We start from the raw sequence: 58,767 nt of genomic DNA on the forward strand, positions 1-58,767 counted from the left end.
ACCTCCCAGTCCCCCCAGTCCTTCCCAGTCCCCTCACTCCTTACCCTCAAACCCATCCCAGTCGCCCCCAGTCCTCCAATCTCTCCTGGACCTCCCAGTCCTTCCCAGCCCCTTCAATCCCTCCCTCCCTCCCCCTCCTTATCCCCTCAATCCTTTTCCTCCTCTCTGTAACCTCAAACCCATCCCAGTCGCCCCCAATCTTCCCACCTCCCCTAGACCTCCCAGTCCCCCCAGTCCTTCCCAGTCCCCCCCCAATCCCTCCCTCCCCTCCTTATCCCCTCAATCTTTTCCCCTCCTCTCCCTGCCCTCAAACCCATCCCGCTCCCCCAACCCTCCCCCGATCCTCCCAATCTCCGCCGCCCCCCTCCCCAGCGCACCCAGCCCCCCCCAGCGCGCCCCATGAGGGGGAGAAGGGAGGCGGGGAGTGGGGCGGGGGGGGCCGAGGCCGTGCTTTTATGGTCGGGGGGAGGCGCGGCCGCTGCGTTACAAACCGAGGACCGTTACATACATAGGTACATATATATAGATATATACAGCCACAGGTCTACGGGGGAGATTAAATAACCCCAGCCCCTCCCCCCCGCGGGGCTCGCGCTCCCCGACCACCCCCACCCCGCCTTAAATACCCTCCCCAAACCCCCCCCGACCCCACCCCCCCATTCCCCCCCCCCCGCCTTCCACCCCGTTTTTCCCCCTCCCCTGTGTGCCCCCCCCCCCTCCTTCCTCTCCCTGCCCAGCTCTGGCTCCCGGTTGCCCCCACATCCAGTTACTGTCGGAGACTTGGGGGGGGGAGGGGGAGGTTGGGGAGGGGGTTGGGGGGGGGGACAAAAGAGAAACCAAAAAATAAAGGGGTCTCCCCTCTCCCCCCCCCCCCCCCAAGCCAGGCTGAGAGGTTTGGGACCCTCTGCCCCGGCTGGGGCTGGTCAGAGGTGGGGGGGTCCCAGCCCCAGAGGAATACTGTGATTTATTGGGGGGTGGGGGCGGGGGTGTATTTACAGTTTGGGGAGGGGGGCAGGAGGCAGGTGAGAGCAGCACCCCCACCCTGGAGGGGGACCCTCCCCCCCTTGGTGTGTTCCCCTCCCCACCCAGGGAAGGCAAAAGCCCTGGCTCGGGGAGGGCTGTGGCAGGTGCTGGGGGGCACCGGGAGCACCCCCCCGGCTGTGTCCCCGCAGGAGGGTGCTGGGGGCCCGGGGGGTGGGGGGCTGCGTGAGGTCAAATGCCCACCCCCCGCGCCCCACCGACCCACCCCCCCCGCCCCATGCCCGCTGCAGGGATTGGCAAAGGCTGAGGCCCGGTGGTGGTGGCACTGGGGGGGTGCGGGGGGGGACCGAGGGGGCACTTGGGGTCCCCCCCTCCGCGGGTGAAGGTCTGCGGTGTCCTGGGCACTGAACCGGAGGTGTGTGTCGGGGGGGGGACAGCGCTGTGGGACTGGGGTCGAGTCTATTGGGGAGGGGGAAGGAGCCAAAAGGCAACCAACTGCTGCCCCCCCCCTCCCCCCCCCCTCCCGCCCCCAGTCTGTGGTCCGGGGGAGTCCCAAAGGAGAAGCTGGGGGGGGGCGGGGGGCTTCCAGTGTACCCCCCTCCTGGCTCCCCACTATGGCTCACATGTGGAAGAGGGGTGGGGGGCGGGGGGACGACACATTTCTGCCTGCCCCCTCCCCAAGAGCGTCCAACCGAAGTGTCCTGGGGCGGGGGGGGGGGGGGGTCAGGTCGAAGGGGTCGGGGGTCGGACCCCCCCCCAATCAGTCCATCACGTTACCACGAGACTCACACTGGACACAGACACGAACGCGGGGTGTCCGCCCCCCCCATCTGATCCCACCCCCCCCCAGAGACGCACCCCGACCCCCCCCCACACTCTCTGTGCCCCGAAGTGGGGGAACTGGGGGGGCGGGGGGGGAGCACCAGGAGGCCTTGGCAAGTTTGGGGGGGGGGGGGGGGAGGGCTTTGCCTCCTCGCCGGTGGGGACGGGGCTGGGGGGGCGGCGGGGTGGTGAGGGGCGGGGCGGGGCGGGGCGGGGCGGGGCGGGGTGTGGGGGTGTGGGGGTGTGTGTGCCCCTCCCCTTCCCTTCCCCCGCCCCCTCCCCCCCTCAGAATCGCTGCGCTTTGAGGGTGGTTTAAGTCGGGTTGGAATTTTTCAGTGTCTGCAGCTTGGCCTCCAGTTCGGAGATCTGAAAAACAGCAAAGGGAAGAGGTCTCAGCGGGGGGGGGGGGGGGGGAGGGAAAGCTGGGGAGGGGGCACAGGAGGGACGCAGCAACGTGGGGCGGGGGGGCGCACACGGTAGGGGAAGGAGGGGGTCAGGGGTGAGGACGTAGGGATGGGGATATGGACGTGAGAACATGGGATGGAATGGGGGGGATGGAACAGGGACACGGGGGGGGGGGGCGTGAGGGGGGGGCACAGTGACTTGGGTGTGAATATGGGGGGGGGGAGGGTGGGATAGGGTTGAAAGGGACAGGGACATGGACATGGGAACAAGGGTATGGAAGTGGGGGGAGGGGACACACGGTGGGGGGAGGGTCTGGATGAGGATACTGGGATGAGGCCATTGGGCTGGGGAGGGGGGGGGGAGGGGGACAGGATGAGGATATGAGGGAGGGGATGGGGGAGGCAGGGCAGGGCTATGGGGATGGGGACACGGAGATGCTGATGGGGGGAGGCACACACAGGATGAGGGGGGGCTGGATGAAGACAGCAGGATGAGGGTGAGGGGCTGGGAACACAGGGCTGGGGAGGGGACAGGATGAGGATATAGGGGGAGGGGAGAGAGGGATGGGGAGATGGGGACAGGAGGATGGAGACACAGGTGTGGGGCCATGGGAGAGGGGATGCGGGAGGGGGGGCTGCAGGAATGGGGCCATGGGAATGGGGGACAGGATGGGATACATGGAGGGGGGCACAGGCAGGGGGACACTGGGGTGGGGGGACACTGGGGCGGGGGGACACTGGGGCGGGGGGACACTGGGGTGGGGGACACTGGGGTGGGGGACACTGGGGCGGGGGGACAGGGCTGGAGATACAAGGACCAGAGACGGAGATGGGGCCTGGGATGGGGCAGACAGACAAGGGGGGGGCAGAACGTGGAGGTGCGGGGGGGGGGGGCAGACAAAGGGGAGCAGAGGCAGGGGCCAGGAGGGCAGGGGCCAGGGAGGGCAGGGGGCTGGAGGGGCAGTGTGGGGCTGTGGGGGCAGGGAAGGGGGCGCGGGGGGGGCTGCAGGCAGGCAGGGGCTGAGTCTCTGTGGGGTGCTGGGGAACGTTCTGGGGTGCCGGAGGAGGGTGCAAAGTGGGGGGGGCGCATGGGGGGGGCTCTGCTAGGTGCCAGGGGCACCCCCACACACACTGCCCCCCTGGTGCCCCCCCCAGCCAGGCAGGTGCTGCCCCCCTGCCCCCCATTCCCACCCATCCCAGCCCGGAGCAGCTTCCCGGGCGCCGCAGGATCCCAAGGGATCCGCTAGGAGCCGGCGCAGCTCTGGCCCCGCCCCCGGGGGGGGATCCAGCGTGGCTAGCATGGAATCCAGTGGGATCTGTGGTGGGATCCAGCATGACCAGCATGGGATCCAACAGAGGATCGAGTGTGGCCCCGTGCCTCGCGTCGCTCTGCCAGGAGCCACTGCGGGATCCCGCGCAAGCAGTCAGGGGATCCAGCGCCCGAGATCTCCTTCGATCCACTGTGGCATGCCAGACCCTGAAGCAGGATCCACTGTGCCCCAACCCTAAGCAGATCCACTGCAATCCAGTGTGGGATCCAGTGCAGGAGGAGGATCGGGCATGCAGCAGCACCCGAGCAGATCCACTGCGATCCGGCGCAGGGCACAGCGGCAGCAGCACAATCCAGAGGGAGACAGTGCCCAAAGCAGATCCCCTGGGATCCAGTGTGGGATCCAGTGGCTGGAGCTTGGTCCAGAGGGGAGCCAGCAGCCCACTCAGCTCCACTCCCGCCCTGTGATGTAGGATCCAGCAGCTGGCACAAGGCAGTGCCTGAGGCAGATCTGCTGTGATCCATGCTGGGGATCCAGTGGCTGGCAGGGGGCAGTGCCCAGGGCAGATCTGCTGTGATCCGTGCTGGGGATCCATTGGCTGGCACAGGGCAGCACCCAAGCCAGATCTGCTGTGATCCATCCCAGGATCCAGTGGCTGGTGGGGGGCAGCGCCCGGGGCAGATCTGCTGTGATCCATGCTGGGGATCCAGTGGCTGGCACAAGGCAGTGCCTGAGGGCAGATCTGCTGTGATCCATGCTGGGGATCCAGTGGCTGGCACAAGGCAGTGCCTGAGGCAGATCTGCTGTGATCCATCCCTGGGATCCAGTGGCTGGCAGGGGGCAGTGCCCAGGGCAGATCTGCTGTGATCCATGCTGGGGATCCAGTGGCTGGCACAGGGCAGCACCCAGGGCAGATCTGCTGTGATCCATGCTGGGGATCCAGTGGCTGGCAGGGGGCAGTGCCCAGGGCAGATCTGCTGTGATCCATGCTGGGGATCCATTGGCTGGCACAGGGACAAGGCAGATCTGCTGTGATCCATCCCTGGGATCCAGTGGCTGGCAGGGGGCAGTGCCCGGGGCAGATCTGCTGTGATCCATGCTGGGGATCCAGTGGCTGGCACAGGGCAGCACCCAGGGCAGATCTGCTGTGATCCATGCTGGGGATCCAGTGGCTGGTGGGGGGGCAGTGCCCGGGGCAGATCTGCTGTGATCCATCCCAGGATCCAGTGGCTGGCACAGGGCAGCACCCAGGGCAGATCTGCTGTGATCCATGCTGGGGATCCAGTGGCTGGTGGGGGGCAGCACCCAGGGCAGATCTGCTGTGATCCATCCCAGGATCCAGTGGCTGGCGGGGGGCAGCGCCCGGGGCAGATCTGCTGTGATCCATCCCTGGGATCCAGCGGGGGGCGGCGTGGCGGAGCGGCGCGGAGCGGGCCGGGGGGTGGGGCGGGCGGTGGCGAGGCCGGGGCCGAGGCCTGGTCCGGCTGTGCCCGGGGGGGGGCTCAGGGGCAGCCTGCGTCCCGGCGCCCGGTGCCCCACCTTCTCCTGCAGCTTCTCCATCTCCTCCTTGTGTGCCAGCTCCGACTCCTCCAGCACGCGGCGCTGCGCCGTCTCCTTCTTCAGGAACTCGATCTCCCTGCGGGCACCGGCGCCAGGGGCTCCGTCACCTCCCCGCGCCGCGCTGGGCACACCGAGGGGATGCCCTGGGCGCGGGGGCAGGGGCCAGCAGGGACCCCAGGGCTTGGGGGGCTCAGCGCGGGGAGGGTGGTGCTCAGGGAGCTCCCGGGGGATGGTTCCGTGCCCAGGGATCAGGGCTGCCCAGGAAGGATGGGTGCCCAGGGGGAGGATGGGTGCCCAAGGAAGGATGAGTGTCCAGGGGTGGATGGGTGCCCAGGGAAGGATGGGTGCCCAGGGGTGGATGGGTGCCCAGGGGCAGGGTGGGGTGCCCAGGGGCAGGATGGGTGCCCAGGGGCAGGATGGGTGCCCAGGGGTGGATGGGTGCCCAGGGGCAGGGTGGGTGCCCAGGGGTGGATGGGTGCCCAGGGGCAGGGTGGGTGCCCAGGGGGAGGGTGGGTGCCCAGGGGCAGGGTGGGTGCCCAGGGTCAGGATGGGTGCCCAAGGGCAGGGTGGGTGCCCAGGGGTGAATGGGTGCCCAGGGGTGGGTGGGTGCCCAGGGGCGGGTGGGTGCCCAGGGGTGGATGGGTGCCCAGGGGTGGATGGGTGCCCATGGGCAGGATGGGTGCCCAGGGTCAGGATGGGTGCCCAGGGGCAGGGTGGGTGCCCAAGGGCAGGATGGGTGCCCAGGGGTGGATGGGTGCCCAGGGGGAGGATGGGTGCCCAGGGGTGGATGGGTGCCCAGGGGCAGGGTGGGTGCCCAGGGGTGGATGGGTGCCCAGGGGCAGGATGGGTTCCCAGGGGTGGATGGGTGCCCAGGGGCAGGGTGGGTGCCCAGGGGTGGATGGGTTGCCCAGGGGCAGGATGGGTTCCCAGGGGCAGGATGGGTGCCCAGGGGCAGGATGGGTGCCCAGGGGTGGATGGGTGCCCAGGGGCAGGGTGGGTGCCCAGGGTCAGGATGGGTGCCCAGGGGCAGGATGGGTGCCCGGTGCTGCCCTCACTTCTGCTGGTACTCCTTGATGAGCCTCTTGGCCTTGCTGTACTTGCGCTCCAGGGTCTGGTACTGGGCCTGGGTCTCCTTCAGGTGCTCGTCCACCGCCTGGCACAGGTTCTGGGCCTCCATCCAGTACCCCTCCAGCTTCTCCATCCTCTCCTTGTTCTCCTCCACGCTCTGCTCCAGCTGGGCCTTCTCGGCCCTCCAGCGAGCCTTCTCCTGCTCCAGGCACTGCAGCTGCGGGACAGCGGGCTCAGGGCGCGGCATGGCGTGGCACAGGGTGGCACAGCATGGCACGGTCAGGGAGCTGGCGTGGCATGGCGTGGCACGGTATGGCACAGGCAGGCAGCTGGCGTGGTGTGGCACAGCATGGCACAGAGGGGGAGCTGGCACCATATGGCATGGCATGGCACAGATGGAGAGCTGGCATGACATGGCACAGCATGGCACAGAGGGGGAGTTGGCACCATATGGCATGGCACAGAAGAGCGTGGCACAGCATGGCATATACAGGGAGCTGGCATGATGTGGCATGGCATGGGATGGCATAGATAGAGAGCTGGCATGACATGGCACATCATGGCATAGAGGGGGAGCTGGCACAATATGGCATAGCATAGCCTAGCATGGCACAGCATGGCAGAGCATGGTGAATTAGCAGCTGTGACATGGCACAGCATGGCCCTGCACAACAAGGTGGCACAGCCAGGGAATGGGCATGAGATGGCATGGCCTGGTGCAGCATAGCCAGGGAGCTGGCATGCCGTGGTACAGCGTGGCACGGCACAGCATGGCACAGCCAGGGAATGGGCATGGCATGGCATGGCACAGCCAGGAGCAGGTATGGCAGAGTATGGCACAGCATGGAACAGAACAGCATAGGCAGGGAATGGGCATGGCCTGGCCTGGCACAGCCTGGGGAGGGGGCTGGGGGGAAGCTGTGGGGAGCAAGGGGGAGATGGAGGCCCAGGGGGGATCTGGGGAGATGGAGATGCAGGGAGGATGGAGGGTGAGGGAAGATCCAGGGAGGATCTAGGGGGGTGGAGATCCTGGGGGGATCTGGGGAGATGGAGATCCAGGGAGGATCAAGGGATACAGAGATCTGGAGGGATCTGGGAGAGGGTGATCCAGGGAGGATCGAGGGAGATGAAGTTCCAGGGAGGATGTGGGGAGATGGAGGTGCAGGGAGGATGCAGGGGGATGGAGATGCAGGGAGGATGCAGGGGGATGGAGGCCCAGGGAGGATGCAGGGGGATGGAGGCCCAGGGAGGATGCAGGGGGATGGAGGCCCAGGGAGGATCTAGAGGGATGGAAGGCCAAGGGGGATCCCTCCTGCCTGCAGGGGGCCTGGGCACCAGCTCACCTTCCTCTTCAGCTGCTGGATCTCGGCCTCGGTGACGGCGTGCTTGATCTGGAGCTGGCAGAGGAGCTGGCCGTTGGCACCGGGCTGGCACACGCCCCCCGGCCGCGCTCCCCTGGCAGCCCTCGGCCCCTCCTCACCTCCTTGAACTTGTGCACCAGCTTCTCGGGGTCCATCTCCACGGGGGACAGGGTGTCCTCGTTCTCGGCCAGCTCGAACACCTCGATGGCCATCTCCCCGCCGGGGAACATGGGGCTCATCTCCTCCTCGTCGTCCGTGGCGTACTCGCCCGTCTGCCGGGGCACACGCCGGCCTTGGCACGCCGTGCTCCCTCAGCCTGGCACCCCCCCGGCCCGAGGGGGGGCCTCAGCCAGGGGACACCCCCATGGCACAGCCAGGAGACAGCGGGGAGGCTCAGCCGGGGGACATCCAGATAGCACAGCCAGGGGACAGTGAGGAGGCTCAGCCAGGGGACAGCAGGGATCCCAAGCACTGGGACACTCTGATGGCACAGCCAGGGGACAGTGAGGAGGCTTAGACAGGGGACAGCAGGGATCCCAAGCACTGGGACACCCTGATGGCACAGCCAGGGGACAGTGGGGAGGCTCAGACAGACAGGGGACACCCCGATGGCACAGCCAGGGGACAGCAGGGATCCCAAGCACTGGGACACCCTGATGGCACAGCCAGGGGACAGTGAGGAGGCTCAGCCAGGGGACACCCCGATGGCACAGACAGAGGACACTGGGGAGGCTCAACCAGGAGACAGACAGATAGCACAGCCAGGGGACACTGGGGAGGCTTGGACAGGGGACAGCCCAGTGGCACAGCCAGGGGACAGCAGGGATCCCAGGCACCAGGACACCCTGATGGCACAGCCAGGGGACAGCGAGGAGGCTCAGACAGGGGACACCCCAATGGCACACTCAGGGGACACTGGGGAGGCTCAGCCAGGGGACATCCAGGTGGCAGGGTCAGGGGACACCCCAGCAGCACAGCCAGGGGGCTCAGCCCCGTCTCAGCGGGTGGGGGCAGGACTGGCCCCTCCCGGGCGGCTGCCGCCCCCTCACCTCCTCATCCTCCTCGGCGTACTGCGAGTAGCGCTGCTCCATCATCTCCCGCTGCCACCGCTCCTGCTCCAGCGTCTGCTGGATCAGCTGCGCCACCTCGCTCTGCTCCCCCGGCTTCTCCCGGCCAATCAGGAACCTGCGGGCACGGCAGGGCTCGGGGCGGCCGTGCCAGCCAGGGGACCGCCCGATGGCACGGCCAGGGGACAGCCCGATGGCACGGCCAGGGGACCGCCCGATGGCACGGCCAGGGGACACTGGGGAGCATCAGCCAGGGGACACACTGATGGCACAATCAAGGGACACTGGGGAGGCTCAGCAAGGGGACATCCAGATGGCACAAGCAGGGGACACCAGGGAGCATCAGCCAGGGGACACCCCGATGGCACAGTCAGGGGACATCCAGGTGGCACAGCCAGGGGACAGTGGAGAGGCTCAGCCAGGGGACAGTGGAGAGGCTCAGCCAGGGGACATCCCTGGACACCCCTGCTGGATGTCCCCACACCTCTGTGGGGGTGGTGAATTGGAGGGGGAGGGACCTGTGGATGAGTTGGGGGTGACTGGGGGGGATGTGGGGACATTTGGGGGTGGCATTTGGGCACTACAGTGACTCAGGGGAAACAGTGGACATGGGGACTTGGGGTATAGAGTGGCATAGCCCATCCTGAAGTGCTCTGAGGACAGGGGGCCCTGCACGGGCTGGGGGTGGTGTCTTGGCTCCCCAAAGCAACCCTGCACGGGCTGGGGGTGGTCTCCTGCCCCCCCAAAGGAGCCCTGCACGGGCTGGGGGTGGTCTCCTGCCTCCCCCAAACCCTCCCTAAACCTCCCCCCAGGCCCTACCGGACTCGGCCCTTGGTGTTCCTGAGGACAGAGGCAGCGAAGCTCTGGGTGACCCCCACCAGGCTGGTGCCATCCACCTCCACGATGAGATCATTCACCTGGATCCTGGGGACAAAGGGACGGTCACCACGGGGCCCAGCCCCTGCTGACCTCCCCAGCACCTCCCCCCGTGGAGAGCTCCCGGCGCAGGCTGCTCCCGCGGCCGGCTCCCCCAGCACCGCTCAGCCTCTCCAGTGGGTGGGTGGCAGAGCGAGGTGCCAGGTGGGTGTCTGGGGGTGGGGGGCAGCCCTCACCTGCCATCTCGATGGGCTGCCCCCCCCTCTGTCACCGTCTTGACGAAGATGCCCAACTTCTCCAGGCCCATGTCAGCCCCTGCCCCCATGCCGATGATGCTGATCCCCAGCCCCTCCGAGTCTGCAGAGACAGAAGCACAGAATTGGCAGGGCTGGAAGGGGCCCCAAAAGATCATCCAGTTCCAAACCCACTCCCACCACCCCCTGCCACAGGCAGGGACACCTCACACCACAGCAGGTTGCCCACAGCCACATCCAGCCCAGGGATGAGGCTTCCACCAACCTCCCTGGGCAACCTGTGCCAGGCTCTCAGCACCCTCCTGGGGAAGAGCTTCTTCCTCACAGCCACTTTGAATCTCCCCACTTCTAGTTTTGCTCCATCCCCCCCAGTCCCATCCCTCCCTGACACCCTCAAAAGTCCCTCCCCAGCTTTCTTGGAGCCCCCTGCAGATCCTGGAAGGCCACAATGAGGTCTCCTCAGAGCCTTCTCTCCTCCAGACTGAGCAGCCCCAACTCTCCCAATCCATCCTCACACAGCAGAGGAGAGGCTGCTCTAAGGCTTCTCTGCCCTCCTTCCACACCTGGGAGTCTCCAGCACCTCCCTGGGACAACCTGTGCCATTGCCTCACCACCCTCATGGGGAAGAACTTCTTCCTCACATCCAACCTGAGAACCTTCTCCTTCTTGTTCCTCCTCCTCCCTGTGCAGGAGGCACCACGAGGAGGGAGACTTGGTGCAGCAGCACCCTCTGGATACAGCAGCAGAGAGCTTGGGCTGCCCCCAAGGGGAGCACCTCCAACCCCATCCCTGGGGTGCTGCTGGAGCAAGCAGGGTGCAGGGGGAGGTGAGGCCCCCACCTTTCTCCAGCTCCACAGGGAACAGGTCGAGCCTCTCCACCCTCTTCTCCAGCTCGTACTCGGCCGAGGCGGCCATGGGGTCGACGTCCTCGTTGCGGCGGTCGTAGTCCTCGTTGGAGTAAGTGCTGAAGACCTGCCAGGGTGGAGGGAGCTGCTCAGCGAGGCAGTGGGATGCAGAGGGCAAACATCCTTGGCCACCCCCAAGCCCCCAGCCAGGAGGGTGTCTCAAGGCAGGAGAAGCCCCAGGCCGGGGCTGGGCCTGGGGGAGAATCCTCCCCCTGCCACAGGGCAGCTCCTGGGGGCAGGTGGAGAGTTTGGGGTGGCCCTGGGAGGGGAGATGAAGCTCTGCAGGTTGGTGGAAGGAAGGAAGGATGGATGAGGGGGGTGGATGGAGAGAGAGATGGACAAAGGGGTGGAGGGATGGGATGGCAGATGGAGAGATGGAGGGAGGGAGGGACAGAAGGACAAAAGGATGGACAGAGGAGTGATTGAAAGGATGGAGGATGGATGGATGGATGGATGGATGCATGAATGGATGGATGGATGGATGGATGGATGGATGGAAGGATGAAGGGAGGGAGGGAGGGCTGCCACCTTGGAGCCCTGGCACCCAAGCCCACCATCATGCCCAGGACAGATAAATCCCACCCTAAGTTTGGGGTTGGTTTATTCCACCTGGGGCACCCCCACCCTAGGTCTGGGTACCCCCATGCTGAGCACCAAGATGCCCCTGGCTGGGGTTGGATGTGCTCCCCAGGAGGATGTCCCCAGCCTGGAGCTGGAAGTGCCCTGTGCCAAGGCTGGATGTGCCACCAGGAGGATGTCCCCAGCCTGGAGCTGGAGGGAGTGAGGTGCCACATCCCTGCACCCCACTCCAGACAGGGCCAGGCTGGTGCTGAGCCTGGCAGATGTCCCTGGAGGGGTGAGGGGATTAGGGATAACATCCAGCACTAAACCTCCCCACAAAGGCTCTTAGGGATGAGTGTCAAGGGCCATTGCCACAAAGCCTGGTGACACCCACAAACGGGCAGCACCCACCCAGGTGGCACCCAGGGGTGCCAGGGACAAGCATAGCAGGGAAGATGCCTCCACCCTCCTGTCCACATGCCACCCCTGGGCACCTGTGGGCATCTAAACCCACAGCCATGGGCACAGGTCCCAGGGCACCCCACTGTGTCCCCATCCCTGTCCCCAGAACCTGAAGGTGGTTGGGGATGTGCCAGGACCCGAGGTGGGTCCCAAGGGAGAAGCAGCTGGAGCAGGCACATGCCCAGGGGAAGGGGCTGGGGGGGTCTGTGCCCTATCCTTGGGTGTAGGGCACAGGGTGGGGGTGGTCCCCAGCACTCCCTTGCAGCAGATCTGGTGGGGGGTGCTCAGCATCACCCACGTACCCACGAGGGGTGCTGGGGGTTGCTCAGGCACCTGGGTAGGACACAATAGGATCACCCTGAGGTGTGCTGGGGGTGGGGGGGAGCAGAACCCTCCCCCCCCCCAGAACAAAACCTGCCAGCTGCATCCCCGAGGTGGGGAACAGCCTTCCCAGCAGCAGGCTGCTCCGCTCCCACGGGACCGAGGCACCCAGCATGCAGCACGCTGCCACCCAGCCCACTGGCACCAGCCTGCCTTGCCCTGGCCACGCTGATCCCTTTGCCTGTGTCTGTCCCCCCCCCGCCCCCCAACCTTGTCCCGGGTGGGGGCCACCCACCCGCTCTGACTCAGAGCCAGAATATAGGCCGGGGCTCTAAAAATAACCCAGCACAAAGCAGCCACCGCCGGGCGGGTCGGGGGCATCCCAGCGGCGCAGGACACCCCAGAATAGCTGCCTGGCCCCTTCTGCCCCCTCCCTGCCCACCCCCCACCCCCCCGGCTGTCACAGGACCACCCCCGGACGGGCATCTGGAAGCCACCAGGGAACGGGGGGCGCGGGGGGGGCGCACACAGGCGCAGCGCGGCTGGTGCCGGTCCCCACCCGGTGGTGTTCCCAAGGCACTTCCCCTTCCTCCACTTCCCAAAATGCTCCTTGGCACCACGCTGGGCACATGGTGTGTGTGTGTGGGGGGGAGGAAATACCACCCCACCCCCCCCCAAACCCACCACCTTGTCCCCGGGGACCCCCCAGTTTGGGAGGAGGAGCCCCAGCATCGAGGGACCCCTCCCCGTGGACCAAGGGCAGATGTTGCCTGCTGCAACCAGCAGCTCACATCTGGAGCTTCTGGGCATCCCCACCCAAAGAGCTGGGGTGGCTCTTCGCCCATCCTGGGCACGGTGGTTGGGCTGGCACTGGGTGCCACGGCTGGCCCACCCTGCTGGGTGCCAGTGCCACCTCTCCCTGTCATCCCAGACCCAGGGCGGCCTCTGGCTGGCAAGGGGGGGCCCAGGCCGTGCCAGGGCAGGGCCTGTCATTAGTGGGCTCGTTAGCCAGGCTGGGTGGCCACCCACCTTCTCCCAGCACAAGGGCATGGCCAGGCAGGATGCCATGCCCCATGGGTGGAGGGGGCACAGACCCTCACCCCCCATCTCTGTCCCTGGCACCAGCAGCTCCAAAGGGGTGGGTTTACCGGGTCACACCCCCCACCCTGGGCTGCTCTTCGCCCTGGGGTGCCCATCACCCTGAGGTGTTCCTCACCCTGAGGTACCCACCACCCTAGGGTACCAATCACCCTGTGGTGCCCCTCATCTTGGAGGTACCCATCATCACCCAGAGATGTCCCTCACTCTGAGGTGCCCATCACCCTGGGGTACCCATCATCACCCTAGGGTACCCATCATCATCACCCTGAGGTACCCATCACTCTAGGCTACCCATTATCACCCTAGGGTACCCATCGTCACCCTAGGGCACCCATCATCACCCTAGGGTACCCATCATCACCCTGAGGTGCCCATCAACACTCTGGGGTACCCATCATCACCCTAGGGCACCCATCATCACCCTGAGGTACCCATCACCCTGGGGTACCCATCATCACCCTAGGGCACCCATCATCACCCTAGGGCACCCATCATCACTCTGAGGTGCCCATCAACACTCTGGGGTACCCATCATCCCCCTAGGGTACCCATCTTCATCACCCAGAGGTACCCATTACCCTAAGGTACCCATCATCCCCTTGGGGTACCCATCATCCCCCTGGGGTACCCACCCCTCTGGCAGGCTGCCCCCTCCCCATCTGCCCCCCATCCCCAGGAGGTCTCACCTGGATGGGGGCCGTGCTGAACTGGATCTTGCGGTTGGGGACAGGCTCCTCTTCCTCGGACAGCCCAGGGATCTCCACGCAGCCCGACTCAGGCTCGTACAGCCCTTCGGCCTCATCCTCCTCTTCCAGCCCACTGCCCCCCGAGTCCTCCCCGAGCCCACTGTAGGCACTTATGTCCACCAGGTCTGCCTCGGAGAAGTCCTCCTTCTTGGCCTCCTCGTAGGCATCGTTCTCCTCCACCCTCTCACCCTTGACGCCCTCATCGCCCCCGGCCACCCCTGAGCCCCCTTCCAGCCGGGGCGCGGTGGCCGGGGTCGGTCCCTCGGCCTCCTTGGGGGCCGGCTGGGGCTGAGGCGCAGCTTCACCGGCCGCCGTCGCTTCCTCCTCCTCTTCCTCCTCCTCCTCCTCGGCCTCACCGCTCTCCTCCACCTCCACCGGCTTGATCTTGCAGACCTCCTGCACCCGCGGGGCGGTCGCCTCCTTCTCCGCCGGCCGGCCGCCCTTCACCGCCGCCTTCTCCTCCTCCGGCGGCTTGGCCCTGGCCGGGGGGGCAGCGCCGTGGGCATCGCTCGAACGTCCAACCTCGGGGCTCGGCACGAAGACTCGAGGCCTCTTGCCCACCACCTTGGCCCCGAGGGGTCCCCCCGCTCTGCCCGGGGCTTTGTGGAGGTTGTTCCGGAGGTCTGCCTTCTCGAAGACGGCGCTGAGCTGGCTGACGGTGGGCGAGACGGCCTCGGTGTCCAGCTTGTCCAGGGACTCGGTGCTGCCGTTGAACCTCACCACCACGTCCAGCTTGCGGTCCTGGAAGCCGGCTCGCTCCTTCCGCAGCAAGAGCTTGGTGCTGGTGGCCTTCTCCTGCGGGCTCCTCTCGAAGATCTTCCTGGTCTCCTGCAGCTTGGAGAAGGGTTTGTCGGGTTTGGAGTCGAAGCGGCTGACCCTCTCCGAGACGCTGGTGCCCAGCTTGAGGAGGTTGCCCTGCTCCATGCTCTCGTTGAGGCTGCCAGCCCGGGGCAAGGAGAGGCGGACCGGCTTCTCCTTGGCCTTGGCCAGGTCGCAGGCACCGCCGTCGGGGCCGGGCGCCGTCCCCATCTGCAGGAACATGTTCTTGATACGGTGAACGTTGGAGCCATACTTCTTACCTCGGCTCTTCTTGCCGTCTTCACCATCAGCCTCCTTTGTGGGCGCCAGAGCCTGGATGGTGGCCTCGTAGGCGTTCCGATGAGGGGACGCACTCCTCAGACCCCCACCACCACCGCTGCCACCACCTCCGCCGCCGCCGCCGCCGCCGCCGCTGCCGGTCGCTCCCCCGGAGGAAGGGGACCCCCCACCGGCGGCCGCCCCGCCGCCTGCCTCTGTCCTCAACATGCCGCCACCGGCTGGCCACGCCGCATCGCCCGCTGCCACCACCGGCACAGCCACCGCCGCTGCCACCACCACCGCCGCGGCCGCTCGCCGGCTACAGCGGCATTGGGGAGGGGGATGCCACCCCGCTGCAGGGGAGGGGGGAGCGAGGCCCAACCGCCGCTACACCCACACCGGCCCGCGGAGGGGCTGCGGGGGGGGGATGATTTCGGTCAGGCCATGTCCATCCCAAGGGGGCCCCTTTTTTCTCCACCCCTGGTTCTTCTTCTTCTTCCTTCCTCCCTTCTCCTCCTCCTCTTCCCCTTTCTCTGTGGCTGGTGATGGAGCCGCTGCTGCCTGCGATCTGCCCGCCCCGCTGCCCGCAGAGCCCTCTGGGTCTTAGCGACGCGCTCGCTCTTCCTCTTCCTCAGCGCCGCTCTTCGGCCTCACCACCATCACCACCGCCGTGGACCACTGGGACACCCTTTCCCCCTCCCTTCAGCCCCCCCCCACCCCCCCTTACTTGTCACCAAGACACCCCACGGTCCCCTCCCTGCTCTCCTCCCTGCGGCACGTCCCTCCCCAGCAGCATCACTGCTGGGCTCTCTGCCTCCCCCCTCCCCGCCGGCTCCTTTGGGGTTGACACCCCCCCAACTCTGTCCCCGTGTCCCCCCAGATCTGTCCCACTCCCCACACTTGTCAGCCTCTGTCCCTGTTCCCCCCTGGTTTTGTCCCCCCGTGGTCCCCGAGCTGCTCCCTGTGTCCCCTCACCCTCGTCCCTGTATCCCCCTCCCCCTAATTTTGTGCCTCCATCCCCCTGGACCTGCCATATCCCCCCGAGTCCATCCTCATGTCCCCCATTTCTGTCCCCACAGCCCTCCCCCGCCCCCCCCCCCACTTTACACCCCACATCCTCCCCTCTTCTTCTTGCATCCCCCCCGAGTTTCTCCCCACGTCCCCCAGTCCTGTCCCCGTATTCCCCACCCTGTCCCTACATCACCCCCAATTTTCACCCCCACCCCCCGAGTTTGCACCCACCCCCCTCCCAGTTCCTGCTCACGTCCCCCCCAGCCCATCCCCACATCCCCCCACTTTCCACCCCCCCCGCCCCCATCCTGTCCCTGCACCCCTCTCAGCTTTGTCCCCATGTCCCCCTGGGGTCCCCCACCCCCTATACCCAAAGTCCCCCACCTCGAGGTGTTCCAGGGCCATCATTTCCTCTCTGTCCCCCCAAATCCATCCCTGGGGTGCAGCACACCACACACACCCCCTTCACACCCCCCCATCTCCCCCCTGTCCACACAGGAAGGGGAAACTGAGGCAGGAAGGGATCCAGGGGCTGGGGGGAGTTGGGGGGCGGGGGGCAATGCTGCTCCCTTGCCTTGCTGCAGGGTGGGATTTGGGGCGGGGTGAGGGGGTGTGGGGGGCGTGGGGGGGCAATGGGGGATTGGGGTGGTGGGCTGCTGTCTTCCCACCAGGTATTATGGGGGGGAGTGGGACACGGACACAGGGAGGTGACAGCTTGGGGTGGTGCTGGGGGGGGTCCCTGCTGCATGAGGAGCACCCCAAGGGGACAGGGGACCGCGTGGGGAGCAGCCCAGACCCCTCCCCCCCCCACCCAGAGCAGGCAGAGTGCGGGCAGCAGGACCCTGCGGCTGCCCCACGCAGCCTTTGTGCGTGACACGGCGTGACGTGGCGTGACGTGGAGCATCACCCTCCCCCCCTTCACGGCCACCCCTTTCCCCTTCCGCCGCCGCCATGTCCCCGTTCCCACCCCCCTCACCCCCCCACCCCGCCCCCAGCACCCAGCCCCACCGCGGGGCTCGGTTCCCCTCCCCGCCCCAGCCCCCTGCTGTCCCAGCCCCCTCCCAGGCTGGCCCAGGAAAGGCCACCAGCCTCGCGCACGCCCACGCGTGTTCCCGCGGTGCCACGCAAGGACACACGCGTGTGCGCGCAGCGGGGCTGCCAGGCTGCCTGCCGTGCCAGGGGAGGGCTGGCAGCTGTCCCCAAGTGTCGCCTCCCCACCCCCACCCCCCACCCCCCCAGCGCCATCCCGGCAGCCGCGAGTGGGAGGCACCAGGACAAGCCCACCCGCGGGGACACAAGAGCCCCTCAGCGCCCCGAGGAGGTGGCCGTGGTGGCAGGGGGTGGCCGTGGCGCTGTCCCCAAGTGTCAGCTCCCCCCTCCCCCAGTGCCACCCCGGTAGCCATGACTGGGGGGGGGGGGCACCAGGGCAAGCCCACCAGGGAACACCCCAGCAAGGGGCCGTGGGAGCCCCTCGGCACCCCACGCAGATGGCTGTCACCCAGCCTCGGCGGCAGGAGGTGGCCGCGGTGCTGTCCCCTGCCATGCTACCGAGTGTGTCGCCCCCCCACCCCCCAGTGCCACCCCCGTAGCCCTGGCTGGGGGGCACCAGGGTAAGCCCACCCAGGGCACAGCCCACCCGAGGGGGCATGGGAGCCCCTTGGATTATTGTCACCCAGCCTTGGCGGCAGGAGGTGGCCGTGGGGGGGGGCCCTGCCATGTCCCCAGTGGGGCCCCCCCAGCCGGGCCCCCCCAGGCCACGCCAGCCCCTGCTGCCTCTGTCAATCAGCCCTGGCCCTGCTCCCAGGCACTGCTGAAGATGGAGGTCCCTGAGCTGCTCCAGGTCGTGGTGCTGGCAGGCAAGTGGCACCCCTGCCACCCCCCCTCAGCAGGGGACATGGCTGGGCTGGGGGTACCCCAGCAGGGAGGCAATGGGGGGGGGGGGCGAGAGGGTCCCCTAGAGTGGAGTGAGCAGGGGGTGGTTGCTGGCGGGGGGGGGGACATGGCTGAGACAGGGCAGAGCTAAATAAAGCCTGGCCCTGGTGCCAGCTGGGGTTGGGACAGGAGGGGCCCGAGTGGGACATCCCCGTGGTGGGTCCTGGGCCAGGGAAGGTGCTGCTGCCACCCATGTCCCTGTCCTGTTCCATGGCCTTGTCCCCATCCCTGTTCCTGCCCCCAGCCCCTCCTAAACACAGCCCACCCCAGCCCACTGCCCCGGGACAGCTGGCACCACAGGCCCAGCTTTGTGCCCCAGCCAGGCGTCCCTGGGGGCTCTCTGTGGGCACCTGGCTGGCCCCGGGGTCTGTGGGTGCTGGAGAAACTGAGGCAGGGAGGAGCCGAGGTGCCCAGCCCCAGCTTAGCCCTCTGCCCACCCACAGCCATGGCCCTGGGAGGGTCCTGGGCCACCCTCCCTGACCACCACACCCTCCCTGACCACCACACCCTCCCTGACCACCGCCTCTCCTCTGAGGCTGGAGCCATCTTCGTCCACGAGCTGGAGCGGGAGCTCTTCCAGGAGGCCTTCGTCAATGGCCATGAGGGTGATGATGGTGAGGGCCAGCACGAGGGGGCTGGGGACAATGGGGGGTCCTGCAGTGCTGGGCTGAGGGGGACTGAGACTGCTAATGGTTGGCACTGGCATCAGGCATGACCCAGTCCATCCCTGGGGAGCCATCTGTCTGTCCATCCATCCCTCCACCCATCCCTCCATCTATCCATCCCTTTATCCATCCCTCCCTGCCTCCATCCTTCCCTTCCTCCATCCATCCATCCCTCCATCCCTCCATCCATCCCTCCATCCCTCCATCCATCCCTCCTTCCATCCCTCCACCCATCCCTCCATCTATCCCTCCCTTTATCCATCCCTCCCTGCCTCCATCCTTCCCTTCCTCCGTCCCTCCATCCCTCCATCCCTCCATCCATCCATCCATCCATCCCCCATCCATCCTCCTTCCCTCCCTCCCTCCCTCCCTCCCTCCCTCCGGAACCACTCCTGCCTCCTTCCTGGGGCCGGCAGGGCCAGGAGGAGCTTGCAGGGTGGTTGCCCCCCCCGTGGCAAAGCCTGGTGTGATGCTGCAGGGAGCGGAGCACTGCCCCGTGAGGAGAGGCTGAGAGCCCTGGGGGCTGTTCAGTGCGGAGAAGAGAAGACTGAGAGGGCATTGCATCAATGTTTATCAATAGCTGAGGGCTGGGGGGCGGGAGGGGGGGCGGGGACGGGGACAGGCTCTGCTCAGCTGCACCCTGGGGTAGGGCAAGGGGCAGCAGATGGAAACTGCAGTAGAGGAGGTTCCACCTCGACACGGGGAGGAACTTCTGCACCAGGAGGCTCACAGAGGCCTGGAGCAGGCTGCCCAGAGGGGCTGTGGAGTCTCCTGCCCTGGAGAGCCTTCCAGCCCCACCTGGCTGTGTTCCTGTGTGACCTGGGCTGGGCTCTGGGCTCCTGCCCTGGCGGGGGGGGGGGTTGGACTGGATGACCTTCACAGGCCCCTTCCAACCCCTGACATCCTCTGATCCTGTGATGATGATGATGATGATGATTGATGATGATGATGTGTGCCCATGCCTGTGTCCTGGTGCCCCCCCAGCCACCCCCATCACCTTCCAAGCTCACCTCCAGGACCACCCCGACCTGCCCCGCTGGCTGCGCTACGTCCAGCGAGACCCCCTCCAGCCAGGCTACCTCTATGGCTGCCCCACTGCCAGCGAGCTGGGCACCCATGGCATCGAGGTAGGTGCCCACCCTCCCAGCCACCTGCCAGGGGGTGAGTCCTGCCACCTCCTGGGCTCTCTCCCTGCCCTTGCAGGTGCTGGCCTACAACCGGCACACCTACGAGACGGTGGCACAGCTCCTCCTCCTCACCATCATCCCTGCTCCAGGTAAGGGTTGTGGACCCCCCCAAACCACACCGAGGTGCTGCCCCCCTCCCTCCCCCCCCAAACCACACCGAGGTGCTGCCCCCCTCCGTCCCCCCCAAACCACACCGAGATGCTGCCCCACTCCCTCCCCCCCCAAACCACACCGAGATGCTGCCCCCCTCCCTCCCCCCCCCCCCCGGAAATGTCCCCCCCGTGGGTGCCGTGGCCGCTCCACGGGCGCTGTGTGCCCCCTGCAGATGGGGAGCCGCCCTACCAGGGGGAGTTCCTGGTGGGGAACCGGAACGTGGAGGAGATGCTGCCCGAGGAGGTGCAGGAGATGTTCCTCCAGGCCACAGCCGGAGTCTGGGACCAGGATGACCTCCGTGTGATCAACATCACCTCCGCCCTGGACCGGGGCGGCCGCGTCCCGCTGCCCATCGAGGGGCGCAAGGAGGGGTAGGGGCAGGCTGGGGGCGGGACTGAGGCTGCTCCTGGCCTCCTCCTCGGGTGGGGTTTGGGGTTTGGAGTTGGGTTTGGGTTTGGGGGGGGGGGAGGGGGGGATATGGGGGATGGTCCCCTCCGACTGGTGCCCCCCCTTGGCAGGGTGTACGTGAAGGTAGGCTCCCACGGTGCCTTCTCCCCCTGCCTGGCATCGGCCACCTCGCCCCAGAGCCGCCTGCGCTGCAGCCTGGGCCAGCAGCCCCTCGCCGACTGCTACGACTCCTTCGCGCCCCCCTTCTCCATCCAATGGTGCAACCTCACCCTGGTGAGACCCCCCCGGTCCTCCCCAGTCTCCCCCTCTCCCCCCCTTGTCCTCCACTATCCCCTTCCCCCCGCCCCCGTCCCCCTCTGTTCCCCTCTGTCCCCCTCTGTCCCCCCGTCCCTCCCTGTCTCCTACCATCCTGCCCACCCCATCCCCACCTGGCCCCCCTGCCCCCCCCCGCCATCATCTGCCCCCACTTGTCCCTCCTGTCCCCTTCCCATCCCCCCCTGCCATCATCTGCCCCCACTTGTCCCTCCCCATCCCCACCTGCCCCCCCCGTTCCCACTTGCCCCCCACCTGTCCCCACCTGTCCCCCCTGTCTCCCCTTGTCTCCCCCATCCTCACTTGTCCCTCCTGTCCCCATCTGTCCCCCCTGTCCCCTGCTATTCCCCCTGTCCCCGCCTGCCCCCACCTGCCCTCATCTGCCCCCCTCCATCCCCCCCTGTCCCCACCTGTCCCCCCTCCCCCCTCCCCGGTCCCCCCCCCCCACCCCAACCCTCACTTCCATGGCAGCTGCAGCTCCGGCCCGGCCCCACGGCTCCGGGGCCGGTGTGGGGTTCTGGGGTGCTGGAGGACGCTGGCGATTTCCAGCCCCCCACCGAGGCGACCCCCCGGGACCTGCTGCCTGGCTTCCTGGTGACGCTGCTGGTGCCGCTGCTGGTGGCGCTGCTGCTCTGCCTGCTCCTGGGCTACCTCATGTGCTGCCGCAGGGAGGGAGTGTGAGTTGGGGGGGCAGGGAGTGGGAGTTGGGGGGGCAGGGAGTGTGAGTTGGGGGGGCAGGGAGTGGGAGTTGGGGGGGCAGGGAGTGGGATTTGGGGGGGCAGGGAGTGTGAGTTTGGGGGCAGGGAGTGTGAGTTGGGGGGGCAGGGAGTGTGAGTTTGGGGGGGTCAGGGAGTGTGAGTTTGGGGGAACAGGCAGTGTGAGTTGGGGGGTCAGGGAGTGGGAGTTGGGGGGGCAGGGAGTGTGAGTTGGGGGGTCAGGGAGTGTGAGTTTGGGGGGGCAGGCAGTGTGAGTTGGGGGGAGCAGGGAGTGTGAGTTTGGGGGGGATCAGGGAGTGTGAGTTGGGGGGGCAGGGAGTGTGAGTTGGGGGGGCAGGGAGTGTGAGTTTGGGGGGGATCAGGGAGTGTGAGTTGGGGGGGCAGGGAGTGTGAGTTTGGGGGGGATCAGGGAGTGTGAGTTGGGGGGGCAGGGAGTGTGAGTTGGGGGGAGCAGGGAGTGTGAGTTGGGGGGGCAGGGAGTGTGAGTTGGGGGGAGCAGGGAGTGTGAGTTGGGGGGGGATCAGGGAGTGTGAGTTGAGGGGGCAGGGAGTGTGAGTTGAGGGGGCAGGGAGTGTGAGTTGGGGGGAGCAGGGAGTGTGAGTTTGGGGGGGATCAGGGAGTGTGAGTTGGGGGGGCAGGGAGTGTGAGTTTGGGGGGGCAGGGAGTGTGAGTTGGGGGGGGTCAGGGAGTGTGAGTTTGGGGGGGACAGGGAGTGGGAGTTTGGGGGTGGGGGGCGCAGGGAGGAGGGTAAGGACAGGCCGAGGGTGGGGGTCCCTCCCTCCCAGCCAGGGCATGGACACCCCAAGCTGGTGGTGCTGCCCCTTCCCTGGCCATGGCGGTGCCAGGACCACCCTGGGGGGGGGTTGGGGTGGGCTGAGGTGGGGAGAAGCCTTCTGACCATCTCCTGGGGGCTTTGCCTCTTTCCCCCTCTCTTTTGCAGGCAAAAACGGAACCTGGAGACGTCTGAGTGAGTTCCTGCACCCGGGGGGGACTTGGAGGGGGGGAGCTGCTCTTGGGGGGGCTGCTCTTGGACGGGGGGGGGCTGCTTTGGGGGGCCTGAGGTCATGGCCACGCAGGGAGACAATCAGCAGGGATGGAGGTGGGGAGGGAAGACAGCAGGGAACGTTCTGGAGGTGATAGAGCCTGAAGGGCTCCCCACCCCAAAGAGGGACCCCCCCACACCCCTCAACCTCCATCTCCACCCCCTTCACACCACGGTGCCCCCCCCAATAGCCCCTCCCCATCTCCCCCCTGGACATGGGGTGGAGCACAAGAGAGGTTTTACTTCTCCAACAGTCTCAGCTGGATCCAGGGCTGGTGAGGAGAGCCCCAGGGCTGGGGACCCCCACAGTGGGGGGCTGGAGAACACCAGGGTGGGGTGCAGGGCTCCATGAGGGGGTGCAGGGCTCCATGATGGGGTGCAGGGCTCCATGAGGGGGTGCAGACCTCCACGAGGGGGTGCAGACATCCAGTGACGAAGGGCAGAGCCTGGTGAGGGAAGGGAGACCCCCCAAAGATGGGACACAAACCCTAATGATGGGGTGCAGACCCCCAGTGATGGGCAGCAAACGCCAGCAGTGGGGTGCAGACCCCAAATGAGGGGCAACAAACACCAAGGATGAGGTGCAGCCCCCCAGGGATGGGGTTGCAGAGCCCAATGATGGGCAGCAGACCCAACAAGAGGGAGGAGACCCCCAATAAAAGGCAGCAAACAGCAATGATGAGGAGCAGACCCCCAATGGTGGGCAGCAGACTCCAAATAATGGGGAGTAGACCCCCAATGATGGGCAACAGACCCCAAATAATGGGGAGTAGACCCCCAGTGATGGGGAGCAGACCCAAATGATGGGCAACAGACCCCAAATAATGGGGAGCAGACCCCCAGTGATGGGGAGCAGACCCAAATGATGGGCAGCAGACCCCCAATAATGGGGAGCAGACCCCCAGTGATGAGCAGCAGACCCCAACGCTGGTCCCCAGCCCCCAAAGCTGGGCAGAGAGCAGCCCCTCACGATAGTGTAGCCCACCCCCCAGCGAACAAACCTTCGTGGTGGTTGCCATCCCCCTCCCCCCCTTCTCAACTCCTCCTCCTCGGGCCGCGGGGGCCAGCGGGGAGCCCCCGGCGCCCACTTCTCCTTCTCCTCTCCCCCCCCCCCCCCCAATCCTTTTGCAGCCTCCAGCTGTTCCACCACACCACCATCCGCGGGGACACCGAGGAGCTGCGGCACATGGCCGGCAGCAGGGACGTCCCTCGCCCCCTCTCCACCCTCCCCATGTTCAACGTCCGCACCGGGCAGCGCCTCAGCCCCCTGCCCGCTGCCAGGGAAGGGGCCCGGGACGGCGCCCGCGCCCCCCTCCTCCCACCCTGAGCCCAGCCGAGCGCCGCCAGGGAGGGGGGAGGGGGAGGGGGGGGGCTCCAAGGGTGCCCAAGGAGGTGGGGAGGGGGCGGTCAGGGGTCTGGGGGTGTCCTCAGAGGGGAAGCAGAAGCCCAGCAGCGGGCAGAGCCCAGCTGGACGGGCGGCCGCCGCTCTGCCCGCTGCTGGGCCACTGCCTGGAGCAATTCGGGGGGGTGGGAGGGGTCCCCCCCAACAATTGTCACCCCCCCCGGGGGTGTCCCCAGCGTGGGCACGGTGGCTGGGTTGATAAAGTGGCAATTCAGTGGCTTTTGGCGGCGGGGGGGGGCTTTCATTTCGCTCTCTCAGCCCGGGTTGGGTGGGGAGGCAGATGTTGGGGGCACCCCCGGTGCGTGTCTGGGGGGGGGCACAGCTCGGTGGGCATCAAGGTGGGCACCTAAAGGGATTTAAGGTGGGGACAGAGCTTGATGGGCTCAGGATGATGTCTCAGAGCACCTCAGTGACCCCCCCCAGGGTAATGGGGGGTGGGGGGCACACACACACACAGAGCCCCTTGGGGTCACTGTGACACCTTAGGGCGCCCCAATGTCACCCAGGGCACCTCGATGCCCCCCCGCCCCCACCCCCCCCCGCCCCGGGTGCAGCAGGGGAGGGAGGGGAACACAGCGTTGTGGGCTTGTGATGCCACCCCCAGGGCACCCCAATGTCCCCAGGCAGGAGGAGGGGACAGCCCCGGTGCCACCTTGGGGCACCCCAACATCCCCAGGGGCAAGATGGGGACACCCCCAGGGACTTCTGGTGCCACCCCAGGGCACCCCAACGTCCCCAGGGGCCAAGAATGAGGGGAACACCCCCAGGGATTCCTGGTAGCACCCTGGGGCACCCCAATGTCCCCAGGGACAACGAGGGGAACAATCCCATGGACTCCTGACACCACCCCAGGGCACCCCAGTGTCCCCCAAGGACAATGTAGGGAGGGCTCCCGGTGCCACCCCAGGGCACCCCAACGTCCTTCAGGGACAACAATGAGGGGGACACCCCCAGGGGCTGCCGGTGCCACCCCCAGTGCCCCCCCGCAGCTCACCTGGTATCCAGCAGAGCCCTCCCCGGAGCCTCCGGCCGCTGTCCCTTCCCACCGCACAGACCTGGGCATCCCACTCAGCACCCCCACAGCCCCTCCCCAGGCCCCGCTCTCTCTCTCCCACCTCAGGGGGTCCCCCGCAGCCCAGCCCCATCCCTTCCCGTGCCCTCCAAAGAAAGAGGCTCATTCACGGCCCCCCCCCCCGGCAGGGGCAGGCGCCAGGGTGGGGGTTAGGCAAACACGGGGGCCCCGCACGGAACAAGGGGACCCATTGATGGGGCTGGCAGGAGAAAGGCACCATTGAGGCCTCATCCTGCTGCCTCTGCACCCCCCCCACTCCCCCACCCCCCTTCTTCCCCCCCTCCGCCGTGCTCTGGGGTGCCCACCGCCGAAGGGACAGGGGGAGGTGGTGGGCACCATCCAGCCCGGGCATGTGAGTGTGGTCTGGGGTCCCACTCGTGCCCACCGCCGAAGGGACGGGGGGAGGTGGTGGGCACCATCCAGCCCGGGCATGTGAGTGTGGTCTGGGGTCCCACTCGTGCCCACCGCCGAAGGGACGGGGGGAGGTGGTGGGCACCATCCAGCCCGGGCATGTGAGTGTGGTCTGGGGTCCCACTCGTGCCCACCGCCGAAGGGACGGGGGGAGGTGGTGGGCACCATCCAGCCCGGGCATGTGAGGGTGGGGTGGGTGGTTGCCCAGCTTGCCCTGGCATGGGTGCGAGGGGACAGCGTGTGGGGGGTGCCGCTGGCACGGGGCGGGGGGAGGGGGGGTGTAGCTGTGGTGGGTGAGGGTGGGCAGGGTTGAGCAGTGGTGCTCACCCACCATGGCACCCACGAGCCGCGGCACCCACGCTCCCGCCGTGGTACCCACTCCTCGTGGCACCCACACCCTGTGGCCCCCCCGCGCCCCCCGTGGCACCTGTGCACCAGGTGGCACCCACCCACCCTGGTGCCTACGCCCTGGGGCACCCACCCCCCATGCCGCCTTGGCACACCTCTCGCACCCCAGCTCGGGGTGCCCCCTCTCCCCCAGGTGTCACGTCTGTGCCCATCGCCTTCCCCAAATCTTCCTTTTGGGGGGGGGGTGGTACCCTGGGCTGAGCGCCCCCCACCCTGGCACCCAATACCCTCCCCCCCAGCACCCTGCCCACCCCTCACTGCTCCTCTGTGTCCCCATTTCTCCCCTGTTTCGGAAGGGACCACAGCCCTCCCCCCGCCAATCCCTTCACCGCTCTGCCACCCCCCAGCCCTCCTCCCGGGGGGGGGGCTCCCCCCTTCCTTCCTCTCCCCACCTCCCAGGGCAGCGGGGGGTGTGCTGAGGAGGAGGAGGAAGAGGAGGGCTGGGGCCGGCGCGGGGGGGCCCCGGATTGGGTAGGAGGTTGGAGGGGAGCGGAGCGCAGAAGCTCGGCGGGAGCTGACCGGGAGCGATCGGGAACGGGGGGCGAGGGGCTCCCAGCGCTGCCCCCAGGAGCCCCCCACCCTGACAGCCCCCAGGAGCCCCCCACCCTGACAGCCCCCAGGAGCCCCACACCCTGACAGCCCCCAGGAACCCCCCACCCTGACAGCCCCCAGGAGCGAGAGGCGCCGGCGAGCAGCTCCCAGGTTGGTGGCAACCTTTGGAGGGAGGATTTGGGGTGGGCGGCACCGGGAGTGGAACCAAAGCAGCGACCTCAAAGTGCTGGGAATAGAATCCAGCAGGAGGGAGGATGGCAAACGGCAGTGGGTCCAGGGAGTGCAGGGAGGGATGGAAGGAGGGGTGGAAAGAAGGATTGAGAGAGGGATGGAAAGATAAAGGAATGAAAGGAGGGATGGACAGAGGGCTGGAGGGCTGGAGGGATGGAGGGATGGAGGGATGGAGGGATGGATGGATGGATGGATGGAGGGAGGGATGGATGGATGGATGGATGGATGGATGGAGGGAGGGATGGAGGGAGGGATGCAAGGATAGGTGGATGGAGGGGCACATGGAGAAGCTGGTCTAGGGATGAATGGAGAGATGGAAGGATGGAGGGATGTAAAGAGGGATGGATGGAGAGATGGAGGGATGCCAGAGTGGAGGGATGAGATGGAGGGATGGTGAGATGGGATGGAAGGATGGTGGGATGGAGGGATGGAAGGATGGATGGAGAGGGATGGATGGAGAATGTGCTGCCCAGGGAGGTGGTGGAGTCCCCATCCCTGGAGGTGTTTAAGAGGGGATTGGATGTGGCACTTGGTGCCATGGTCTAGTCATGAGGTCTGTGGTGCCAGCTTGGACTGGATGATCCTTGAGGTCTCTTCCAACCTTGGTGATACTGTGACACTGTGATACTGTGATACTGAGATACTGTGATACTGTGATACTGTGATAGAAGCAGAGGGATGGTGGAACGGGATGGAAGCATGGTGGGATGCAGGGCTGGAGGGAAAGATGCAGGGATAGACAAAAGAAGGGATGGAGGGGTACTGAGACATTGTGATGGACGGAGGGATGGAAGGATAGAGGGAAGGAGGGAGGGAGGGATGGAGGAAGTTATAGTGGGATGGATGGTTGGAGGAATGGATGGAGAGATGGATGGATGGATGGGTGGATGGATGGATGGATGGAAGGAAGGGTGGTTGGGTGGAGGCATGGATGGATGGATGGATGGATGGAAGGAAGGAAGGACGGAAGGGTGGATGGGTGGAGGCATGGATGGATGGATGGATGGAAGGAAGGAAGGACGGAAGGGTGGATGGGTGGAGGGATGGATGGATGGATGGATGGATGGATGGATGGATGGATGGAAGGACGGAAGGGTGGATGGGTGGAGGCATGGATGGATGGATGGATGGATGGATGGAGCTGCTGGAGATGTGAGCAGACCTGAAGGCTCACCTGAGAAGCAGCCTGGTCCTTCTTCCCTGTTGAGGATTTCATTTGGCGGGGGGAGGGGGTCTCTTGGGGGTCTGGCTTGGGGGCTTGGGGGCAGCAACCAACACCTTGGAAAGTCCACAGATTGAACTGGGGGAAATGGACCCAAACTGGGGCAGGTGGAAGGGGAAGCTCAATGAGGCTGGTGGGGGCTGAGGGACGAGGGCTGAGACCAAAACTACAGAGAATTAGACCCAAAAATATAAAGCAAGGTAAAAACTGAGGGGTGGGAAAAGTTTGTGTCACACACACACACACCCCCAAAAAATACTTGAGTGGGGGAAAGAGAGAGAAATTGGCACCTGGAGGAAAGTCACAGGGGGGTGAGGAGGTGGAAAGCCCCAAAAGAAGCTGAAAGTGCTGAAAAAAAGGAAAGGAAAATGGATCCAAAAGGACCAGAAAGGACCAAAGGCAGCGGGAGATGAGCCCTGGGAAAGGGGAGAGAGCAGCTGGGAAGGGGGGGAAGGGGTTGATGGTGGGGGGGGGGGGGGGGGGTGGGAAAGGGGCAGGATGGTTCTGAGTGCAATAAAGTCAGAGCAGATCAGCTCAGAGAGAATGAAGGGAAGGGAAAGGGAAGGAAGTAAATAAAGTGAAAGGCACAAAATGGAATCAAATGCTCAGCGAGAAAATGAAGAGAAGGAATCAAACACTAAATAAGAGAAAATGAATCAAATGCTGAATGAGAGAAAGAGAAGAAAAGGAGTCACATAGGAAGGAAAAGAAAAGAAAATGAATAAAATAGTGAAGGAAAGAAAATGAATGAAGTGAAGAAAGTAGTCAAGGAGAGGCTGAGAAGAAAATTAATCAAATAGTAAAGAAAAGAAAAGGAATCAAAGAGTAAATAAGAGAAAAAGAAGAAAATGAATCAAATACTAAAGGAAAGAAAAGAAAATGAATCAAATGCTAAGTAAAAGGAAATGAATCAAATGAATGAGATAAAAGTAACTAAACTAAAAGTACAGAAAAGAGACTAAATAAAAGCAGAGGACTAAAATAAATCAACTGAGCTAAATAAAATGAGATAAAGGAAACCAACTTAAAAATGAAGTAAAGAAATCAATAAATAAATAATAAGCCCAAGGAAAATGAAAGTAACATTTAAAAGGAAAATAAAAGAAAGCACAGAGTAAAGGATGAGCTAAACTAGCAAAAGAAATGAAATGAAATGAAATGAATAGAATTAAATTTAAATGAGAAAGAAAAAAGGGAAAGAGAAGGGGAAAAAGAGAATGAAAAAGAAAGTAAAGTGAGGAAAATCAGCGACATTGCCTTCAGGGAAGTGAAATGAAACCAGGCAAAATGAGCTGAAAAGTGAAGTCAAATCAAATGGAAATCAAATGGAAGGAGATGGAAGAAAGGAAACAAACCTGAGTGCACTGAAATAAACACACATGGAATGAGATGAGATGAGATGAGATGAGATGAAATGAAATATGGAATGGAATGGTGAAGAGAAGAGAAGAGAAGAGAAGAGAAGAGAAGAGAAGAGAAGAGAAGAGAGAAGAGAAGAGAAGAGAAGAGAAGAGAAGAGAAGAGAAGAGAAGAGAAGAGAAGAGAAGAGAAGAGAAGAGAAGAGAAGAGAAGAGGAAGAGAAGAGGAAGAGAAGAGAAGGAGAAGAGAAGAGAAGAGAAAGAAGAGAAGAGAAGAGAAGAGAAGAGAGGAGGAGACAACGAAAGTGAGCTAAATTGAGCTAAAATAGTGACATTTAAAACCAATCTAAACTAAAGATAAAATGAAATGAGATGCACAAACAAACCACACTCAAGTCCAACCCAACAGAATCCAATCCAACGACCAAAGGCAAAGCAGAGCAGAGCTCCTCAGCTCAGCTGAGTGCCCCAAGCCCAGGGGAGCTCTCACCCAAAGCCACCCCCAAAGCCGTCCGAGCCCAGGGTCTTGCTGAGGTGTCAGAAGCCAAAAGGGTTGGGTTGGGGTCCAGCAAGGCCCTTCTTGGGGGGAGGGGGAGGGACAATGATACTGGTGCTGAGCTGCTTGACCCCGAGGAGGAGGAGGAGGGGGAGGATGAGGAGGATGAAGATGAGGACGAGGAGAAGGATGAGGATGAGGATGAAGAGGAGGAGCATGAGGATGAGGAGGAGGATGAGGAGGAGGATGAAGATGAAGAGGAGGAGAATGAGGATGAGGAGGAGGATGAGGAGAAGGACAAGGATTAGAAGGATGAGGATGAAGAGGAGGAGGATGAGGATGAAGAGGAGGAGAATGAGGATGAGGAGGAGGATGAGAAGGAGGAGGATGAAGAGGAGGAGAATGAGGATGAAGAGGAGGAGAATGAGGATGAGGAGGAGAAGGGGGGAGAAGGGGGAGGATGAGGATGAGGATGAGGATGAGGATGAGGATGAGGATGATGAGGAGAAGGGGGAGTGTCGCGGGTTGAGAGACAGTCACAGGGAGGATAAGGATGAGGAGGACAAGGATGAGGACGAGGAGAAGGATGAGGATGAGGATGAGGATGAGGAAGAGGAGGAGAATGAGGAGGAGGAGGAGGAGAAGGGGGAGGATTAAGATGAGGAGGAGGATGAGGATGAAGAGGAGGAGAATGCAGAGGAGGAGGAGGAGGAGAGGGAGAAGGAGGAGGAGAAGGAGAAGGATTAGGAGGAGGAGGAGGAGAAGGAGGAGAAGGAGGAGGAGGAGGGGGAGGATGAGGACAAGGAGGAGGATGAGGATGAGGAAGAGGAGGAGAATGAGGAGGAGGAGGAGGAGAAGGGGGAGGATTAAGATGAGGAGGAGGATGAGGATGAAGAGGAGGAGAATGCAGAGGAGGAGGAGAGGGAGAAGGAGGAGGAGAAGGAGAAGGATTAGGATGAGGAGGAGGAGGAGGAGGAGAAGGAGGAGAAGGAGGAGGGGGGAGGATGAGGACAAGGAGGAGGATGAGGATGAGGATGAGGACGAGGATGAGGATGAAGAGGAGGAGGAGGAGGAGGAGGAAGCAAGCAAGCGACCCCACTGCCTGTTGCTTTGGTTTGAAAAGTCATTTATTTATTTAATCTTTTTTTTTTAAGTCTTTTTTTTTTTTCTTCCTTTTTAGTCTTTTTTATTCTTTTTTTTGGTTTTAGGATTTTTTTTGCGGGTGGGGTTAACGTTTTTGGTCAATTTTTTTTTGGGGGGGGGTGGGGAGGGGGTTTGGTTTGGTTGGTTTGGGGTTGTGTTGTTTTTTTTTTGTTCCCTGGCACCACAAAGAAGCTGCAGAAACCGACACAAAAATTCAAGTCCACAGGAGAAAAGGTTTTGGTTTTGGTGTTTTTTGTTTCTTTCCCTCCTTCTTGTGATTTTTTTTTTTGGTCTTTTAGCTCTTTTTTTGTCTTTTTCCTTTTTTTGGGTTTTTTTTTATTGTTATTCTCGGTATTTTACTCTCTCCTGCCGCGAAGTAAGGGGGGGGGGGAAAGGGAGACGGGGAGGGGAGGGAGGGGGAAAACCGGTTCACAAGAAGCAAACGGGGGCCGATGTCGATGCCGAATTCCTGCTCCGCAGCCCCAACGTCCATGGGAGCCAAGTCAATGATAGGCAGGCGAGAGGTCTTTGTCGTCTTGTACTCGATGACTGTCTTGCCCCAGGCGCCGGTGTGACTCTGTGAGGGAGAGCGCCGGTCAGCTTGCTCCTCAGAGCAGGGTCCCTCACCTCCCCCATCCTCCCCCCTGCCCCGCCGCCAACCAGCCCTGCCCCCGTAGCACAGCCCCGCCGGGTCCGTCTGCTTAACGTGCAGTCACCAGCCAGCCCTGCTCCCCACAATCATCCCCACTGAGCAGCCTCATCCCCACAGCACCTCCTCGCCAGCCCCAGCCCCATAATCATCCCCACTGACCAGCCTGCTCCCCACAGCACCTCCTCACCAGCCCCAGCCCCATAATCATCCCCACTGACCATCCTGCTCCTCACAGCACCTCCTCACCAGCCCCAGCCCCATAATCATCCCCACTGACCAGCCCTGCTCCCCACAGCACCTCCTCACCAGCCCCAGCCCCATAATCATCCCCACTGACCAGCCTGCTCCTCACAGCACCTCCTCACCAGCCCTGCTCCCCACAATCATCCCCACTGAGCAGCCTGCTCCCCGCAGCACCTCCTCACCAGCCCTGCTCCCCATAATCATCCCCACTGACCAGCCTCATCCCCACAACACCTCCTCACCAGCCCCATAACACCTCCTCACCATCCTCATCCCCATAGCACCTCCTCACCATCCCCACAACACCTCCTCACCAGCCATCCTAAACCCTCCTCACCATCCTCATCCCCACAACAACCTCACCATCCTAGATCCCACACCACCTCCCCACCACCCTCCCCACCACCCTCCCCCAGCCCGGCCCCGGGGCTCTCACCGTGCAGCCGTCCTCGGTGACGCCGTAGGTGAAGCGGCTGTTGCCCTCGGCCCTGATCTCGATCTCGTTGGCCCCTTGCAGCAGCAGAGCCTTCTTCAGGTTGCCTGTGGCCTGGTCCATGTAGGCAACGCTGTTCTTGCAGTGGTAGGTGATGTTCTGGGAGGCCTCAGTGGACATCAGGCGGAGGAAGGTCAGCTGGATGGCGACGTCAGCTGGGTTGGAGCCCTCACCACCATACTCGAACTGTGGGAGAAGAGGAGTTAGGGCACCTCAGAGCTGGCTGGAAGTGCCACTTGTCCCCACCCTCATCATCCTCCCCATGCTCAGTGTTGGAGGAGTTAGGGCACCTCAGAGCTGGCTGGCAGTGCCAGCTGTCCCCACCCTCATCATGCTCCCCATGCTCAGTGTTGGAAGAGTTAGGGCACCTCAGAGCTGGCTGGCAGTGCCAGCTGTCCCCACCTTCATCATCCTCCCCATGCTCAGTGTTGGAGGAGTTAGGGCACCTCAGAGCTGGCTGGCAGTGCCAGCTGTCCCCACCTTCATCATCCTCCCCGTGCTCAGTGTTGGAGGGAGTTAGGGCACCTCAGAGCTGGCTGGCAGTGCCAGCTGTCCCCACCCTCATCATCCTCCCCATGCTCAGTGTTGGAGGAGTTAGGGCACCTCAGAGCTGGCTGGCAGTGCCAGCTGTCCCCACCTTCATCATTCTCCCTGTGCTCAGTGTTGGAGGAGTTAGGGCACCTCAGAGCTGGCTGGCAGTGCCAGCCGTCCCCACCCTCATCATCCTCCCCATGCTCAGTGTTGGAGGAGTTAGGGCACCTCAGAGCTGGCTGGCAGTGCCAGCTGTCCCCACCTTCATCATTCTCCCTGTGCTCAGTGTTGGAGGAGTTAGGGCACCTCAGAGCTGGCTGGCAGTGCCAGCTGTCCCCACCTTCATCATCCTCCCCATGCTCAGTGTTGGAGGAGTTAGGGCACCTCAGAGCTGGCTGGCAGTGCCAGCTGTCCCCACCCTCATCATCCTCCCTGTGCTCACCTGGAAGCCGTCGCTCATTGTCTCGCCAAACCAGATGTGCTTCTTCTCCTTGGGGTTCTTGCTCAGGTACCAGTTCTTCTGGGCAATGGTGGCCTGGGTTGGGTAGACACAGGTCTCTCCTGTCTCCATGTTGCAGTAGACCTTGATGGCATCCAGGTTGCAGCCTTGGTTGGGGTCGATCCAGTATTCACCTGCAGGGAAGAGGGAACAGGGTCAGGGAGTGGGGCAGGTGGGGCCATGATGGATGGATGGATGGATGGATGGATGGATGGATGGATGGATGGATGGATGGAGGAGGGAGGTGAGGAGAAGCTATGGAGGATGGAGGTGAGGAGCAGCCATAGAGGATGAGGTGAGGAGAAGCCATGAAGGATGAGGTGGGGAGAAGCCATGGAGGTTGGAAGGATGGAGGTGAGGAGCTGCTGTTGAGGGTGGAGGTGAGAAGCAGCCATGGAAGATGGAGGTGAGGAGAAGCCATGGAGGGTGGAGGTGAGGAGAAGCCATGGAGGATGAGGTGAGGAGAAGCCATGGAGGATGAGGTGAGGAGCAGCCATGGAGGGTGGAGGTGAGGAGAAGCCATGGAGGATGAGGTGAGGAGAAGCCATGGAGGGTGGAAGGATGGAGGTGAGGAGCAGCCATAGAGAGTGGAGGATAGAGCTAAGGAGCAGCCATGGAGGGGAGGGATGAAGGTGAGGAGCAGCTGTGGAGGATGCAGGTGAGGAGCAGTCACAGAGGGTGGAGGTGAGGAGCAGGTAGGTGGTTGAATAGGTGAGGGGCTGCTGTGAGAGATGGAGGATGAAGGGATGGTAGGCAGGGGTGAGGAGCAGCCGTGAGAGGTGGAGGAGGGAGGTGAAGACCAGGTAGGAGGAATCTGGGTGGGGTGGAGCATGGAGTTGAGCAAGAGCCATGAGGAGCAGAGGAAGGAGGTGAGGAGTGGCTGTGAGAAGCGAAGGAGGGGAGGAGGGGAGGAGCAGGCAAGAGGCTTGGAAGAGAGGAGGGCATAAGAGGCTGGGAGGTGAGAAGCCACCACGAGAGGCGGAGGCCGGAGGTGAGAGCAGCCGTGAGAAGATGCAGACGAGGCTCGAGCAGCGGAGATGGAGATGAGGAGCAGGCAGGGGGCCAGAGAGCACCCCAGAGGGCCGCGGGGGGGCGCTCACCGCTCTTCCAGTCGCCGTGGCACATCTTGAGGTCGCGGCAGGTGCGGGCAGGGTTCTTGCGGGTGCCCTCGGGGCTGCGGATGTTCTCGATCTGCTGGCTCAGGCTCTTCAGGGTGGTGTCAACCTCCAGGTCCCTGTCCCTCATCACGTTGGCGTCGTCGGCTCTGTAGTAGCGGCCACCGTCGTGAGCCTTCTCCTGAGGGGGCTGGGGCAGGAAGCTGAAGTCGAAGCCGCCGCTGGGGGGACCGGGAGGACCAGGGGGTCCGGGTGGGCCGGGAGGACCCTGTGGGAGGAGAAGAAGAAGAATGAGGAGGAGGATGACGGCGAGCAGGGGGATGAAGGCAGGTGGGCAGCGGGGGGCTGGGTACGTACGACAGGGCCGGCTTCACCAGTGCGCCCGCGGGGGCCGGGGGGGCCGATGGGGCCGGGCAGCCCGTTGAGACCGTCTTTGCCAGCAGCACCAGCGGAGCCAGGAGGACCCTGCAGGAGAGGAAAAGAGCTCAGCATGGCCCCCGTGCCCGGGCAGAGTCGTCCCCCTCCAGCCCTCAACCCACAGCCCCATGAGAAACCCGAGGAGGACGAGGACCTCCCCCCAGCCCTTCTGCCCCCCGGCTGGGGCTTAGCTGAGAACTTACTCTGGGACCAGCGGGACCAGAAGCACCAGAGGGACCTTGTTCACCAGGAGAGCCCTGTGCAAAGCAAAGGGACAAGGAGAGGCTCCGTCAGCATCCTGCTCTGCTTCCAGTCCAGGGTGTGGGGCAGCACCCGGAGCCAGCACCCCCCCGGGGCACTTACAGGAGGACCAGGTGGGCCCTGGAGCCCAGAGAAGCCTCTGTGACCCTTCATGCCTCTGTCACCTTGTTCACCAGTTTCACCTTTGTCACCACGGGGACCTTGTGGACCCTGGAGGAGGAGGGAGGAAGAGGAGGAAGATGTGTTGAGTGTGGCCCAGGCCGATCACTGCCCCCCACACTCACAGGGACACAGGAGCACCAAGGGGGATGGAGGAGGAGATCAACTCACAGCAGGACCACGAGCACCAGCAGGACCAGGGGGGCCAGCAGGACCTTGAGGACCCTAAAACAGGAGAGAAAGGGAGAGGTTAGAGCATCCTCCAGCTCCTGCTGCCGCCAGCTTGGGGCAGCATCTCCCCTGGGGGCGTTGGGATTCCCAGGGAAGCTCCATCCAAGGGGGAGAGCTGAGCCTGGGGCCAGAGCCTGGCCCGTGGGGGGTGGGTTCACAGGATCAGCTCCTGCTCCACGACCAAGCTGGGGTCCCCTGAGGGGTGCAAGGGTTGGGGGTGCCTCAGGCAGGAGGTCACTTACGGTCTCACCACGATCTCCATTCTTGCCAGCAGGACCAACAGGGCCAGGGGCACCGGGGGCACCGGGAGCACCAGGGGGGCCAGCAGGGCCGGTCTCACCACGGTCACCCTGTGAGGAGGAAGAGGAGGAGGAGGAGGAGGAGGAGGAGGAGGAGGAGGAGGAAGGAGAGAGACGAGGAAGAGGAAGTGGAGAAAGAGGAGGAGGAGAAGGAGGAGGAGGAAAAAGAGGAGGAGGAGGAAGAGGAGGAGGAGGAAGAGGAGGAGAAGGAAGAGGAGAAGAGGAAGAGGAGGAAAAAGAGGAAGAGGAGAAAGAGGAGGAAAAGGAAGAGGAGAAGGAAGAGGAGGAGGAAGAGGAGGAGGAAGAGGAAGAGAAGGAGGAAGAAGAGGAGGAAGAGGAGAGGTCACCATGGGCCAGCACACCCCCATCTCCCCCCCGCCAGCCCCAGCCCCATCCCACTCACCTTGGGACCAGCAGCACCATCGCGACCAGGAGCACCTTCAGCACCAGGAGCACCCTAGGGAGCAGCAGAGAACCCCCAGTGAGGGCAGCTGGGGGCCAGCAGGGGCCAGGCTGGCACCATCCACCCTCCACCCACCACGGCAGCTCCATGGGCGCCACGAGTGGCTCAGTCCTCAGCACCCTGAGCCCAACACCAGCGCATGGAGGGCTCCATGCCCACCCCCCCAACACTGATGGTTGCTCTCACCTCACGTCCAGCTTCACCAGGGGGTCCAGCCAAGCCGGGGGGGCCCATGGGGCCGGGAGGACCACGCTCACCAGGGGAGCCAGAGGGACCTTGTTTGCCAGGTTCGCCCTACAGCGGATGGGGTGAGATGAGGAGGGGTCAGACACCAGCCAGTGTCCTCCCCACGGGGGCCATACAGGTGAGTTGGACCCCAAGGTGGGGCTGGGGGGGGTGACAGCATTGTCCTTTCCCAGGAAGCCCCCCAGGTACTCACTGAGGGGCCAGGCAGCCCAGGGAAGCCTCTTTCACCTCTCTGTCCTGGGAGACCAACGACACCGCGCTGGCCAGCAATACCTTGGGGTCCAGGGGTACCAGGAGCACCCTGTGGGGGCAAACAGCACCTCAGGGGGGTGGCATCTGAGCCGGGGCGCGGGGGGGGGAGCACCCTCCCCACGGGAGAGGTGGCCAAAGGACGCTGGGCTGCAGGGGGGCTGCGATGCTGCCCAGCGTCCCGCAGCTCCGCGGGGGTCGCTCGGGCTGGGGGCAGGGCTGACTTACAATGGGGCCATCAGCACCAGGAGAGCCTTTCTCGCCGGGGGGTCCGGGGGGGCCAGCAGGTCCTGGCTCACCGGGGCGGCCAGCAGGGCCAGTTTCACCGCGGGGTCCTTTGCCACCTTCCTTCCCGCTGGGGCCAGGGGGGCCGGGGAGACCGATGTTCCCCTGGATAAATGGGGTGGGGGGGTGGAGGCAATGAATTCAGGCAGCAGCTCAAGACTCGCAGCCCCTCCCCCCCCTCCCCTCCCAGATGCCAGCTGAAGGGTGGCCAAAGGCGTCCCAGTGCCAAGTGGGGCAAGGAGGCCACGTGGAGCCCCACCAGGGTGGGTGCCCAGCGTCTTCCACCCCACATCCACCTCCCCACCTGCCCACCCTCCTGCCCCCCACCTCTTGCCCTCCCCGGGGGTACTCACAGAGGGGCCGGGGGGACCAACTCTTCCAGCAGCACCAGGGAAACCAGTAGCACCCTGAGGGGGGAGAAGAAATGGAGTCACCAGGAGCCAGATCCAGGCTGCTCCTGCTCCTGCTCCTGCTCCTGCTCCTGCTCTGCAGCAGGTCCAGGGCACTGTCCCCTGCCTGGGGGCCACCACAGGGAGCCCTGGGGCCAGGAGGGAAGTGCCCAGCCTGGGACTGGTTTGGGGGGGAGAGGGAGTAGAAGCAAATCCCCTCCCCCTCCCCTCTTTTCCACCCCACCAGGGGATGAAGGCAGCCCAGTTTGCTCTTGTCCCCCAGGGATGGGTTTGGGGTGCAGAGCTGAAGGTCTTGAGGACTTAAACCACCTCAGGGGTGTTCATGTCTGCCCGGGGGGGGTTCCCCTGGGCATCCCAACTCCCCCCCTCCCCACCATGAAACTGCTACTTACAGGGGGTCCAGCGCTGCCACGAGCACCTTTGGGACCAGGAGCACCAACAGCACCCTGTGGAGGAGGAAGAGGAGGAGAAGGATGAGGGGGAGGGTGAGTTGTGCCCGTGGGTCAGGACCCCGAGTGGGGATGTGATGGGGGGGGGGGGTTAGGGGGGTGGCACAACTTACAGCAGGGCCAGGAGCACCAGTGGGGCCAGCAGGCCCGGGGGGACCAGCATCACCCTTGGCTCCAGCATCCCCAGTTTCACCTTTAGCACCAGGCTGGCCGTCGGCACCCTGGGGGACAGCAAAGTGTGGTGAGCTGGGGCTGGGGGATGGAGGAGCTCAGCAGCGCCCCGGCGGGGCAGGACCGGGCCCCTGGAAGGGAGGGCGAGGAGGGGGTGAGGCCATCACACTCACAGGGGGGCCAGCGAATCCAGCAGGACCGGGGGGGCCGGGCTCGCCGCGGTCACCCTAGGAGAGGCGGTGAGGATGCAGTCAGCTCCAGCCTGGCACAGCAGCCGCTGGCCGCCAGGGGAAGGGCAGCCGCGGCGGGGCCGTCGCAGAGGGTTGGGGGCGAGGGGGAGGGGGGGGAAAGACTTACGGGAGCACCACGGGCGCCAGTGGGGCCGGCGGGGCCGGGGGGGCCAGCTTCACCCTGGGAGAGGAGAGGAAAGCCGGGAAGGAGCAGGTTAAGGCTGAGGTGAGGAGGCGGCAGCGGGGACACAGCTGTCCCCAGGGAGGTGTCCAGCCCCGGGACAGCCCTACCTTGTCACCGGGAGCACCAGCAGGGCCGGGGGGGCCGATGGGACCGGTCAGACCTCGGAGACCGTCTTTGCCAGGAGCACCATCAGCACCTTTGGGACCAGGGTCACCCTGCCAGAGGAAGGTGATGGGGAAGGGGGTTACCCGGGGAGGTTTCCTCCGGGGGGGGTCACCTCACCCCTCCCTTTACTTTCCCTTCTGCACCCAGGCACCCCTGGTTCTTCATCTTCCCTGGGACAGGTTGGGATCCTCCTCCTCCTCCTCTTGAGAGCAGGGGGAAAAGCTGAGCTCAACTCCCAGCTCCCAGGGAGGGACTGTTCCCGAGGGCCATGCATGGATGGTGCCAGTGGTGGCAATGAGCATCCCTACCACCAGCTCAGATGGTGCCAGTGGTGGCACTGAGCAACCCTACCACCAGCTCAGATGGTGACAGTGGTGGCACTGAGCATCCCTAATACCAGCTCAGATGGTGCCAGTGGTGGCACTGAGCATCCCTACCACCAGCTCAGATGGTGACAGTGGTGGCACTGAGCTTCTCCCCTCTGCCACCTCAGATGGTGACAGCAGTGGTGGCACTGAGCATCCCCCTCTGCCACTCAGTACCAGTGTTGGCACTGAGCATCTCCTCCTGCCCACCTCAGATGGTGACAGCAGTGTTGGCACTGAGCATCTCCCCCTGCCCACCTCAGACAGTGACAGTGGTGGCACTGAGCATCCCCTGCCCACCTCAGACAGTGACAGTGGTGGCACTGAGCATCCCCTGCCCACCTCAGACAGTGCCACTGGTGGCACTGAGCATCCCCTGCCCACCTCACCTTGGGGCAGCACATCCAGCCCAGAGGGGATGATATTTGGAGGGTGGGTACAGGGGGGGAAGCAGAGGTGTGGTGAGGGGCAGAGGACCGAGGGGAGGGCTGTGGGGGCGGGGGCACACACGTACTCTGTCACCCTTGGCGCCTGGCAGGCCGGCAGCACCACGCTCTCCGGGCATACCCTGCAGACCGGGGGGGCCTTGGTTCCCGGGGGCACCGGGGGCACCAGCATCACCCTGGCCAAGAGAGACACAAAGCGGAGGTTAGAGAGGAGCCGGCGCAGGGCAAATCCCTCCCCGCCCGCAGCCCCGGCGAGAGGAGGTGGAGCCAAAGCCGCCCTCCTCCCCTCCACCCCTCCACCCCTCCACCCCTGCAGCCCGAAGTGATCCCCTCCCACCCAACCGGTGCCCAGCTGGGGTGGCGAAGCACCTGGCACCTACCTTAGCACCATCGTTACCGGGAGCACCGTTAGCACCACGGGGACCTTGGGGACCGGGGGGGCCCTGGACGCCGCGTTCACCGGGGAAACCTCTCTCACCCTGGAGAAGAGAGGCAGGAAGGGGGGGGGGTCAAAGGTGTCGTGGGGATGGTGGGCACCAGGGGGGTGCCAAGAGCCAGCTAGGGAGCGAGTAGGATTCGACTTACCCTGGCACCAGCGGGACCGGGGGCACCGGCGTCTCCGGGGACACCCTGTGTGGGAGGGAGAAGGTGAGCAAAGAGCCGGGGGGGGGAAGAGATGGCCGTGGGGACAAGGGGAGAGGTCCCAAGGGGGGGAGTGAGGGGGGACCCACAGGCCTGAGGTGATGGGGAAGGACTGGGAAGAAGAGGGTCCCCCAGTCCTTGGGGGGACAGGAGAGGACAGGGCTAGGGAGGGAGAGGGTCCCCCAGTCCTCGGGGGGACAGAGCTGAACTGGAGCCCCCAGTGCTCCCAGGGAGAGGCTATGTGGAGCCCATCACCTCGGGGGGTGCTGGGGGACACCCCATCCGCGAGAGAGGTGATGGAGAGGGGACAGGGACAGTGCCACCCCGTGCCCATGCTGTCCCACACTCACCTGCTCACCAGGCTTGCCAGCCTCCCCGGGGGGGCCAGCGGGGCCAGGCAGACCCTGAGGAGGAAGAGGAGGAGCGATGAGACCCCCACGAAGTGGGTGAGGGGCAAGGAAAGGGGCAGCATCGCCCCCACCTTGGCTGCTTGGTCCCCTCGCCAGGGACGGGGACACCTCTCACCTGGAAGCCAGGAGCACCAGCAGGACCTTGTTCACCTCTTTCTCCAGCAGGACCCTGGGGGAGATGGGACAAAGTGTGAGGAGGGGAGGGGGCACTCGGTTCCCAAGCCCCTTCTGCAGCGGCTGAGCACAGCCGGGGGGGGCAAGGGCTCGCTGGTACTCACGGTGGGGCCGGGAGGACCTTGGGCACCAGTTTCACCATCTTTGCCAGCAGCACCCTGTGGGAGAGGGAGAAGAGGGTGCTCAGGGCATGGACCCAACCTGCAGCCCAGCAATGCCCCCACGGGACTCTGCAACACCACCACCACCCCCCCCCGTGGGACTCTGCACCCCCCCTGTGAGCAGGGTGTGGGGCTGGGTGTGCCCACAGCATCCCTCGAAGGATGGAGGAGCAGCAGCGAGCTGCCCATGGCCAAGTCACCTCCTCCTCTGCCTGCTCCAAAGCTGCGGGCAGCCACCAGCTTGGAGGCTTGGCCACCTCAGCCTGCTGCAGCTCTCAGCCTTGGAGCCTCTCCTGGTCCCAGCTTGGCTCTCCCCTGTCCCATCGCTGCCATCCCAAACCGTGGTGAGGCTCTCTGCCACCCCACACCATGCTGAGGCTCTCTGCCATGGTGAAGCTCTCTGCCACCCCACACTGTGTGAAGCTCTCTGCCACCCCACACCATGCTGAAGCTCTCTGCCATGGTGAAGCTCTCTGCCACCCCACACCATGGTGAAGCTCTCTGTCACCCCACACCATGGTGAAGCTCTCTGCCACCCCACACTGTGTGAAGCTCTCTGCCATGGTGAAGCTCTCTGCCACCCCACACCATGGTGAAGCTCTCTGTCACCCCACACCAAGGTAAAACTCTCTCCCACCCCACACCAAGGTAAAACTCTCTGCCACCCCACACCATGGTGAGGCTCTCTGCCACCCCACACTGTGTGAAGCTCTCTGCCACCCCACACCAAGGTGAAGCTCTCTGCCACCCCACACCATGGTGAGGCTCTCTGCCACCCCACACTGTGTGAAGCTCTCTGCCACCCCACACCAAGGTGAGGCTCTCTGCCACCCCACACCATGCTGAAGCTCTCTGCCACCCCACACTGTGTGAAGCTCTCTGCCACCCCAAACCATGCTGAATCTCTGCCACCCCAAACCATGCTGAATCTCTGCCACCCCACACTGTGTGAAGCTCTCTGCCACCCCACACCATGCTGAAGCTCTCTGCCACCCCACACTGTGTGAAGCTCTCTGCCAAGCCCCACCAGGGGCTGTTTGAGCTCTGCTGGACACTTACAACAGCACCAGGGGGTCCAGGAGCACCTCTCTCACCAGGTTTGCCAGGCTCACCCTAGGAAGCAAGAGAGCAGAATGAGACCCACGTAGGCACCATGGGCACCAGCCTGCAGGATCAGGCAGGGCTGCGTCCCCTGAGCCCCCCCTCCTCAGGTGGCTGCTCCACAGGAGCCCACTTGCAACCACCATCCTGGGTGGCAGCAGTGCAGAGGGTGGGAGCCCCTCATGGCCAGAGGGTGGCAACCCCTCGTGGCCCAGGGCTTGGGCACCTCCAGCAGCACCTCCAGCAGCGCCCCCAGCTGCCAGCCACACTCACCGCAGCACCTTTGGGACCAGGGAATCCCATCACACCGGCTTGACCTCGAGCTCCAGGGGGGCCAGGGGGACCAGGGCGACCATCTTGACCAGCAGGACCCTGTCATGGGTAGGGGGGGGGGAGAGCAAGCAGCCCCTTAGCAGAGCCCACAGCAAGGCAAGGGGGGAGCAGGAGGTCGTGGGGTGCAACTTACAGGGGGTCCGGTCTTGCCGTCGGGACCAGGGCTCCCAGGGCTTCCAGTCAGACCCTGTGAGGGAAGCAGGAGGTGGCTGAGGAGCTCAGGACCACCCAGAGCTGCATCCTGGGCAGCAGCTGCTCCAGCAGCAGGGAGAGCTCCAGCAGCAGGGAGAGCTCCAGCAGCAGGGAGAGCTCCAGCAGCCTGCATCCATCCCTGGAGCAGAGCTCCCCAGCGTGGTGGCCAACGCTGATGGGGCTCATTGCCCCTGGCAGCCACCGTGCCCAGCACCGTGCCCACCACCGTGCCCACCATCACCCTGCCATACCCACCTTGGCACCAGGAAGCCCAGGTTCCCCAGGGCGTCCAGCTTCACCAGGAGATCCTTTGGGGCCAGCAGGGCCGGGGGCACCACGCTCACCAGGGGGACCCTGGGCACAGGGGACAGAGGTTACCCCAGCTGCAGGACAGCACCGGGGGCAGAGGGGGGCACTGGGGGTGGGGACTGGAGGAATGTCACCAGAGGTGGCAGCAGCAGAGAGTCAACTTTAGCATGGGATGGGGATAGGGGACAAGTTCCTGCTGTCCCCAGAACCCTCTTGAGAAGGTGGTTCTCTGGGCCACAGGGGCAGGAGGAGGAGGAAGAGGAGAAGGAAGAGGAAGAGAAAGATGAGGAGGAGAAGGAGGAAGAGGAGGAGGAGAAGGGGAAGGAGGAAGAGAAGGGGAAGGAGGAAGAGAAGGGGAAGGAGGAAGAGAAGGGGAAGGAGGAGGAGTAGGAGGGCACCTACCTTGGGCCCAGCAATGCCATCAGCACCAGGGAAACCACGGCTGCCAGGGGCACCCTGTGGGGGGCACAAGAGCAGTCAGTGGGGAGGCACAGGGTGACCTCAGGGGAGGGTGCAGAGGTGAGACCCAGTCTCAGTGGGAGCAGTCTGGTGTCCCTGCTGAGAGGCTCCACCTTGCGGGGGGAGGGCATCAGAAGAGGCTGGGGATGCCACCCTGGTGGGTGCCTGTCCCTAAGCACCCCCAAGAGGGAAGATGGGAGGAGGGTGGGCATGGGGAGATGGAAGGAGGGTGAGGATGGGGACAGGGACATGGTGAGGATGGGACAGGATCATGGTGAGGATGGGACAGGGACATGGTGAGGATGGGGACAGGGACATGGTGAGGATGGGGACAGGATCATGGTGAGGATGGGACAGGGACATGGTGAGGATGGGACAGGACCATGGTGAGGATGGGACAGGACCATGGTGAGGATGGGGACAGGATCATGGTGGGGATGGGACAGGATCATGGTGAGGATGGGACAGGGACATGGTGAGGATGGGGACAGGGACATGGTGGGGATGGGGACAGGGACATGGTGAGGATGGGACAGGGACATGGTGGGGATGGGGACAGGGACATGGTGAGGATGGGACAGGGACATGGTGGGGATGGGGACAGGGACATGGTGAGGATGGGACAGGATCATGGTGAGGATGAGGACAGGATCATGATGGGGATGGGACAGGGACATGGTGAGGATGGGGACAGGGACATGGTGAGGATGGGACAGGATCATGGTGAGGATGAGGACAGGGACATGGTGAGGATGGGACAGGGACATGGTGGGGATGGGACAGGATCATGATGGGAATGGGACAGGATCATGGTGAGGATGAGGACAGGGACATGGTGGGGATGGGGACAGGGACATGATGGGGATGGGACAGGGACATGGTGAGGATGGGGACAGGGACATGGTGAGGATGGGACAGGATCATGATGGGAATGGGACAGGATCATGGTGAGGATGAGGACAGGGACATGGTGAGGATGGGACAGGATCATGGTGAGGATGGGACAGGATCATGGTGGGGATGGGACAGGATCATGGTGAGGATGAGGACAGGGACATGGTGGGGATGGGGACAGGGACATGATGGGGATGGGACAGGGACATGGTGAGGATGGGACAGGGACATGGTGGGGATGGGACAGGGACATGGTGAGGATGGGGACAGGATCATGGTGGGGATGGGACAGGATCATGGTGAGGATGAGGACAGGGACATGGTGAGGATGGGACAGGGACATGGTGGGGATGGGGACAGGATCATGGTGGGGATGGGACAGGGACATGGTGAGGATGAGGACAGGATCATGATGGGGATGGGACAGGATCATGGTGAGGATGGGACAGGATCATGGTGGGGATGGGACAGGGACATGGTGAGGATGAGGACAGGGACATGGTGAGGATGGGGACAGGATCATGGTGGGGATGGGACAGGGACATGGTGAGGATGAGGACAGGGACATGGTGAGGATGGGGACAGGGACATGGTAAGGATGAGGACAGGATCATGATGGGGATGGGACAGGGACATGATGGGGATGGGACAGGGACTTGGTGAGGATGAGGACAGGATCATGATGGGGATGGGACAGGGACTTGGTGAGGATGAGGACAGGATCATGATGGGGATGGGACAGGGACAGCTTCTACTCACACGTTCACCAGCAGGGCCAGGCAGCCCAGCAGGGCCAGGCTCACCACGAGCTCCTCTCTTGCCTTCCTCACCAGCTGGGCCAGGGGGACCTTGGACACCAGCAGGACCCTGGGGAAGGAGGTCATGGGATGAGCACCCACAGGGAGCATCATCATGGGATCATCAGGGAGTCCAGGAGGGGCTGAGCCCCTGAGGAGACCCCAGGGGGGACTTACAGGCTCTCCTTTGGCACCAGTGTCTCCCTTGTTGCCTGGAGCACCAGGTTCACCCTGGAGGGGGAAGGAGAGAAGAGGGAGAAGCTCTTTAACTCCAGGTGGATGAGCAAAGGCAGCCCTGGGCCACATGCTGCCCAGGCCCTCAGCACCATCCTGCACTCCCAGGGGTGCTAGAGGAGGCATCTCCAGGTCGGGACAGCGGTTTGCTGGAGCAGGAGGAGGGATGCAAGGCCAGGAGGAGGCGGCCAGGGATACTCACGCTGTTACCCTTGGGACCAGGGGCACCGCTGGGACCTTGGGGTCCTGAAGGCCCACGGGCACCAGGGAAGCCAGGAGCACCAGCAATGCCAGGGGCACCCTGGAAGAGGCAGAGGAGGTGGTGAGGAAGCAGCTTGGATCCTCACCTCAGAGCTGGGCAGGGCGGAAGGACACTCACGGTTGCACCCTTGGCACCAGGTTGACCATCAGCACCGGGGTTGCCCTGCAAGGAGAAAGAGGAAGAGGAGGGTTATGGTGGGGCTGGCAGGACGTGAGGCTGAAGGACAAGGAGCCATCAGGTGCCACTTACAGCAGGCCCAGCAGCGCCAGCAGGGCCGGGGGGACCGGGCTCGCCGCGGGCACCCTGGGGACCTTCGCTGCCACGAGCTCCCTGGGGACCAGTTTCACCCTGGGGAGGAAGAGAAAGGAGGAAGAGTCATGAGCATGAAGGCTGCCCTGAAGCTCCTGGCATGGCTGAGGTCCCTCTCCCTCTGCAGCTCCTTTCCCAGGGAGGCCAGGCCAGGAGAGCTGCCCAGGGGGCTGGGCTGGGGCACCCCTGCCTGCCCCACTTTGGCCTTTCTCATCTCTAGGCCACCTGGGTCCCCACTCAGTGCTCCTCCACCCCACGCTCCCAGTTTCCCCCAGTTCCCCCCAGCTCAGGAGAGGCCACCTGGGAGGAGAGAGGGTCAGGCAGGTCCTACCTTAGCACCAGCAGCACCAGGGAAGCCAGGGGGACCAGCAGGACCAGTTGGACCCTAGATGGGAGAGAGGGCAAACGTCAGAGGGGGGATCCCACCTCGCACATCAGGTGCTGGAGGGGTTTGTGGGCAGCAGAGCTCTGCCTCCCGGCCAGGATCTGCCAGCCACGATGGAGCCGGGCGGAGGTCTCCCTCTGGAGCAGCTGGAGGGGATGCTGCTGGGAGCTGGATGGGGGCAGGGGCTACTTACGGGGGGACCAGCAGCACCAGGAGCACCATCGTTACCACGAGCACCCTGTAGGGGGAGGAGACGCCAGTCAGTGCTGTCCACAACAGAAGAGGTGGTCCCTAACCCCCTCTGCATCCCCCAGGGCAGGAGATGCTCAGCCCTGCCCACACCAAATACTCACAGCGGGGCCGGATGGACCAGGACGACCTCTCTCACCGGGGAGCCCACGAGGACCCTGGGGAGGGGAGAGGACACTTTCAGATCACCAGGAGAGACCTGGTGGGCCACCAGGAGGACCCTTTTGGTGGTCTTCTCTCATCCCTGTGCCTCCCACCCCACCCTGCTCCTGCCCACAGTGGTATTTCCAGGGGGTTATGCCCCCTCCTAGCCCTCATCCCCTGAGGGTGATCCACCCCCGAGGGTGATCCATCCCCGAGGGTGATCCATCCCCTGAGGGTGATCCACCCCCGAGGGTGATCCATCCCCTGAGGGTGATCCACCCCCCGTCACATCCTGGCTCCCAGCCCCTTGGGCTGGCCAAGGCCAGGTCCCCACCGTGGCCCTCAGGGTCTTCAGGACTCACCATCTGCCCAGGAGCACCATTCTCCCCGGGGCTGCCAGGCTCTCCCTAGGGGAAAGGAGAACATTGAGGGACCTGCTCCAGAGGGATGCAGGACAGGGATGGCTCCACCAGGAGGCTGGGGGAGGAGGCTGCCACCGCTCCTCACCTTGGGACCAGCAGGACCAGGCTCACCCTTGGCACCGTCCAGACCACTGAAACCCTGGGCAGCAGGAAAGAGAAGAGGTTGGGGGTCAAAGGGGACCCCCTGAGCGAGGTGGGGCTCCCCCAAGAGGGGTGGGAGGTGGGACTCACCCTGTGACCCTTCATGCCTGGCAGACCGGCGGTTCCGGGCAGACCACGGGCACCCTAGGAGAGAAGGGAGGGGGTGATGGGGATGCCCAGGGCGGGGTTGTGCCCACACCCCACTTCTTGTCGTGCCCAAGGTGGGGGCAGGAAGCTGGGGTCACGTCCTTGCTCTGTCACCAGGCAGGGGATGGGGAGGGTGACCTGGGGAACATCTCACCTGGGGGCCAGGGGGACCACGCTCACCGGGACGACCAGGCTTGCCAGCTTCACCCTGGGGAGAAGGACAGGGAGTTGGGGAACGTCCTCAAGCCAGGTGACTCCTGCTCACCTGGAGGCAGGGCCACCAGCACCCAGCCCGGGGTCCTGGGGACCCCCTCCACAGCCCACTTACATCATCTCCGTTCTTGCCAGGGGGGCCAGCAGGACCACGGGGACCCATAGGACCCTAGGAGAGATGCAGGGCAGGGTGAGGGTGCTGTGGGTGACTCTGTCCCCTCGCCACTTGGGCTGGGCAGTGCCAGGCTCTGGCAGCCCCGTTCCCACCGATGCCCCAGGGCAGGGGCAGTGTGGCTGTGGCCAGGGTGGGAACAGGCAGCCTCGTGCCCATGCCCAGGGCACACCAGGTCGGAGAGGGAGGTGGCAGAGGACTCACAGAAGCACCAGGCTCTCCAGGTTCACCAGGGGGACCTTGGAAACCTTGAGGACCCTGCAGGTTGGTGGGAAAGAGAGAAAAAGAGGGAAAGAAATGGGTTAGAGAAGGAGGAGATTGGGGTTGGAGACCCCAAAGGCAGTGGCAGCTGTCCCCTCTCTCTCTGGTGACGTCAGGATGTGCATCCCCCACGTGTTCCCGTGGCCACCAGGAAGGGTGGGACACTGTCCTGCCCTCATCCCATCTCCATCCCACCCCAAGGGGTCCTTGGGTGGTCCCCAAGCTGAGAGGGAAGTGAGATACTCACAGGAGCACCAGGAGGGCCGGGGAGACCACGGGGACCTGCTGGACCCTGGCAAGGAGAGAGGAAAGTGATGATCAGTGGCTGCCATGGCACCCTGTCCCCATCCCTGTCCCCATCCCTGTCCCCATCCCTGTCCCCACTGCCACCCCCACTGAACCCCATCACCACCATCCCATTACTGTCCCCATCACCACCCTGAGCTTGTCCCCATCACTGGCCATCCCCTGTCCCCATTGTCACCCCCTCCCTGTCTGCCTCCATCATCATCATCCCATCACTGTCTCCATCACCACCTCTTCCTCGTGCCCTGATTGCCACCCCATCCCCACTGCCACCCCATGTTCACCCCACTGCCACCCCATCACCTCCTCATCACCATCCCACACCCATTGTCACACCACTGTCACCTTAGCACCATCCCATCCCTGTCCCCATTGCATCCAACCCATCCTCACCCATACTGTCACTTCATGGTCACTTTGCCACCTCTCCATCACCATCTAATGCCCACTGCCACCTCATTGCCATCCCATTGCCACCCTACCACCATCTCATGCCCACTGCCACCTCATTTTCATCCCATTGCCACCTTACCTCCATCTCATGCCCACTGCCACCTCATTGCCATCCCCTTGCCACCTTACCTCCATCTCATGCCTATTGCCACCTCATTGCCATCCCATTGCCACCCTACTACCAACTCATGCCCACTGCCACCTCATTGCCATCCCATTGCCACTCTACCTCCATCTCATGCCTATTGCCACCTCATTGTCATCCTATTTCCACCTTACCTCCATCTCATGCCTGTTGCCACCTCATTGTCATCCCATTGCCACCCTACCACCATCTCATGTCCACTGCCACTTCATTCCCATCCCCTTGCCACCTTACCTCCATCTCATGCCCACTGCCACCTCATTGTCATCCTACAACCACCCCATCCCCATTGCCATCCCATTGCCATCCTACCACCAACTCATGCCCATTGCCACCTCATTGCCACCCAATTGCCACCCCATCCCCACTGCCACCTCATTGCCATCCCATTGCCACCCTACCACCACCCCATCCCCACTGCCACCTCATTGCCATCCCATTGCCACCCTACCACCACCCCATCCCCATTGCCACCTCATTGCCACCCTATCACCACTCCATGCCCGCTGCTGCCAGCCCATTGCCACCCCATCTCTGTCTGCATCCCTCCCACCACTCAGCACCATCCTTGGCACCACCAACACAGGAAGCTTCATCCACCTTCACACCTTCCCCTGTGTGTGTGTGTCCCCCCCCAGTGTCGTGTGCCCCCCAGAGGTCCCTGTGCCACCCCCATGCTCACCATGGGGCCAGGCACAGCCATGCCACCAGCTTTCTCGTCGTAGCCATAGGACATTTGAGGAGCGAAGTTCTGCAGGCAGGAAGGGAGAGCAGGGGGTGAGCAGGTGGTGGGGACCCCTCCTGGGGGCCTGCACCACTCAGACCCTCCCCCATACTCACTCCGCCGAGGCCTGGGGGACCTGGAGGGCCTGGGGGTCCTGGGAGGCCAGGCTGTCCGGGGATGCCATCTCTGCCAGGGGGGCCAGGGAGTCCCTGTGGGGAGAGAAGAGAGGAGTGAGCCCCAGGGGGATGGGGTAGAAGGGGGGGGGAGCTTGGTTAAGTTGGGGTGAGGGGTGACACCCACCCTGTCTCCTTTGGGGCCAGTGTCTCCTTTAGGACCCTGTGGAGGAGAGAGAAGGTGGTTAGAGAAGGGGGGGCTCCAAACCTAGGTGGTGGTGGGGAGGGGAGGCTGTCAGAGGGTGGGCAAGGGGACCCTTACCTCTACTCCAGCGGTTTCTGGGTAGACTGGGGAGGCTGTGGAGGAAAGGAGGAGCTTTAGAGGAAGCTAGCAGGACCCCAACACCCAGCGGGAGGGCTGCCGAGCCAGGGCGGGCTCCAAGCCCCGCTGCTCCTCCGGGGTGAGCGGGGGGGCGGGACCCTGAGGAAGGGGGCCAGAGGGTGCCAGGAGGTTACCATCGGTGTCAGGGCAGATGGGGCAGCACTCTCCGAAGGGGATCTCGGCGTTGGGGCAGTCGGAGGTGTCCTCGCAGATCACCTCGTCGCAGAGGATGTTGCCGCTGTCGCAGACGCAGATCTGGCAGGGTTCTGGTTTCCACACATCCTTGTCGTTGTACGTTAGGCCATCCTGTATGCAGCTTCCAGTTTGGACTGGGAGAGGGGAGCGGGGGAGCAAACATCAGGGCTGAGCTCGGGGAGGGGGGGCGGGAGTGGGACGCAGAGCAGCGGCACCCCCCCGCCCCGCAGCGGGCTCTCTCCCTTGCTTTTCCTCCTCCCCTCCCGCCCCATGCTCTGCTCCGGCAGCGTTTTTTTTCCTTTCCCCCTCCTTCATCTGGTTCTCATCAGCCCGTGGTGGTGACACAGGAAAGGCACCAACAATAAACTCTTCCCACAAACGCTGGAATTTAAACAAAATCCCTCCAGCCAGGCGCTCCAGGAGGATGGGGCCAAGGCAAACCCCCCCACGGGGCTGACACGGAGGGTCCCCCACCGTCGGACCGGGATGGGATGGGATGAGGAGACGGGATGGGGGCGAAACGGGGATGGGAACGGGTTGGCTCCGGCGTCTGGGTTGAAATTAGATCCAGGAGGCTGTGGGATAGGCTTGGATCAGTCCAGCTGGGATGAGGAATAAGAATCCAGAGGCTTGGAAGCGGGCGGGGGTTGGAGCAGGGCAGAGAGCCAGGAGCCGGGCTTGGCCCCACGGTGGGGAAGGGTCTGGGGGAAGAGGAGTAGTGGAGGAGGGGGAATGTGTGCGTCTGGCCTGGGTTGTGGCCATCAGCTTGGAAGGAAAACAAAAAGAAGGCAAAATGCAGCTGGAGAAAGGCAAAATGCGGGATGTAAAAGTAGAGAGTGGGATAGGAGAGGGGGAAAAAAGGAGGAATAAAGCAGGCAAAGGGTGGGGGGTAGAGGGGAAAATGTGGAATGTGAGAGGAAAAAGGTGGAATATGGGAGGGGAAATGTGGAATATGAGAGGAAAGTGTGGAAAATGGGAGGGAAATGTGGAACATAAGAGAAAAAATGAGGACTCTGGAAGGAAAAAAAGGGGCAAGTGTGGGCTGTAAAAGGCAAAATGTGGAACCTGAAAGGGCAAAACGAATATAAAAGGGGCAAAAATGTTGGCCAACAGAGACCCAGTGCAGGCTACCAGAGGCAAAATATGGGCTACAGAAGGCAACCTGCAGGCTCCAGGGGGCGAAGTTTGGGCTGCAGCAGGCGGGGGTGCAGGCTGGACCTTGTCAGCTGCAAACTTCGGGATGCAAAAGGCCCCCCAGGAAAAAATATGCGCCCCAAAATCCTCCCCCTCCGTGCTAAACCAGGCTGAAATATGAAGGGCAGCCCAGGCCTGGCTCAGTCCCAGGGTCCCCCGTGTCCCCACGGCCGCAGGTGACAGCTCCGAGGGGAGCCGGCGGCGGCGGGGGTGGGGGCGGTGGGCGGCGGCAGGGAGCCCCCGGCGGTGCGGTGCGGGCCGGGGCCGGGGCAGCGCCGCGGGGAGGCCGTGGGGCGCTGGCCCCGAGCGGGGCTGTCTGGCCAGTCCCGGCTTTAAGGGCTGCCCGAACATTTTCCCTATGAATCATCCCAGACTTATCCTAATTCTTTCCTGATGGCTTTAGCAGATCCCGGGGCTGGCGCCCCCCCACGACCCCCTCCCTCCTTTCTCTCTCCTCCTCTCTCTCCCTCCCCTCCCTCGCCCCCCCCCTCCACCTCTCCCCACCACTCTCTCCCGCGCTCTTTCCCCCCTTTCCTTTCCTTTCCCTTCCTCCTGCTCCTCCTCCTCCTCTTCTTCCCCCAGCTCCCTCCTTCCCTTCGGCTCCTCTCCACCCTTCCCTCCCTCCCTGCTCTTGGCAGGATGCCCCAACCGTCCGCGTCACCACAGACCCCCCTAACCCCCCCCTAAAAGAACCCTTGCCCCCCCTAAAAAGCCTTTAGAAACCCCTTCACCCCCTAAGACCCCCTAGCCCCTTAAACCCCTTCACCCCTAAATCCTCTTCATCCCTTAAAACCTCTTGCACCCCTCAAACCCCTTCACCCCTCAGACCCCTTTAACCCCTTAAAAACTCCTTCAGCCCCTCAAATCCCTTCTGCCCCCCGAAACCCTTCACTCCCTAAGACCTCCCCACCCCTAAAACCCCCTCCAGTACCCCCTAAAACGTCTTCCCCCCCTTAAGATCCCTTCACCCCTTAAGATCCCTTCACCCCTTAAGATCCCTTCACCCCTAAAACTCCATCACTCCCTAAAGCTTCTTTGCCCCCTAAAATCCCTGCACCACCAAGACCCCTCCACCCCCTAGAGCCACTTCACCCCTAAAACCCTTCACCCCTAAACCCCTTTCATCCCTTGAACCCCTTTCACCCCTAAAACCCCTTCACCCCTAAACCCCCTTCACCCCTAAAACTCCATCGCCCCCTAAAACTCCATCACCCCTGAACCCCTTTCATCCCTTTAAAACGCCTGCACCCCCTAGACCCCCCTTCACCCCCAGAACCCCTTCACCCCTAGACCCCCTCCACCCTTTCAACCCCCCTTCACCCCTCAAACCCTTCCACCCCTTAAACCCCCTTCACCCCTTAAACTCCCTTCACCCCTAAAACTCCACCGCCCCTCAAACCTCTTCCCAAACTCCCACTCCCAAACCCCCCCTCACCCCACCTTTTTCCTCCTCTTTTTCCCTCCCCCCCTCCCCTTCCTCCAACTTTCTTTTCCGCTCCAGCTGGGAGTCGACCGAGCAGCTCCGACCACCCCGTTTCCACCCTTCCACCGGCCCCGTTGCCCCTTCCACCAAGCCCCTGACAGCAAGACCAGCGCTCCTCGATGCCTCCCCGCCCTGCCACCACCGCCACCCTTCCCACCCATCCTCATCCCGGCGAGGCTGAAGGGCCGGGGGCTGAGCTACTTACTGTCTTCTTCTCCTTGCCCGTGGGTGAGTAGTGCAGTCGCTGCTATCAACAGCAGTAACCGAGAATCCACAAAGCTGAACATGTCTAAATATTAGACATGTAGACTCTTTGGGGTCTCTTTTTTGTTCTTAGCTTGGGGTCATACGGGGCCGAGCCGACTCCTGGAGCTCCAAATCCAGACCCCAGCAGAAAACTTCCTACTGCCCTCCGTCCACTCCTTCACCTCCCCTTATATACGGCCGCCGCCGCTGGGAGAGGTGGGACCCGGCGCGACCAGGGAATTTTGGACGGCCCCTCAGCCAATCAGAGGAGCTCAGAGAGTCGGGGGGACCCCTCTCAACCCCCCCCCCCCCTCCCTCCCTCCCTCCCTCCCCCCATCACAGCCCTCACCGCCCCCCCTCTTCCCAACCCATCCCGTCCATGCACACGCAGACGTGCACACGCGTGTTGTCCCCAAGCTGGGCTGGGAGCTGGTGGCTGTGGGGTGGATGGGAAGGGGATGCTGGCGTGGGGGTGGGGTGGGGGTATTTTTGGGGGGTTGTTGGTGGTTTTTGAGGGGGGAGTTTGCACGTCCTGAGATGCTTGGGGGACTGGTTGTGGCTGGGGGAGGTGGGAACAGGCGATGTGGCGCTTTGGGGAGCCTGGTGCCAGGCGATGCCATGGAAGGGGATGCTGGGCTGGGAGGGTTGAGGGTCTGGGGGTTTGGAGGGGGGGATTTTGGGGGTGTTTTTTTGGGGGGAAGTTTGCACATCCCGAGGTGTTTGTGAGGTTGGACGTGGCTGGGTGGGGTGTGGGCAGACCGTGCAGCGCGTGGCGCTCGGGGGACCCCCCCCCCACCACCGCCACCATGCCACACGGGGGTGCCAGCACCTGCCCCCCCACCTGCCACCCCCTTCACCCCCACCCATTCCCTCACCCAGTGCTCCCCACCACCCCAGGGGGACCGCCAGCCTCATAGCCACCTCAAAGGCCAAGGAGCAGCAGCTCTGTGGGCCCCTAGAGCATCATCACCCAGCTGAGGGTCCCCAATCCCCAACCATCCCAATCCACCCCCCCCCAAAAAAACCCTAGCACCAAGATCCAAGTTTGCTTCATTTTTTTCTCCCTCTTTTCCCATTCTTTTCCCAACTCCCATCCCTCCATCCCTTTTCTCTTTCTCCCCCCCCCACTCCCTGGCACTCCTCCACCGCCGTTTCCACATTCGAAGGAGCCACGTTGGTTGGAAAAAAAAACCCACTGGGAAGGGAAGGGAAAGGAAAGGAAGGGAAGGGGGGGTGGGGGGGGAGAGAGAAAAAAAGGCTCCTCGAGGATCATCCACAACCCACTGTGCAATTTTGGGGAGGGTGTAATTACATGCCAACAAAACAGACACATTGGCCAGGGCTGGGACTCACTCGGCGGAGGGGGCCACTGGGAGGCCACTGGGAGCCACTGGGGGGCCGCTGGGGAAAGAGCAATGTGGCATTTGGGGGGGGGGGGGGGGGAAGGGGGAGGAGGGGGCTCCCCTCCCCAGCTTTTGAAGGGGCTGCGAGGTGGCAAAGGAGGCCCTGGGGTCCTGCTGGGCTTGGGGAAGAAGTGGGGGCAGGCTTCACACCTTGGCTTGGTCCCTCTGCGCTGAGCACTGGGAAGCACTGAGAGCACTGGGAGCAATGGGAAGCACTGGGAGCAATGGGAGCAATGGGAGCAATGGGAAGCACTGGGAAGCACTGGGAAGTATTGGGAGCAATGGAGAGTATTGGGAGCACTGGAAGCACTGGGAGCACTGGGAAGCATTGGGAGCACTGGGAGCACTGGAAGCACTGGGAGCAATGGGAGCACTGGGAGCAATGGGAAGCATTGAGAGCACTGGGAGGCACTGGGAGCAATGGGAGCAATGGGAAGCACTGGGAAGCATTGAGAGCACTGGGAGGCACTGGAAGCACTGGAAAGCATTGAGAGCACTGGAAGCACTGGGAGCAATGGGAGCAATGGGAAGCACTGGGAAGCACTGGGAACAATGGGAGCACTGGGAAGCACTGGGAAGTATTGGGAGCACTGGGAAGCACTGGGGAACACTGGGAAGTGCTGGGAAGCAATAGGAGCACTGGAAGCACTGGGAAGCACTGGAAGCACAAGGAAGCATTGGGAGCACTGGGAGCACTGGGAAGCACTGGGAAGCCATGGGAAACACTGGGAGCATTGGAAGCACTGGGAAGCATTGGGAAGTGCTGGGAAGCAATAGGAGCACTGGAAGCACTGGGAAGCACTGGAAGCACTGGGAAGTGTTGGGATCACTGGAAAGCATTGGGAGCACTGGGAGCACTGGGAGCACTGGGAAACACTGGGAGCACTGGGAAGCACTGGGAGCACTGTGTGTTGGAGGTGTTCAAGTGGGGATTGGATGTGGCACTTGGGGTCTGTGGTGACAGGTTGGAGTTGATGATCTTTGAGGTCTCTTCCAACCTTGGTGATTCTGTGATTCTGTGACCACTGGGAAGCAGTGGGAAGCACTGGGAGCTCTGGGAGCACTGGGAAGCACTGGGAGCTCTGGGAGCTCTGGGTGTGAAGCAGAGGGGAAATCCACAGCTGAGCAGCAGTTCCCACCAAGTTTATTCTCTCTTTAGAGGAAGGGAGGGGGGGTGTTTGGGGGGGGGGTGGTTATTTACTCTTCCAGGGCAAACCAACTCGATGCCAATTTAGCAAGGAGACAACAGGGCCAGGAAAAGGGAAAAGGGAATTGGGGGTGGGGAGGAGGAAGTGACACGTTGAAAGAGCACCAAAAACACCACCACCACCACCACCACCACCACCACCACCACCCCCCCCCTCTATTTCCCTCCCCCTCCCTCCCCACCAACCTGCCCCTCACACCCATGACCTCCTCAGGTCTTTTTTCTTTTGCAGCATCCAACAAAATGCAACTGAAAACCAACCTTGCCCTCCCCCTAAAAAACAACTCCCAACACCCCCAACCCCACCAAAACCGACTCTTTCACCCCCCAAAACACAACCACAACACCCCCAACCCCACTAAACCCAACCCTTTCACCCCCCAAAACAAAACCCCCAAGACCCCCAACCCCACTAAAACCGACTCTTCCCCCCCAAAACACAACCCCCAAGACCCCCAACCCCACTAAAACAGACTCTTCCCCCCCAAAACACAACACCCAAGACCCCCAACCCCACTAAAACCAACCCTTTCCCCCCCAAAAACACAACCCCCAAGGCCCCCAACCCCACTAAACCCAACCTTTCCCCCCCAAAAAACACAACCCCCAACCCCACTAAGACCCTTCCCCCCCCCTAAAACACAGCCCCCAACCCCCGCAGGAGGGGCTGGGTCTGCCTGGGCCACGCACACAGCCCCGCCGCGGAGCCAGGGGCTGTGCCTCGCACGGGGGTTTGGAGGAGGAGGTGAGGAGCGGAGGGGAAGGGAAGCTACTGGGCCTCCCCCCCCCCCACCCCCCCCACCCCCCTCCCAGCGTCTCTCCCTTTCTCCTTCTTCATTCCAAGCCCTGGATCCTCGCATCCGAGACACGTTGCAGGGCGCAGCCTGCTCCAATCCCTCCTCAAGCCACTCGAAAGCCCTTGGCCGGGCTCCAGCCCGAAGATGTGTCTTTAATTTTTGCAGCATGACAGCGAAGAAAAGAATGTCATCGGGGGGTTGGGAGGGCTTTTTTTCTTCCCCCCCCTCCCTCCTCCTCCTCCCTCCTCTCTCCTTCTCTCTTTTTGCTTCATCTGCATGGAAAGGGAGGGGGGAAAAAAAAGAGGTCGGGGAGGAGGAGGGGACGCACACACACAGGACGGTGCCACCTCATCAGCCCCCTGGCCGCCCGCCCCAGGAATGTTAAGGAGGTTGGATGTAAGGGGAGAGGGGAGGGGGGGGGGGGGGAAGGGAAGGGTTGGGAAAGAAAAGGGGAGGGGGGGGCGAGAAGAAAGGGAAGAAATCTCACTTCAAAAATAATCAGAATGAAGCAAAATAAAAGAAGAAGAAGAAGAAGAGGAAAAGGTCCTGGAAAAGTCATTAGGGGGATCCTGGGAAGTCAGAATGGGGGAAGAAGGCCTGGGGGAGGGGGCAGGGGGGTTGAAGGGGAGGGTGGGGGAGGAGGAGGAGGGAGAGGAGGAGGAGGGGGGGTGATGGGTGTTGAAGGCCTGCACCCCCCAGCCCTAAAGGTGGTGGAAGGCCAGGTGGGATCATCCTTTGAGTCAGGGCTAGGGGGATATAGGGGGGGGAGAGAGTGGGGGAGGGGAGTCACCCACCCCCCCCAACCCCCCCACCACCACCTCCCACCAGCTCCAAGCCTCGGGGGGGGGGGGTGGGGGAGCCCGGTGGGCAGCAGAGCTGCAGAAGGTGGTTTGGGGGTGGAGGTGGTTGAGCTAAGAGAGAGAAGTGGTCACAACACACCCCCCCCCCCCACACCCCCCCCAAAAGAAAACCCACCCCAAAGTTGGCAGTCACACACACCCCCTCCCCCTACCCCCCTCCCCCTCCAAACTTGCTGACTCAGCTGGAAATTCAATGGGTGCTCCCCAAAATGCTAGTGGGCACCCCGAAAAGGTGGTGAGCAGCCCCCTCCCCCCCCCCCCCCCAAATAAAACCATGCAGTGGTGGCTCCAAAACGTTGGTGGTCACCTCCCCACCCCCCCCCCCACCCCCAAGAGAAAGGATGGTGGTGGCAAAAAGTTGAGGGGTGCCACCCCGATGTTTGGGGGCAGGTGCCCCCCAAAAAGCCCATGGGGGGCTCAAAAAGTCCATGGAGGGGCACAAAAAGTCCATGGGGGAGCCCCAAAAAGTCCATGGGGGCCACAAAAAGTCCACGTGGGGGCCCCAAAAGCCCATAGAGGGGCCCCCAAAAGTCCATGGAGGGGCCCCAAAAAGCCCATGGGGGGGCCCCAAGAGTCCATGGGGGGCCACAAAAAGGCAATAAATTGCCCCCCCCCCAATTTGATGGGTGCCCCCCAGAAGTTGTTCAGATGCTCCCCACCCCCCCAAAAGTCAACAGATGCCCTGGAAAGTTGGTGGGTGTGTCGTCCCCCCCCCCCAAAAAGGCAGTGGGTGCCCCAGCAATGTGATGAGGGCACCCAAGAAGCTAGTGGGTACCCCAAAAACGTCAGTGGGTACCCCCTGAAAGGTCAATGGGTGCCCCCCAAAAGGCAGGGGGTAGCCCAAGGAGTTAGTGGGTGCCCCCCCCAAAAAGCCAATGGTCACCACCAAAAAAGGCAGTGGGTGCCCCAGAAAAGTCCGTGGGGACCCCAAAAAGCCAAGAGCAGTCCCCCAAAGCTGATGGAGTCCCCCAAAAGGCAGTGGCTGCCCCTCCCCCCCCCCCCAAAGTCGATGGCTGCCCCCCCCAGGGCAGGGCTTGCCCCAGGGGTGTGGGGTGGGCAGAGGAGGGGTGGTCTGCAGCCAGGTAGGTCACCCCCCAGCCCTGTTTGGGTAGGATCTACTGGCAAGCACAGCTGGGGGGGGGCGAGAATGGGGGGGGAGGGGAGGTGCCTGGGGGGTGGTTTGCTGGAGCTGGGAGCTGGAGCTGGGAGTTGGAGCTGGGAGTTGGAGCTGGAGCTGGAGCTGGAGCTGGAGCTGGGAGCTGGAGCTGGAGCAGGAGCTGGAGCTGGAGCTGGAGCAGGAGCTGGGAGTTGGAGCTGGAGCTGGAGCTGGAGCTGGAGCTGGAGCTGGGAGCTGGAGCTGGAGCAGGAGCTGGAGCTGGAGCTGGAGCTGGAGCTGGGAGTTGGAGCTGGGAGTTGGAGCTGGAGCTGGAGCTGGGAGTTGGAGCTGGGAGCTGGAGCTGGAGCTGGGAGTTGGAGCTGGGAGTTGGAGCTGGAGCTGGAGCAGGAACTGGGAGTTGGAGCTGGGAGTTGGAGCTGGAGCTGGAGCTGGAGCTGGGATTTGGAGCTGGGATTTGGAGCTGGGAGTTGGAGCTGGGGAGTTGGAGCTGGGAGCTGGAGCTGGAGCAGGAACTGGGAGTTGCAGCTGGAGCTGGGATTTGGAGCTGGGAGTTGGAGTTGGAGCTGGAGCTGGGAGTTGGAGCTGGGAGTTGGAGCTGGAGCTGGAGCAG

At 63.6% G+C, this 58,767-nt stretch overlaps 3 protein-coding genes and 1 long non-coding RNA gene across 5 annotated transcripts; 2 read left to right on the plus strand and 2 right to left on the minus strand.

Annotated features, from left to right (window-relative positions):
* Positions 1-681: 681 nt before the first annotated feature.
* On the minus strand, positions 682-15,528 carry LOC137460296 (neurabin-2-like). The gene is made up of 10 exons (XM_068170739.1): positions 13,701-15,528; positions 10,504-10,636; positions 9,647-9,767; positions 9,354-9,458; positions 8,517-8,652; positions 7,587-7,739; positions 7,450-7,503; positions 6,094-6,323; positions 5,018-5,114; positions 682-2,169 (listed from the first exon to the last, which is right to left on the minus strand). The coding sequence occupies exons 1-10, from the start codon at positions 15,063-15,065 to the stop codon at positions 2,116-2,118; spliced, it is 2,448 nt and encodes an 815-aa protein (XP_068026840.1). The 5' UTR covers positions 15,066-15,528; the 3' UTR covers positions 682-2,115.
* A 1,871-nt stretch (positions 15,529-17,399) lies between these two features.
* On the plus strand, positions 17,400-23,878 carry SGCA (sarcoglycan alpha). Of its 2 annotated transcripts, none has more exons than XM_068170741.1 (9): positions 17,400-17,704; positions 18,224-18,394; positions 19,430-19,572; positions 19,649-19,721; positions 19,958-20,156; positions 20,304-20,466; positions 20,977-21,182; positions 22,162-22,188; positions 23,395-23,878. In XM_068170741.1, exons 1-9 carry the CDS (start codon positions 17,665-17,667, stop codon positions 23,588-23,590), a joined length of 1,218 nt encoding a protein of 405 aa, XP_068026842.1. In that variant the 5' UTR covers positions 17,400-17,664; the 3' UTR covers positions 23,591-23,878. The 2 variants fall into 2 exon arrangements, with proteins under 2 accessions (XP_068026842.1, XP_068026841.1); XM_068170740.1 differs by having other exon boundaries at positions 17,614-17,704; positions 21,055-21,182.
* A 6,921-nt stretch (positions 23,879-30,799) lies between these two features.
* Positions 30,800-52,924, minus strand: COL1A1 (collagen type I alpha 1 chain). Its single transcript, XM_068170738.1, has 51 exons — positions 52,733-52,924; positions 49,790-49,984; positions 49,596-49,630; positions 49,461-49,496; positions 49,277-49,369; positions 49,119-49,187; positions 47,780-47,824; positions 47,476-47,529; positions 47,215-47,268; positions 47,041-47,094; positions 46,830-46,883; positions 46,684-46,737; positions 46,539-46,583; positions 46,137-46,190; positions 45,977-46,021; positions 45,730-45,783; positions 45,339-45,437; positions 45,207-45,251; positions 45,030-45,128; positions 44,771-44,824; positions 44,556-44,663; positions 42,846-42,899; positions 42,390-42,488; positions 42,076-42,129; positions 41,883-41,981; positions 41,568-41,621; positions 40,452-40,505; positions 40,289-40,342; positions 40,114-40,167; positions 39,707-39,751; positions 39,502-39,600; positions 39,190-39,297; positions 38,253-38,360; positions 38,089-38,142; positions 37,905-37,958; positions 37,674-37,781; positions 37,504-37,557; positions 37,055-37,108; positions 36,645-36,806; positions 36,361-36,468; positions 36,108-36,215; positions 35,862-35,915; positions 35,402-35,509; positions 35,100-35,153; positions 34,872-34,979; positions 34,712-34,765; positions 34,449-34,556; positions 34,077-34,359; positions 32,920-33,110; positions 31,890-32,132; positions 30,800-31,135 (listed from the first exon to the last, which is right to left on the minus strand). Exons 1-51 carry the CDS (start codon positions 52,812-52,814, stop codon positions 30,854-30,856), a joined length of 4,497 nt encoding a protein of 1,498 aa, XP_068026839.1. The 5' UTR covers positions 52,815-52,924; the 3' UTR covers positions 30,800-30,853.
* On the plus strand, positions 52,902-56,577 carry LOC137460295 (uncharacterized). The gene is made up of 3 exons (XR_010992772.1): positions 52,902-52,989; positions 55,616-56,128; positions 56,228-56,577. It is a non-coding gene; the product is annotated as an uncharacterized lncRNA (long non-coding RNA).
* The last annotated feature ends 2,190 nt before the right edge of the window (positions 56,578-58,767 follow it).

Source organism: Melanerpes formicivorus, unplaced genomic scaffold (assembly GCF_026170545.1).
Source record: "Melanerpes formicivorus ecotype bairdi unplaced genomic scaffold, bMelFor1.0.p_v2 SCAF_549, whole genome shotgun sequence".
In the NCBI taxonomy this organism is placed as follows: Eukaryota; Metazoa; Chordata; class Aves; order Piciformes; family Picidae; genus Melanerpes; species Melanerpes formicivorus.

What these genes read in the sequence shown, in the direction of transcription:
- SGCA (XM_068170741.1), top strand. Translation starts at nt 17,665, where the DNA reads ATGGAGGTCCCTGAGCTGCTCCAGGTCGTGGTGCTGGCAG. An exon ending in TGGCCATGAGGGTGATGATG is followed by an intron (nt 18,395 to 19,429) that starts GTGAGGGCCAGC and finishes GTGCCCCCCCAG; the next exon opens with CCACCCCCATCACCTTCCAA. An exon ending in CACCATCATCCCTGCTCCAG is followed by an intron (nt 19,722 to 19,957) that starts GTAAGGGTTGTG and finishes TGCCCCCTGCAG; the next exon opens with ATGGGGAGCCGCCCTACCAG.
- COL1A1 (XM_068170738.1), bottom strand. Translation starts at nt 52,814, where the DNA reads ATGTTCAGCTTTGTGGATTCTCGGTTACTGCTGTTGATAGCAGCGACT. An exon ending in CTGGTGAAGCTGGACGTGAG is followed by an intron (nt 35,916 to 36,107) that starts GTGAGAGCAACC and finishes GCTGCTCCCTAG; the next exon opens with GGTGCTCCTGGTGCTGAAGG. An exon ending in ATGGTGCTGCTGGTCCCAAG is followed by an intron (nt 35,510 to 35,861) that starts GTGAGTGGGATG and finishes TCCTCCTCACAG; the next exon opens with GGTGACCGTGGTGAGACCGG.
- LOC137460296 (XM_068170739.1), bottom strand. Translation starts at nt 15,065, where the DNA reads ATGTTGAGGACAGAGGCAGGCGGCGGGGCGGCCGCCGGTGGGGGGTCC. An exon ending in AACACCAAGGGCCGAGTCCG is followed by an intron (nt 8,653 to 9,353) that starts GTAGGGCCTGGG and finishes CCGTGCCCGCAG; the next exon opens with GTTCCTGATTGGCCGGGAGA. An exon ending in TGGTGCACAAGTTCAAGGAG is followed by an intron (nt 7,504 to 7,586) that starts GTGAGGAGGGGC and finishes CTCCTCTGCCAG; the next exon opens with CTCCAGATCAAGCACGCCGT.